At 48.1% G+C, this 72,089-nt stretch overlaps 1 protein-coding gene, 1 long non-coding RNA gene and 2 pseudogenes across 2 annotated transcripts; 1 reads left to right on the top strand and 3 right to left on the bottom strand.

Moving 5' to 3' along the window:
- Positions 1–11,376: 11,376 nt before the first annotated feature.
- Positions 11,377–16,889, bottom strand: LOC123088054 (disease resistance protein Pik-2-like; annotated as a pseudogene).
- Positions 16,890–25,592: 8,703 nt separating this feature from the next.
- LOC123088055 (3'(2'),5'-bisphosphate nucleotidase) lies at positions 25,593–28,675 on the top strand. The gene is made up of 8 exons (XM_044510205.1): positions 25,593–25,813; positions 26,215–26,290; positions 26,568–26,641; positions 26,726–26,928; positions 27,520–27,730; positions 27,847–27,945; positions 28,021–28,174; positions 28,267–28,675. Exons 1-8 carry the CDS (start codon positions 25,727–25,729, stop codon positions 28,437–28,439), a joined length of 1,077 nt encoding a protein of 358 aa, XP_044366140.1. The 5' UTR covers positions 25,593–25,726; the 3' UTR covers positions 28,440–28,675.
- Positions 28,676–29,429: 754 nt separating this feature from the next.
- Positions 29,430–31,756, bottom strand: LOC123083064 (uncharacterized). Its single transcript, XR_006439197.1, has 2 exons — positions 31,505–31,756; positions 29,430–29,888 (listed from the first exon to the last, which is right to left on the bottom strand). It is a non-coding gene; the product is annotated as an uncharacterized lncRNA (long non-coding RNA).
- A 5,834-nt stretch (positions 31,757–37,590) lies between these two features.
- On the bottom strand, positions 37,591–42,720 carry LOC123088056 (disease resistance protein Pik-2-like; annotated as a pseudogene).
- Positions 42,721–72,089: the final 29,369 nt, after the last annotated feature.

Below are 72,089 nucleotides of genomic sequence, written 5' to 3' on the forward strand. Positions count from 1 at the left end.
CTCCTTCACACAAATTGCTTCATGCGCTGCTTCTGAGGCTGCCATGTACTCCGCTTCACATGTAGATCCCGCCACGACGCTCTGCTTGCAGCTGCACCAGCTTACTGCTCCACCATTCAACATATACACGTATCCGGTTTGTGACTTAGAGTCATCCAGATCTGTGTCGAAGCTAGCGTCGACGTAACCCTTTACGATGAGCTCTTCATCACCTCCATAAACGAGAAAAGTACTTCAGGATATTCTTGACCGCTGTCCAGTGTTCCTTGCCGGGATTACTTTGGTACCTTCCTACCAAACTTACGGCAAGGTTTACATCAGGTCTAGTACACAACATGGCATACATAATAGATCCTATGGCTGAGGCATAGGGGATGACACTCATCTCTTCTTTATCTTTTGTCGTGGTCGGGCATTGAGCCGAGCTCAATCTCACACCTTGCAGTACAGGCAAGAAACATTTCTTGGACTGATCCATTTTGAACTTCTTCAAAATCTTATCAAGGTATGTGCTTTGTGAAAGACCTATGAGGCGTCTCGATCTATCCCTATAGATCTTGATGCCTAATATGTAAGCAGCTTCTCCAAGGTCCTTCATTGAAAAACACTTATTCAAGTAGGCCTTAATGCTGTCCAAGAATTCTATATGATTTCCCATCAAAAGTATGTCATCTACATATAATATGAGAAATGCTACAGAGCTCCCACTCACTTTCTTGTAAACGCAGGCTTCTCCATAAGTCTGCATAAACCCAAACGCTTTGATCATCTCATCAAAGCGAATGTTCCAACTCCGAGATGCTTGCACCAGCCCATAAATGGATCGCTGGAGCTTGCATACTTTGTTAGCATTCTTAGGATCGACAAAACCTTCCGGCTGCATCATATACAGCTCTTCCTTAAGATAACCGTTAAGGAATGCCGTTTTGACGTCCATCTGCCATATCTCATAATCATAGTATGCGGCAATTGCTAACATGATTCGGACGGACTTAAGCTTCGCTACGGGAGAGAAAGTCTCATCGTAGTCAATCCCTTGAACTTGCCGATAACCCTTAGCGACAAGTCGAGCTTTATAGATGGTGACATTACCATCCGCGTCCGTCTTCTTCTTAAAGATCCATTTGTTTTCTATCGCTCGCCGATCATCGGGCAAGTCAGTCAAAGTCCATACTTTGTTTTCATACATGGATTCTATCTCGGATTGCATGGCTTCTAGCCATTTGTTGGAATCTGGGCCCGCCATCGCTTCTTCATAGTTCGAAGGTTCACCGTTGTCTAACAACATGATTTCCAGGACAGGGTTGCCATACCACTCTGGTGTGGAACGTGTCCTTGTGGACCTACGAAGTTCAGTAGCAACTTGATCCGAAGTACCTTGATCATCATCATTAATTTCCTCTCCAGTCGGTGTAGGCACCACAGGAACATTTTCCTGAGCTGCACTACTTTCCGGTTCAAGAGGTAGTACTTCATCGAGTTCTACTTTCCTCCCACTTACTCCTTTCGAGAGAAACTCTTTTTCCAGAAAGGATCCGTTCTTGGCAACAAAGATCTTGCCTTCGGATCTAAGGTAGAAGGTATACCCAATGGTTTCCTTAGGGTATCCTATGAAGACGCATTTTTCCGACTTGGGTTCGAGCTTTTCAGGTTGAAGTTTCTTGACATAAGCATCGCATCCCCAAACTTTTAGAAACGACAGCTTAGGTTTCTTCCCAAACCATAATTCATACGGTGTCGTCTCAACGGATTTAGACGGTGCCCTATTTAAAGTGAATGTAGCTGTCTCTAGAGCGTATCCCCAAAATGATAGCGGTAAATCGGTAAGAGACATCATAGATCGCACCATATCCAATAGAGTGCGATTACGACGTTCGGACACACCGTTACGCTGAGGTGTTCCAGGCGGCGTGAGTTGTGAAACGATTCCACATTTCCTTAAGTGTGTACCAAATTCGTGACTTAAATATTCTCCTCCACGATCTGATCGTAGGAACTTTATCTTTCGGTCACGTTGATTCTCTACCTCATTCTGAAATTCCTTGAACTTTTCAAAGGTCTCAGACTTGTGTTTCATCAAGTAGACATACCCATATCTACTCAAGTCATCAGTGAGAGTGAGAACATAACGATATCCTCCGCGAGCCTCAACGCTCATTGGACCGCACACATCGGTATGTATGATTTCCAATAAGTTGGTTGCTCGCTCCATTGTTCCGGAGAACGGAGTCTTGGTCATTTTACCCATGAGGCATGGTTCGCATGTGTCAAATGATTCATAATCGAGAGACTCTAAAAGTCCATCAGCATGGAGCTTCTTCATGCGCTTGACACCAATGTGACCAAGGCGGCAGTGCCACAAGTATGTGGGACTATCGTTATCAACTTTACATCTTTTGGTATTCACACTATGAATATGTGTAACATTACGTTCGAGATTCATTAAGAATAAACCATTGACCATCGGGGCATGACCATAAAACATATCTCTCATATAAATAGAACAACCATTATTCTCGGATTTAAATGAGTAGCCATCTCGCATCAAACGAGATCCAGATACAATGTTCATGCTCAAACTTGGCACTAAATAACAATTATTGAGGTTTAAAACTAATCCCGTAGGTAAATGTAGAGGTAGCGTGCCGACGGCGATCACATCGACCTTGGAACCATTCCCGACGCGCATCGTCACCTCGTCCTTCGCCAGTCTCCGCTTATTCCGCAGCTCCTGCTGTGAGTTACAAATATGAGCAACGGCACCGGTATCAAATACCCAGGAGTTACTACGAGTACTGGTAAGGTACACATCAATTACATGTATATCAAATATACCTTTAGTGTTGCCGGCCTTCTTGTCCGCTAAGTATTTGGGGCAGTTCCGCTTCCAGTGACCCTTCCCTTTGCAATAAAAGCACTCAGTCTCAGGCTTGGGTCCATTCTTTGACTTCTTCCCGGCAACTGGCTTACCGGGCGCGGCAACATCTTTGCCGTCCTTCTTGAAGTTCTTCTTACCCTTGCCCTTCTTGAACTTAGTGGTCTTATTGACCATCAACACTTGATGTTCTTTCTTGATTTCAACCTCTGCTGACTTCAGCATTGAAAATACTTCAGGAATGGTCTTCACCATCCCCTGCATATTGTAGTTCAACACAAAGCTCTTGTAGCTCGGTGGGAGCGACTGAAGGATTCTGTCAATGACCGCCTCGTCCGGGAGGTTGATCTCCAGCTGGGACAGGCGGTTGTGCAACCCAGACATTTTGAGTATGTGCTCACTGACAGAACTGTTTTCCTCCATCTTACAACTATAGAACTTGTCGGAGACTTCATATCTCTCGACCCGGGCATGAGCTTGAAAAACCATTTTCAGCTCCTCGAACATCTCATATGCTCGTGTCGCTCAAAACGCTTTTGGAGCCCCGGTTCTAAGCTGTAAAGCATGCCGCACTGAACGAGGGAGTAATCATCAGCACGTGATTGCCAAGTGTTCATAACGTCTTGGTTCTCTGGGATGGGTGCTTCACCTAGCGGTGCATCTAGGACATAATCTTTCTTGGCTGCTATGAGGATGATCCTCAGGTTCCGGACCCAGTCCGAATAGTTGCTGCCATCATCTTTCAGCTTGGTTTTCTCTAGGAACGCGTTGAAGTTCATGTTGACATGAGCGTTGGCCATTTGATCTACAAGACATATTTTGCAAAGACTTTAGACTAAGTTCATGATAATTAAGTTCATCTAATCAAATTATTTAATGAACTCCCACTCAGATTGACATCCCTCTAGTCATCTAAGTGTTACACGATCCGAGTCGACTAGGCCGTGTCCGATCATCACGTGAGACGGACTAGTCATCATCGGTGAACATCTCCATGTTGATCGTATCTTCCATACGACTCATGTTCGACCTTTCGGTCTCTTGTGTTCCGAGGCCATGTCTGTACATGCTAGGCTCGTCAAGTTAACCCTAAGTGTTTCTGCATGTGTAAAACTGTCTTACACCCGTTGTATGTGAACGTAAGGATCTATCACACCCGATCATCACGTGGTGCTTCGAAACGACGAACTTTAGCAACGGCGCACAGTTAGGGGGAACACTTTCTTGAAATTATTATAAGGGATCATCTTATTTACTACCGTCGTTCTAAGTAAACAAGATGCATAAACATAATAAACATCACATGCAATTATATAATAGTGACATGATATGGCCAATATCATATAGCTCCTTTGATCTCCATCTTCGGGGCTCCATGATCATCTTCGTCACCGGCATGACACCATGATCTCCATCATCGTGTCTTCATGAAGTTGTCATGCCAATGACTACTTCTACTTCTATGGCTAACGCGTTTAGCAATAAAGTAAAGTAATTTACATGGCGTTCTTCAATGACACGCAGGTCATACAAAAATAAAGACAACTCCTATGGCTCCTGCCGGTTGTCATACTCATCGACATGCAAGTCGTGATTCCTATTACAAGAACATGATCTCATACATCACAATATATCATTCATCATTCATCACAACTTCTGGCCATATCACATCACATGACAATTGCTGCAAAAACAAGTTAGACGTCCTCTAATTGTTGTTGCATCTTTTACGTGGCTGCAATTGGGTTCTAGCAAGAACGTTTTCTTACCTACGAATAACCACAATGTGATTTTGTCAACTTCTATTTACCCTTCATAAGGACCCTTTTCGTCGAATCCGCTCCAAGTAAAGTGGGAGAGACAGACACCCACTAGCCACCTTATGCAACTAGTGCATGTCAGTCGGTGGAACCTGTCTCACGTAAGCGTACGTGTAAGGTCGGTCCGGGCCGCTTCATCCCACAATACCGCTGAAGCAAAATAAGACTAGTAGCGGCAAGCAAGTTGACAATATCTACGCCCACAACAAAATTGTGTTCTACTCGTGCAATAGAGAACTACGCATAGACCTAGCTCATGATGCCACTGTTGGGGAATGTTGCAGAAAATTAAAATTTTTCCTACGGTTTCATCAAGATCCATCTATGAGTTCATCTAAGCAACGAGTCATGGGAGAGAGATTGCATCTACATACCACTTGTAGATCGCGTGCGGAAGCGTTCAAGAGAACGGTGATGATGGAGTCGTACTCGCCGTGATCCAAATCACCGATGACCAAGTGCCGAATGGACAGCACCTCCGCGTTCAACACACGTACGGAGCGGATGACGTCTCCTCCTTCTTGATCCAGCAAGGGGGAAGGAGAGGTTGATGATGATCCAGCAGCACAACGGCGTGGTGGTGGATGCAGGATGCAGCAGAACTCCGGCAGGGCTTCGCCAAGCTGCTGCGGGAGGAGGACGAGGTGTAGCAGGGGGAGGGAGGCGCCAAGACTCAGGGTGCGGCTGCCCTCCCCCCTGCCCTCCTTTATATAGGCCCCCAGGGGGGCGCCGGCCCTGGGAGATGCAATCTCCCAAGGGGGGCGGCGGCCAAGGGGGTGGAGTGCCCCCCAAGGCAAGTGGTGCGCCCCGCCCCCCACCTAGGGTTTCCAACCCTAGGCGCAGGCGGGGGGGCAAGGGGCGCGCACCAGCCCACTAGTGGCTGGTTCCCCTCCCACTTCAGTCCACGGGGCCCTCCGGGATAGGTGGCCCTACCCGGTGGACCCCCGGGACCCTTCCGGTGGTCCCGGTACAATACCGGGAGACCCCGAAACTTTCCCGATGGCCAAAACAGCACTTTCTATATATAATTCTTTACCTCTGGACCATTCCAGAACTCCTCGTGACATCCGGGATCTCATCTGGGACTCCGTACAACATTCGGTTTGCTGCATACTCATATTTATACAACCCTAGCGTCACCGAACCTTAAGTGTGTAGACCCTACGAGTTCGGGAGACATGCAGACATGACCGAGACAGCTCTCCGGTCAATAACCAACAGCGGGATCTGGATACCCATGTTGGCTCCCACATACTCCTCGATGATCTCATCAGATGAACCACGATGTAGAGGATTCAAGCAACCCCGTATACTATTCCCTTTGTCAGACGGTATGTTACTTGCCCGAGATTCGATCATCGGTATCCCAATACCTCGTTCAATCTCGTTACCGGCAAGTCACTTTACTCGTACCGCAATGCATGATCCCGTGACTAGACACTTGGTCACTTTGAGCTCATTATGATGATGCACTACCGAGTGGGCCCAGTGATACCTCTCCGTTATACGGAGTGACAAATCCCAGTCTCGATCCGTGTCAACCCAACAGACACTTTCGGAGATACCTGTAGTGCACCTTTATAGTCACCCAGTTAAGTTGTGACGTTTGGTACACCCAAAGCACTCCTACGGTATCCGGGAGTTACACGATCTCATGGTCTAAGGAAGAGATACTTGACATTGGAAAAGCTCTAGCAAAACGAACTACACGATCTTGTGCTATGCTTAGGATCGGGTCTTGTCCATCACATCATTCTCCTAATGATGTGATCCCATTGTCAACGACATCTAATGTCCATAGTCAGGAAACCATGACTATCTGTTGACCAACGATCTAGTCAACTAGAGGCTTACTAGGGACGTATTTGGTCTAAGTTTTCACACGTGTATTACGATTTCCGGATAATACAATTATAGCATGAATAAAAGACAATTATCATGAACAAGGAAATATAATAATAATCCTTTTATTATTGCCTCTAGGGCACATTTCTAACATGAAGGAGTTCATCACCGACCTAGGAGTCATACCCAATGCGTCGGGGCCAATCACTCTCTTCTGTGACAACACTGGAGCTATTGCCCTTGCCAAAGATCCCAGGTTTCACAAGAAGACCAGGCACATCAAGCGTCGTTTCAACTCCATCCGTGAAAATGTTCAAGATGGAGACATGGATATTTGCAAAGTACATACGGATCTGAATGTCGCAGATCCATTTGACTAAACCTCTTTCGCGAGCAAAACATGATCAACACCAGAACTCTATGGGTGTTCGATTCATCAAAATGTAACTAGATTATTGACTCTAGTGCAAGTGGGAGACTGTTTGAAATATGCCCTAGAGGCAATAATAAAAGGGTTATTATTATATTTTCTTGTTCATGATAATTGTCTTTTATTCATGCTATAATTGTATTATCCGGAAATCGTAATACACGTGTGAATACTTAGACCACAACATGTCCCTAGTGAGCCTCTAGTTGACTAGCTCGTTGATCAACCGATAGTCATGTTTTCCTGACTATGGACATTGGATGTCATTGATAACGGGATCACATCATTAGGAGAATGATGTGATGGACAAGACCCAATCCTAAGCATAGCACAAAGATCGTGTAGTTTGTTTGCTAGAGCTTTTCCAATGTCAAGTATCTTTTCCTTAGACCATGAGATCGTGTAACTCCCGGATACCGTAGGAGTGCTTTGGGTGTACCAAACGTCACAACGTAACTGGGTGACTATAAAGGTGCACTACAGGTATCTCCGAAAGTGTGTGTTGGGTTGACACGGATCGAGACTGGGATTTGTCACTCCGTATGACAGAGAGGTATCTCTGGGCCCACTCGGTAATGCATCATCATAATGAGCTCAAAGTGACCAAGTGTCTGGTCATGGGATAATGCATTACGGTACGAGTAAATTGACTTGCCGGTAACGAGATTGAACAAGGTATTGGGATACCCACGATCGAATCTCGGGCAAGTAACGTACCGATTGACAAAGGGAATTGTATACGGGGTTGCTTAAATCCTCGACATCGTGGTTCATCCGATGAGATCATCGAGGAGTATGTGGGAGCCAACATGGGTATCCAGATCCCGCTGTTGGTTATTGACCGGAGAGCCGTCTCGGTCATGTCTGCATGTCTCCCGAACCCGTAGGGTCTACACACTTAAGGTTCGGTGACGCTAGGGTTGTATGAATATGAGTATGCAGCAAACCGAAAGTTGTTCAGAGTCTCGGATGAGATCCCGGACGTCACGAGGAGTTCCGGAATGGACCGGAGGTAAAGAATTATATATGGGAAGTGCAGTTTCGGCCATCGGGAGAGTTTCGGGGGTCACCGGTATTGTACCGGGACCATCGGAAGGGTCCCGGGGGTCCACCGGGTGGGGCCACCTATCCCGGAGGCCACCGTGGGCTGAAGTGGGAGGGGAACCAGCCCCTAGTGGGCTCGTGCGCCGCCCCCCCTTGACCCCCCTGCGCCTAGGGTTGGAAACCCTAGGGTGGGGAGCGCCTCCACTTGCCTTGGGGGGCACTCCACCCCCCTGGCCGCCGCCCCCTTGGGAGATCCCATCTCCAAGGCCGGCGCCCCCCCCCATGGGGCCTATATAAAGGGGGGGAGGAAGGGCAGCCACACCCTGAAGTCTTGGCGCCTCCCTCTCCCCTGCTACACCTCCTCCTCCCGTAGTCGATTTGCGAAGCCCTGCCAGAACCCTGCTGCATCCATCACCATGTCGTCGTGCTGCTGTATCTTCATCAACCTCTCCTTCCCCCTTGCTGGATCAAGAAGGAGGAGACGTCACGCTGACCGTACGTGTGTTGAACGCAGAGGTGCCGTCCGTTCGGCGCTAGGATCTCCGGTGATTTGGATCACGACGAGAACGACTCCCTCAACCCCGTTCTCTTGAACGCTTCCGCACGCGATCTACAAGAGTATGTAGATGCACTCCTCTCTCTCGTTGCTAGATGAACTCATAGATTGATCTTGGTGAACGTAGAAATTTTTTATTTTATGCAATGTTCCCCAACATATACCCCCTCTCGACCGTGATAACTTATACCACGGGAGCACCCCCCTCGGCCCTCTCGCTCGACCAAAACTCTCGAGGACACCCAAACCCTAGAGAAAAACGATGTTGGTCTCCTACCCCCTCCCGCCGCACCCCTACCCGACAAACTCTCTCGAGGCCACCCAAATTTACCAAGTTAAAAGAGCGTTGTCGTCGAGGCCACCCCAAACCCTTGAAGAGTTGTCTAGGCCACCCCAAACCCTAGAGAAGCAGCGCCGAGGCCACTAACATGATTCCTTATTGTGATTAGCTAGCTAGTTCTATGTTTGCCACTAATATATATCCATCTGTACCATGTTTGAATAATAATTGACATGTTGTAAATATTTGCGGAAACTATGGAGCACTCCCGAGACGAAGCAACAGAAGCGATGTTGGGGGAGATAATCGCACAAGGAAGTGATGTCGTTGCATCATTTCTCAACGACGCCGATGGTCAGGAAAGACTGGGTGAAGAAGAGGTCTATGTTCATGATGGCTCCGGTGACCCATTAATGCCGGTACAAGAAGAGGGCTATGTTCATGATGGCTCCGGTGACCCAATGGGTACAAGAAGGAGACCGTGATGACGGCTCCGGTGACCCCTCCCCCCCCCCCCCGCTCAATGTGTCTAGCGACATCATCGCTAATGCTCCGGGGACGGTGCCCAGTTATAGCAATCTTAGAGATTACCTGCCTGACAATGTACATTTTGATTTCTTGGAGGTGGACGAACACAGATACGAGTACGGGAAGCCTCTAGTCAAAGATGAAAAATCTCTAACAATGATGATGCGAAGATTCCATAATTGGTACATGAAAACCTGCAGAGAGTCTGGGGGAGGAATACTTTGTATCTAATAATTAAAGAGGAGCACGACCTCATTGGAACTGATCTATTGACTGTTCCATTTGAGGAGTTCTTCGAGTTCTTCAATCAAAAGGCCCTCGATAAATTAACGGTATTTTGCTACTGTCTGTAAGTACTATTTCCATCATTAAGTCTCTATATATAGCTCGGCTCTTTCATTGCATGTATTAATAATTAATTATCCTCACAATATTATGCAAATTGAAGATCGTCGAGTGCAAAAAACAAGAAATGTATGATATTGGGTTCATTAACACAAATATCATAGATTAATTTCAGGTTACAAAGAACGCTGAAGAGGCCGAGGCCAACTTGCTACAATCGTTGATCAAAAATCAAAACAAAGATTTAATACTCTTTCCTTACAATTTCGAGTGAGTGTTACTGTCGTGTGCATATTCGGTTTCACTTATTACTCGAGTGATGTTATAGTAATGTAATTGATGAGTTATGCATGCGTGCGCAACTTCCATTATGTTCTTCTGGAGATTAAGCTTGAGCGGGGACTAGTAACCGTCTTAGACTCAAGACGAAAAGATCCCAAAACTTATGCGGACATGACTAAAATGCTCAACAAGTAAGTTCAATCGATCATTATCGCACCATATCGGCAACTTTTTGTTCATTTCCTGATATCTTAAGTAATAATAATTATATTCTTTCTTGCAGGGTTTGGAAACAGTTCACCGCAGAAGCTCCGGGACTGCCGAAGGAGCTGCGATATACATACCCGAAAGTAAGTACTACTAGCTAGCTAGTTGCGCGCATTTCCCGTTGATTCTATAGCTATACTTTCATCAATGCCATTTATAATGCTTCATTATCAGTTTGATTGACCTCTATTTCTCGTAAAGTGCTTGTGGCAGGAACAAGGGAATGATTACTGTGGATACTACATGTGCGATTTCATCTACAACGCGACTTTAAAAAATAAGCGGGGCTACTCTAAAAGACAATATGAAGTGCGTAAGCAAATTTCATTTTATTACACCATCATTTCTGTTGAGTTTCATTCATATATATGTATTAACCCTCTTCTTCAAATTAGACGTAGCAGATGCGGAATGAACTCCTACCACAAGATCGCATGAAAGCAATTCAAGAGGAATTGGCGGGATTCTTTCTTGACCACGTCATCAATAAAGCCGGAGAATACCATGTGGAAGTTGATTTCAAATGCTACGGGATTGTAAGAGATCTTACATATTGTATATGTATGTAGCCAGTAGCGTCGGATAGATAATACGAAAACTTGTTGTTCGACCAATCTTTCGAAGAAGGAGAGGTCGATCGATCACTTCTCTCGGTATGCATGACGAACTTCTGTACTTAATGGTTTCCTTCATTTTCTTACTAGCTAGCGTGTCGAGGGCCTCTTTATGTACAGTACGTAGCGTCGACCAAGCACGGACATAAGAGAGGACACTTCTCTCTATTAATTAGCTAGCTAACACAATATATGAAACACCTAAATTAACCCCCCAAAACCCCCAACCCCCCACCCCTTAAAAAAACCCCAGCCCCTGAAATGCTGACGCGTGGATGCCTTTTGGTACCAAAGGCCCTTCTGCCTGGGCTCGACGCACCGGCCACGTGGAGACCCATCAGTCCCGGTTCGTGTTAGAACCGGGACTAAAGGTCTAGAGCATTAGTAACGACTCTTTAGTCCCGGTTCAAGAGCCGGGACAAAAGGCCCTAATCAACCGGGACTAGTGGGGGTTTTTTCTACTAGTGAAGGAGGAAACAATTCGATATAATTAAGAAGTTTAGACGGAAAAGAGATTTGAAAACTACTTCATGGTACAATTAAAGTGGCCTCGACAAATAATTGGGAGGAGTTAAGCAGACCTTTTTCTTATACAAACAAGTTGAATAATTCAAAACAATTCACTGGCGGAGGCCGACATGAATACTAGTCAGCTGACATGACCTCAATACCGGTACATACGAATTCAAAACAAGTGAACAACAGCAGAAACAACAAATGATACACGCAGAAGTGACAATAGTTGGTTTTGGAGCGCAGCTCACTCCATCTTGAGAACAGGCCGTCTCGGGTTCGACTCAAGCTGGGATCGCAAGTTTCTCACGAAGTCGCCCTTGTAGTTGTCACCCTTGAGCACAACTTCCTTGAGGCTTCCTAGAGATGCTAGCCCAGAAAATAACCAAACACTGGGGGCTTGTTCAAACTGATCGTCATCTTCTTCCGAAATGACTTCTGCCTTGGGCTGTTCGTAATACTGCAGCAGCTCAAGCTTACGGGCTGCTCCCTTGTCAAAACACACAGATTTGAGCTTACCTGGGGAACTCAGCTCCAGCACCATTAGGGTCTGGAATGCGCCCTGCTGGAAATGAAGATGGACCTGTTCGCCCTTGAACGACTCTTTCCCTAGACACAGGATGGCTAGGTTCGGTAGACTCCCAAGGATCTGTATGGCGGCATCATGTTTCTCTATCCTGGAACTCCGCAGCTTGAGCTTGGCCAGATTTTCCAGCCTGCCGCTCCATGCCGGCAATTCGACCAGGTTGCCGTACAGCTTCAGGTTCTCAAGATTTTTCGGAGGTGATGCCAGACCATCTAAGCACTCAAATAAACCGGACTTCCCCTCCGACTGCACCAGCAATGTTTCCAGGGAGCTGAGTTTAGAAAGGGCCAAACATAGCTCTCCACTATTGCCCTCGTCAACACCAGTCACTCCCAGCTTGCGAAGCCCGGTGAGCCTCGCTACCTCTCGCAAAGTGGCCTTTCTCCTTGAGATGTTCACCACACCCAACGTGTGCAGGGCTCTGAGCCTGTGGATCCCTCTCGGCACCACAACACCATGTGGGCTCCGGCGTGTCGCCAGCCTTGGCAGATACGAGCAGCAGCACGTGGTGCAGACGTCACGCCTGTTGGTGTCCCCGTCGATGCCCATGGTCTCCTTCAGAAGCTGTGGAGCGTAGCATGCCACGCAGAACCCCGCCAAGGAGGAAGTTAGGATGCATAGCTTATTCCTCATCAGCTTCCGGACCCCATATGGATACTCTTGATAAATACATTCATCGTTGCTCCCAACGCCCCTGGCACAAACGTGTTGTAGCTTCCTGAGCTTGAAGATGGTCTTTGGCAGCTTGATTATGTTTGTACCTCTGACATCTAGTGTCTGTAGCTGCCTCAGATTACCCAAAGAACCTGGCAGATGATAAATTCCATGACATCCTCTCAGGGAAAGGTATCTCAAGTGGAAAAGCTTCCCAATGTGCTTGAGATGATGATCAACCAGACCTGAAGTGTTTTCCAGGTCCAGCACCCTCAGCAACCTCATCTTGTCAGAAATGAAGAATGGCCTCCAGTTCCCAAAAATCGTTAGGGATCTGACACGAGACAGGTCAACTGTACTCTCGAATTCACTTTCATCTCCGTTCCAGTCGTTGCTTACAGAGAGGTGACGTGTTGTCACAGGGCTGTTTAAGCCGCAACCTTCCTCCAATCTGAAAACAAGATTTTCCTCCATGGACTTGGAAATGACTACTTCACGGATGATATCATAGAGTTGGCAGGAGTCAATTTCTTTTCTACCATGACTTGATCGCCAAGATGGAAGGATCATGCTCCTGCTTATGAGGTCCATGAAGTAGCTTTCTCCTATTTCATAGGAAGACTTGCCACGCACCTCTGTTGAGTAGCCCTCTGCGATCCACCGCCGCAACAAACGTGTTAGACTAATCTTGTAGTTTGCAGGAAAGATTGCCAGATACAAGAAACAAGCCTTAAGATGATAAGGTAAACCATCATAGGTTTTGAGAAGGACTGTTTTTATGGTGTTAGACTCTGCATTCAGCTCCAACTCACTACTAAGACTCTCATTCAGTTTTCTCCACTCTACGACAGTTTTTGGTTGGTTTGCCAAGAAGCCAGCTATGGCGATTATTGCAAGAGGAACACCGTTGCATTTCTTCAAGATTTGTTCTGCTTGTTCAATCAACTCAGGATTCTGCCGATACCAATATTCATTTTCCTTGAATACCTGAAATTTGCACACAAACACTTATGACGAAAGTACAAAATCATCTATTATATCATTCAGTAATAACCAACGATGTTTGCCTAGGATATGGCGCACGATCACACACACACGCAGAGAGAGAGAGAGAGAGAGAGAGAGAGAGAGATGAAGTTCGAAACTGAAAATAAAATAAAATAGCAATTTGGTTTCGCAATGCAATCTGCGCAATGTTCAAAATCGCTAGATTTTGAAATAAGAATTATGTAAATTATAGCATGTGATTTGTATATGAAATGAAATTCAAACAACTGAAATGTGGAAAACAGACAAGTTTATATAAAAATTAGCATTGTTTGTAGATAAAATTAAGAAGGGGAGCCTTGGCGCAGTGGTAAAGCTGCTGCCAAAGTCCTGAAAACAGCCTCTTACAGAAATGTAGGGAAAGGCTGTGTACTATAGACCCAAAGTGGTCGGACCCTTCCCCAGACCCTCCGCAAGCGGGAGCTACATGCACCGGCCGGCTGCCCTTTTTTTTGTTGATAAAATAAAAAAAAAACCTTAACCACTATCGAGATAATAATAGCAATTTGATTACTATTTGATGACATAAAATACGAAGTGAGGGAGGATCAGTAATGCAACATGCTTTAGATATAATCAGCGTGCATGGGTGGCTTATACAGTCATATGTATAAAAGTGCGTCGGTTTGGTCGGTTTCGTGGTTACCAGTCATGAGTTGAACATAAATGATTGAAGGCATGAACAAATCTACAGTCACTGACTGGGTTCAGAAAATCATTGGAAGTGACAGATGTAGTGAGAATAATGAATAAGTATAATGTGTACTCAATGGGAAATATGCTCCGTGTGGGAGGGACAAGAATGTTCCACTGCAACAATAAGGAAGGAAGCAACAAATCATGTCAAATGTACTAAGTTCCATAGGAAGCAAAGGGATGTCGTGGCTAGAACACTAAGGTCGAAAGTGATACATCATGTCAAGTGTAATAAGTCATTTCTGTTTTGCAGAACATACATACACACGACTAGAAGGGACAAGCCACTGCGAAAGCGAGTGAGAGTGAATGTTTTAGCAATTTTTGCATGTAATAAATTAGACAGATTTGTAAGTTATGGTAAATAGTACCATGGTTAAAGTAAATTTCAAATGAAATAAATGGAGTATTGCCATGGCTTTTTAAGTACCTTTCTTGTGAAGAAGACAAGTGATGCTTCTTATCTAGACCATTGAGCTTGCATACATTTTCTTGTTTGTTTGAACAATAATTAGCAATACTCACTTCTCTTGTGGTGACTATCATTTGACTTCCATTTTTCATATGATAAAAAAAATTCATTAGCATGTCCCACTCAGTGGTAGATGACAAGCCGTCGAGAACAATCAAGCACCTCTTTTCTCTCAAAAAACGTTCCAGGTCACACATCAGTTCTTCAACATTTCTGCGCAATGAGTACACCGTGCCACCACTAGCTTCTGCCACCCCTAGTTGGATAGCTAAACTCCTAAGGAATTCCTCATGACTGAAAGGGCCGATGATTCTGAGGAAAGCATGTTTCTCAAATATGCCATTGAGTTCTTGGCTTTCATAGATATCTTCAACTAGAGCAGTTTTCCCTAGACCACTCATTCCCCACACAGAGATAACCTGAAGTTTTTTGTTCACTGGATTCAAAATTAGTCTGAGGATGTGAGATTTTTCTGTCTCCCTTCCTACAACTTCAGATCCCTCCATAGCAGCCGTAATCGATAGGATGCGGCTGAGGCTCCTTCTGATGGCATTCTGTCCACTGGCGGCATCTTTTGTTTGATTGCCAACCGTTATCTCACAGATGGGCACTAAAGAGTTTGTTATGTTAGTGGTGACAATGGCGGTTGCGCTTGAGGTTGACTCTGGCTCCATTGAAATTGCTCCACCTTGAGGGCTCTAAACACAAGCAACCAATTATTAGGTATTGTACATTGTTTCATTAGCAGGACTTTCAGTCCGGCAATCTTCAATGATACGAGATTGTGTAATTAATGTAATTACAGTTTGAAACAAGCAGTCGTTTGTCCATACAATTAAAATAATGTAAAGTAGAAGACAGAATGTGGACTTTAGATCAAAATTAAGGATGTGACATGAATGAGTTTGATGGTTTTTTACCATAGAATATATATTACCTTCGGGTAGAAAACATAGAAAGTTTGATCATCGGATAATTGCTTAAGCTTTGAGACTCTGCATTTCCGGCCTATGCATAAGCTTGCAACTTCAACATGCTGTGTGGCCACAATGATCCGGTTACCATTACTGTTGACAGGAAAGTAAGTTCTAATCCAGTCCCAATCTTCTATGCTACACAGGTCGTTGAGAACAATCAGGTAACTCTTGTTATTCACATGCTCTTTGAACTGGTCAACCAAGTCCTCTTGCTTCATCATCAGCATCTTTTTCAGAACTTCAGCCCCTATAGTGCTTGCTCTTTCTCGACAACCTCGTACCTCAGATGCTACTTCTGGAAAAGAAGAATATCCATAGAACTGCCTCATAATGCTTTGCATGAACATGATCGGGTCGAAAGGATGTGTAAGCTTAATCCAGGCACGGCATTCAAATTTGTGCGAATCATCATATGCATGTCTTATCACGGATGCCTGTCCAAGAACACCACATGTTCCCCACACTGCAATCACTCTAAGATCCTTGCCCAGCTCTTTGTTGATGAGTTGTGCAAGATCTACCCTTGGCTTCACAGCACGCCTCGCTTTGTCAACACCAAACATTGTAGCACTGGCTTTGCCGCCTGCAGCGTACTGTTCGGTAGCAACGGTGGCAAGGGGCTTTGAGCTAGTGGCAGAGCCCCTGATGAGGTGGTACCGCAGGTTCCTCTGGCTGACATCCTCGACCTTGGCTCGGAGGTCCTTCATCTCCAAGGCCACATGGCGCCGGTCAAGCAGTGTACTCAAGATGCGCCACCAGCTGGGCGACCTCTCGAAGCGAACGACAAAGTCCTGGAGGCAGTCCTCCACGTCGTAGCCTAGGTCACGGACCTGCTTCACCCAGGTCTTGATCACCTTGTTGTTGTCTCGCTCATCGTGTGCAGCCATCAGGAATGACTGCATCATCTCAAGCTCGTCCCTGATGAAGGCCTGGTCGCGCTGCACTCCCAGCTGCAGCGCCACCTCCTTTGCAACGGCAGATTGGGCGTAGCTAACAGCTCCGCTCACCACGGACTTGCCCATGCTCAGCACCGTCGCCTCCATTGCTAGTCTCTCCTCTCCGTCCACTCCTGTTGCTTCTTGGGTGGATCTGAGACGATAATACTAAACTGGTAAATATGCTCAGTGTGAATCAAGTGTACTCCCTCCATTTTTATTTACTCTGCATATTAGAGTTGGCTGAAGTCAAACTTCGTAAAGTTTGACCAAATTTATAGAAAAGGATATAAATATTTAACATAACAGATCTATATGATGTGGGAGTACATTCAACAACGAATCTAATGATATTGGTTTGTTATTGTATATGTTAATATTTTTGTCTATAAACTTTGTCAAAGTTTATAAAGCTTGACTTTGACCGAAACTAATATACTGAGTAAATAAAAACGAAGGGGCAGTAGTTATTGTGTATGGATGTATTCACAGGAGCATGCAAGTAACTAGTACAGATGGGGGTTGTTGGGACCTGATCGTGCGAATCGAGATGCATGTACTAGTAAATAATCAATTTATTATAAAGCCCTGGCATCTTGAAGACCATAAAGCGAGAACAAGGATCAATGCATATGAAACAAATTACGCACATGATGGGTTGTTGGGACCTGACCCAAGCTTGCGAGCTCATCCGCCGACGAACAGTGCTGGTAGTATTTTCAAAATAAGTAAGACTTTGATTAGCCTGGTGCTAAACTGCTACTCCCCCTTTCCGGTTTATAGGACTTATCTTAAAATTTTAGTTTTTTCATTTTATAAGGCTCAATTTGGTTGTTTCCCATCACATGTTCAGATTCCAAGGTGCATTAAATCATTGCATGCAAGTATTAAGGCTAGCCATAGTGGGAGTAACTTAGGTAGTAACATAGCACATCCCAAGACATATATGCTTATGTGGCATGAAGTTAATGAGGAGAGAGGTGATATGTTACCATAACATAACACACCCCAATACAAAATGAGTCTACAACATAATAAATGAAGGCTTGCATGATACTAGACTTATGTTACTACCCATTATGATAGTAGTAACATAGACTAGTAACATATGCATGTTACTAGTCTAAGTTACTATGCACTATGACTAGCCGAAGAAAAAATTGACCAATGCATGTAATTTATGCATGTATGCATTGCAATTAATGCATTGGTAAACATACTTTTTTGAGGAAAACAAGAGCATTAATTTGGGTGCTTTTGCAAACTCCAAAAGGTATTCCACCACTCACTATCTATCTTGGTTGGTGAAATTTTTGAATTGAGCCTTATAAACCGGAAAGGAGGGAGTACTAAGAACTCGACGACAGTGAGGATACCTCAGCGGGCCTAGCTGCATGGGCAAACTATTTCAGTGAGAGCAAAGAGAGATGGATGTTGGTTATTACGGATGGAGCTAGTTAAGCATAATGACTTCTTGCCACTTTGTTTCAACACTTTGCCACTAATTCTATCAATTGTGCATGATTGGATCTAATCCAACAACTAAAGCAACTCTCTTTCCTTTGCCATATTACGAGAAGATGGAGACAACATTTATGAAATGGGTACAGTTGATGTGGGGTTGATGTGGGTACTGTTGATGTGGGTACAGTTGATGTGGGATGTAAACTGAATCTCTACTATTAAAGGGAGGTTGGTCATTCACTTCCACCGGTGCCCCTCCCCCGTTTGGTTCTTTCCTTACCCATACCTAAATCAAATCAAATGTTACCAAAACCTCAACTAAATCAAAACTCTCCTTGCTTCTCCTACCCATACTCAAATCAAATCAATTCTTACCAAAAATCTAGAATATGGTGGATGTGAGGTATATGTCAGACACGATTGATGTTGAACCACTAGAATATGTATGCCCCGTTGCAGCGCAGGGGCAATTAGCTAGTTTGAGTTAAATTCACGATGACATGCTGCAGCGACATCATCTCAGCTTCATCCTTTTGGATATGGGAGAAGAGAAAACCAGAAGCACCTCAAGTCGGAGCTAATGGTAGACAGGACAGGATGCAGAATTCTCAACTACACACTCGGTTACGAACAAGCTTGCAAGGACTACTTGCCAAGGAACAGGATGAACGTTTCTTAGATACAACAAAACAACCAAATTATATCTAGCAAGATGCTAGAGGAATAGAGTCTTAGATATGACCCATACCTTGACCAGGAAATCACGAAGAAAAAAGCAGCAGCCGGCTTGAGGGAGAGAGCAACCAGCGGCTGCTCCCTGAGACGCCTTTGCCTTGGACCTCGCGAGGAATGGGGGAGGAATGTGTTGAGTCAGCACCCGAAAGAGGGTGATGAGAACATATGACTAAACCGGAGCCTTCTCAGATCTTTTTTTTTTCTCTTGGGGTGGGTGGGGGCGGTGGGAGAAGCTGTTGGTAGTGCCTACCAGGTAGGGTAACAGCATGGCCTGTTTGATTGTTCAAACTCAAATGAACCGCACATGCGTGCAGCTCTGTTCTCCCACCTGCTCCTCTATGCTAGGCTGGCGCTGGACAGTGAGGGCGGGCTCCGTTCCATGAACAGGGGCGGAGCCGGGGGACGAGCAGGGGCCTGCCCCCCCCCCCCCCCCCCCCCAATTTTAATAGAAGCGACGAGTAATTACCAACGAGATTAGATCAATATACGTACTTGGTCCCCCCTATACTCGAATCCTAGCTCCGCCACTGTCCATGAAGAAACCATAGGAAGAAAGCGCCTCCAATCAACGAGCTCCATCACAGACCAGCTTCAGCAACGTCTGCGAGGATGAGTGTGCAATAAAAAAGAAGAGATTAAGGCAGGTGCTTCGTACTTGCGTGGATAAGAATGTGAGGATGGAGAAATATATGCTTTTCTACCGTGCACCCTAGGTAGCGTATATGGATCCACCCTCCATTGTGTTGTAGATTCCTGTACTTCTTTATTAGTACTCCCTCTGTAAATTAATATAAGAGTGTTTAGATAATTAAAATAGTGATCTAAATGCTCTTATATTAGTTTACAGAGAGAGTACTACATAGCAAAACATTAGCTACACTCTAAAACAAGGAAAACCCCGACAAAACTAGATACAAAAACAGATGATACACTTGTCCTTCATTGCTGTGGTAGGTCAGGTCCATCGACGGGTTTTTTTTTTTGGAAAAAGGCTGCAGAGATAAAGTATTAAACATTTCCCTTTCCAATGAGGTTTGGCCATCTCTCTCCTCTTGGTGAGAAATTATTATGCTTATCTCCATTTCTAATAAAGAAAACATGCACTTGTCTTTGCGCTGCCCAAGCATCTTCATGTTTCGTCGTGTTCATAGCAGCTACCCATCAAAAATTAATTTATTGTTACGGTGCTACTAGCTTAGTGGATCAATACATATACTTGTCTTTGCGCTGCCCAAGCATCTTCATGTTTCATCGTGTTCATAGCAGCTACCCATCAAAATTAATTTACTGTTACGGTGCTACTAGCTTAGTTGATCAATACATATACTTGTCTTTGCCCTGCCCAGGCATCTTCGTGTTTCGTCGTGTTCATAGCAGCTACCCATCAAAATTTAGTTTATTGTTACAGTGCTACTAGCTTAGTTGATCAATAGTATATACAGTACTTCGGCTTCTAAAAGGTGCATGTGGTCCCAAAGCAGCTTGGTTTTCTGAGCCCTAGTAACATGAATGAGTTTGATGCTTTCTTAACATAGAATATATGTTACCTTCCGGTACACAAAACATAGAGAGTTTGATCAGTGGGTAATTGCTTAAGCTCTAGGACTCCGCATTTCTTGGTGATGCATAACCTTGCAACTTCAACTTGCCGTGTGGCCACAATGATCCGGTTCCCATTACCGTTGACAGGAAGGTAAGTTCTGGTCCAGTGCCAATCTTCGATGCTACACAGGACCGACTTTAAGTATCCTTGTAATTTATTTTTTCTCCTTGCTTATTTTTCAGACATTAAGAATAAATTAATTTTGGATGGGTAGCTGCTAAGAACACAACCAAACATGAAGATGCCTGGGCAGAGCAAAGACAAGTGCATATATTGATCAACTAAGCTAGTAGCACCACAACAATAAATTAATTTTTGACGGGTACTCCCTCCGTCCGGAAATACTTGTCCGAGGAATGGATGTATCTAGATGTATTTTAGTTCTAAATACATCCATTTGTATCATTTTCACGACAAGTATTTCTGGATGGAGGGAGTAGCTGCTGTGAATACGGCGAAACATGAAGATGCTTACAAGTGCATGTTTTTTTTATGGGTACCACAAGTATAGATATTCATTGCAATCGGGTAACTCTTGTTGTTCACATACTCCTTGAACTCGTCAACCAAATCTTCTTGCTTTATCATCAGCATCTTTTTGAGAACCTGAACCCCTAGAGTGGTTTCTCTTTCTCCACAACATCGTCCGCTGCTGATTCTGGGAAAGATGAAGAATATCCATAGAACTGCCTCATAATGGATGTGTAAGTTTGATCAAGGACGGCACTCAAACTTGTCTGAATCATCATGCACCTTCCTTATCATGGATGCCTGCCCAAGAACACCACATGTTCCCTGCATCATAATTTTGTTACTCTATTACTAAGACTATCAGAGATTTTACTTGTTGTTCCCTGCATCATAATTTTGTTACTCTATTACTAAGACTATTACTAAGCCCAAGAAGTACAACTCTGATACTTTAAATAAAATCTGAGTCATACACACATAAAAGGGGAAGTGGCCGAACAGAGTAGTAGCAAAATAATACCGTAGAGCAGCTTCTATACCATAACTGCTTTGTAAGAGGAAGCAATATGTCTGGGCTGATCTTAGACACTGAACTAAATCAACAAAAGTCTTCTAGGCATTAAGGTGTGCCAAAAAAACAAAAAGGAAGTTACACAAGAGACACGTTCAATTATGAAATTTCTTGGCAGCTAACTTGTTTTTCCCTACCCTTTTTATAACTTAGAGGCTGATCTTAGAGCAACTCTAGCAGACCCCGCATCCCGCCGACCCGCAAAACGCGTTTGCAGTTCGCGCAAAACAGCTTTTGCGGGCTGGCTCGGGCTGGCACAGATGCAGACCCCCCAAACGGATCCTAAAAAGGTTTATTCGTGGAATATACTTTTTTACGGGTCGGCTTTGCGGGTTCTGCTCTTTGCGCCGCTGCCTCCCGCATATCATCAGCCCGCAAATATCAAATGCAACATAATTCAACAATTGAAAACAAACTGAATTATTCGAATCAAATGTAATATAATAATCATCCGCATTAGAAATAATTATTCAAATAACCGTAGCAAACTTAAATAATGCAATACAAAACTTGTCATGCATACAAATACAAATGAATACAAAAATAAGTCACTGTCCAGCTCTTTGCCAATGGTCCTCAATGAGATCTTCCTGAAGTTGAAAGTGGGTGTCTGCATTTTCAATCTCCTTGTATGTCTGAAGAAAAGCTCTAATGTGGTTTGGGTCTCTAGCTGGTTTGACACGGCTACTCACATTGTCGTAAAAGAATTCTAAGTTCAATCCTCTCTCATCTTCAAAAATCATATTGTGCAGGATAACACAGCATGTCATGATGTTCTTCAAGATTTTCTTGTCCCAAAAACGAGCAGGACCATGGACAATGGCAAAACCTACATTGCAAAACACCGAATGCTCTTTCAATGTCTTTTCGGTCTACCTCTTGCACCCTTGCAAATTCACATTGTTTTTTTGTTTTGGGTTCTTTGATGCTCTTGACAAACGTGCACCAAGGAGGGTAAATACCATCTGTAAGATAGTACCCCTTTGTGTATTCGTGCCCATTGATAGTGTAGTGGCAAGCAGGAGCATCACCACTAGCAAGCCTAGCAAACAAATGAGACCGTTGCAACACATTGATATTATTTAGAGTGCCCGGCATACCAAAAAAGCAATGCCAAATCCATAAATCCTCGAATGCTACGGCCTCTAGCACAATTGTTGCATCACGAGACATGCCACAATACATTCCTTGCCAAGCCTTGGGGCAATTTTTTCAATTCCAATGCATACAATCAATGCTACCTAGCATGTCAGGCCAACCTCTGCTCTCATTAGATGCCATCAATTTCTTTGTGTCATCTTCATTGGGTGCCCGAAGATACTCAGGACCGAAGACACGGACGATCACTTTCGCAAATCAACGCACAGACTCAATTGTGCTATCTTTACCAATGCGAAGATACTCATCGGCATAGTCAGCCAGAACACCATATGCAATCACCCGGAGATTTTTTGATATGCACTAAATCCCTTTAAGCCCGCGGCATTTCTTCTTTGAGTAAAATACCGGAAATTTGCCTCGCAAGCTTCAACAAGTTCCACAAAGAGGGATCGGCGCATTCGGTACCTTCTCCGGAAGAGGTGCGGAGGATATGTAGGATTCTCCGCAAAATAATCTTGCATCAACATCTCGTTCCCAAGATGGCGATTCCGAGGAATGCACAAACGCCCGACAGTCGATCCTCGCCTCCTCTTCCGCTGCTCGTCTTCATGCTCCTTCACGGCAAGCGTCATGGCTAATGTTTGCTGCCGAAAGGTCGCAAGCATGGTCTCAACATCCGAGTCATCCGAATCGGAAGAATTGGATAGCAAGAACTTCTCGTACGGGTTCAACTCCATCTACACGCACACCGGCGCGTCAATCTACTACACAGCTCGCAAATAACACAAAAAAAGGGTCTAACCGGTGGCGGGTGATCCCGGGCGGCGACGGTGGTCGATCCCCGGCGGCGGCGACGACGGGGGGCGGCTCTTCTCGCTGGATCCGGAGGGGCGTTGCATCGGCTCGGCGCGGGAGGGTGTGGGACGGCCCTGGGGCGCGATTCTACCCGCGCATATGGCCAAAATTGCCGGCGGCGGGCAGCGCGGGAGCAAGGGCGGGCGGCGGCGGAAGGAGGGGGAAAAGAGCGCGGGCTGAAATGTCCCTCCCGCCAATGGCTTCTCTGTGATGCAGGGCACCGCAACCGCAAGGGGGAACCCTCGTTTTCCCGGGTTGGGCTCGGGAATTTGCCGCGCCCCCCAAAAATTTTTGCGGGCTGGGACGGGATGCGGGGTCTGGTCGGGCAGGCTTTCCAGCCTGTACCCGCATTTTGGCGCGTTATTTTACGGGTCGGGGGCAGATGCGGGGTCTGATACAGTTGCTCTTATTATCTGCTATGCTTCGGGTCACAAATATCGAATCAAGAATGGTGTGACTAAAGTCTCCTACAGCATCAGCTCATAGTCTTTCCTGCCATCTCTCACACCTAGAAGTAAACTGCGGTAATACCAAAATCAAGATGCGAAAGGTAAAACGAGAAAGTAAACTGCGGTGTAATTCTTATAGATGTGTACCTTCAGATCATGTGATGCTTCTACTGATTTAACTGCTTTGTTGAAATTTTGTGCTTTATGAGGGAGTTTGACAAAAAGCATATGGGGCCAAGAGTACCTTCAGATCAAATTGATACTATCACATCAGTATGTATCTTACAACAAATAGTGGCAGGAATAAACAGTAAATAAATATGTAAGATCCAACCAGTGTTCTATGAAAATCAGAAGTTACTGCTATTTGCTAATTTTTGAGTTCAAAAAGGAACAACCGAGAATAGCAAAGCAAGGTCCTCTCAAAGAGAAATCCTACTAGCTGGCGGTATTTCAAATGCTTAACTCAGACAACCATATCATGAAAGGTGACCAACAGCTACAACTTGGCTCTCTATCACAGACTGGGAAAACGCATCAACGATAGTCACATGGGCTGCCTGAGCGCGTACCATTTGCATGGGCATGGCAAATTGGCGGCACATGTATTTCTGAATCCAGTCCACACGCAAACAGAACGCTTCACAATAATAGCTAGTAGGAAGCTATCCAATTGCTGTACGTAGTAATTAACAAGCTAATAGTAGGAAAATATCTACTAGTCATACGCAATGAATTAACACAATTAATGAGAGGGGCATTACAGGATGCTGATTTACATAAGCAGTATAGCAAGTGACTTAAGAACAAGCTAGAAGCTGAGAGCAGAAGTAGAAAGAATACATGGTGGAAAGACAATTACCACTAGTGAAGGCACATGTCATGCCCACGGCGAACCTGATGGACACTGAAGATGCCAAGCAGCAGCAGATTGACTGGGTGTTTCTGGCGTTACAAGTACAAAGAGCAGAGCACTGCATAAAAAAATAACTGTAACAGATCGATTATACCTGCTGCAATTCACAAAGCAACCACCTCCCATTCTAGTCTAGTAAAGCAACATTAAGAGTACATGGATGGGATGTTACTGCAAAAATAAGGAGTTGTAAGACCAAGACATCAAATGGTAATTCTTGTAAATGCAACAGTTATAAGAATGAAATATATTCCAGTTCCAGACACTCACAGTGAAGGCAACCCTACAATCGGATGGGATCGAAACCCCAAGGAGGAAGGACACATTCTGAGAAGATGAACGTGTTTGAAGTCTGACCAATGAAGGGGAAGATGATGAGGAAGATGTAGAGCCTGAGGCCGGCGTTGTAGGGGACGAAGAAGTGGGGGATGGCGCGGACCTTGACGACGACGGCCGCGACAACGGCGGAGAGTAGAAGCTGCACGGGGAGGATGACGTAGATCTTTCGGATGAACGCCCCAGAAATGTAGGAAAATAATTTGTTTTTTTGTTTTTGACAGAAAAAAAATCATTTGTTTGGCTGCGTTGTTTTGGCCTGCTGAGAAGTCTTTGGCTGCGTTGGCGTCGTTTTGGCTTATGACTGATCGCTGCCGTTGGATCTGGAATAGAAGGATGAGGATGCGAGTTTTAGCGTCAGCGTGACTTGTCTTCTCCACCTGCCCGCCTCACCAACCGCCGTCCGCCGGCCGATTCGCCTCCTCCCGCAAAGTGCCGTCCATCTTCGCCGCCCCTGCCATGTCGCGCCCCGCCGGCAATCCCCCGTACGCCGCCGAGCTCGGCGCGGCCAAGAAGGCCGTCGCCCTCGCCGCCCGTCTATGCCAGGTGCCCTTCCTCGGATCCCCAATCCTTTCTTTCTTGCTGTGCCGAGGCCCGTCCGCCCGTGGGGACGCTGCTCGGCGGGAACCGCGTTCGCGCTGCCGTCGCCGGCTGCTGGGCTGTGCCGTATCTAGTTGTCTTCTTGGTTTTCTTCCACCGTTCCCCCTAAATTAACTGGAGAAGCATCGCGGATTGATGGTCAACGTGGAGAAGTAACCGCTTTAGAAGTGTAATCTACTTTAGATTTGAAGTATGTTAATTAACGTAGGCGATCTTAGCTATGGTAATCGCCAGAGAGAGATCTTTGAGTATGTTGATTACAAACTGCTTGCTTCGCTGTTCGTCAGATTGCTGATGCATTGCTGCAGTTGGAACTTACTGCGTTTGCCCTGTGACTCCTCCTTCAGACGGTGCAGCGGGAAATCGTGCAGTCAGACATTCAATCTAAGGCGGACAAGACTCCTGTGACCGTAGCTGATTATGGTACATGCTCACCTTGCAACTGTTTACCTCCAGGTGCCTGTATCTGTTGTTTGGTGATGCTCAATTAGCAGTCCTCATGCTCAAACCATAATTCAAGTCAGTCAATGTTTCTTGATTTAACTTACATGGAGATGTTAATATTTCTGAATGACATGGCTCGGGGATGTAAAGAACATTCGGGATCGTATGATCTTCGTCAGTTTACATTCACATCTGAAACTTGTTCGTTCTCTCAATTTTTCACATTCAGGTGATAATTTTCTTTTCATACATGTAGGATCTCAAGTATTGGTAAGTCTTGTGTTAAATAAGGAAATAACTTCTGGCTCCTTTTCTATGGTGGCCGAGGAGGTAAATCACTTGTGTTTCGGTTAAATTATTTCTGTGTATAATACACAAGTATTCTACACGACCTGAGTGTTTGTACGTACGCAGGACTCAGAAGACTTGAGAAAGGATGGCGCTGAGGAAATTCTGGAGCGCATTACTGATCTTGTAAACAAAACTCTCGCCGAGGATGGTTCATACAACATTTCATTATCCAAGGAAGCTATCCTCTCTGCAATTGATACCGGGAAGTCCGAGGGAGGTCCATCTGGCCGACATTGGGTTCTAGATCCAATTGATGGGACTAAAGGGTGAGCTATGGTAACTCCAACCTGCAGGTTCCACATTCTGCTAATGTGATAAAAAAAAAGTGCCTGTTTTTTCCGCCAATTGCAACATCTATTGTAGTAGTTTCTACAACTGCCTTCTTGCTCGCCAAAATCAGCGTTGCTGCTTTAATTTGTTGTGAGTTTTTCTAATCATTAATTATTCAAGGTAGCAGGCACCACTGCTTTCTTTCAAACAACTGGAGTTCTGACGTTTGACTCTAATTTCTGCATACGGAAATGAATTCTTTTACTGACGATCTTATTTAAGCAGTAGAGATGCCAATATTACTACGCAAATTTCGTGAAGCAGTTCTATGTAAACTATACACGGTTCTCTTTTCTGAGATAGCTTGTGAAGTGCTAGCAACTGATCAGTTAGCTGGCAAGATCAAGTACCTCTCTTTCATGCCCCATATTTGAACTAAACATTCTAAACTGATTAACCGTGAACACTAATAGCATTGTTTGAAAAGAAAGACATTGCAGTCATTTGATGACAGCTCATGTTGTTACTATCTTTGCCTATAACACATTTTGATCATTTTTTGGTTTTGTCTTAATAACTTGATTCAGATTCGTGAGAGGAGGCCAATATGCCATTGCACTGGCACTGCTTGATGAGGGCAGAGTTGTCTTGGGTGTGCTGGGATGTCCAAATCTTCCTTTTACATCAACAAGTAACCTCAGTGGTAGCTCATCAGGAGATCAAACCGGGGCCCTCTTTTCAGCGGCAATCGGCTGTGGTGCTGAAGTACAGTCGTTAGATGGCTCTCCACCACAAAAGGTTATTACCACTTTCAATCTCTTTTATTTGATTTTAATCAGTTAAGGCTGTTTGTGCCTATGTGAGTTATTTTCTTTTCTTGTGATTGACTTGCTTCTGGCTAACTTTCATTACAGATTAGTGTTTGTACTATTGACAATCCAGCCAATGCCTCGTTCTTTGAATCCTATGAAGGAGCACACACGATGCGTGATTTTACTGGATCTGTAGCGGAGGTTTGATCTTGATCACTCTCTGCTTAGGCTATATCCATCGTAGTAGAAACTAATTCTGTGTTCGAGTGCTACTAGAAACTTGGTGTCCAAGCTCCGCCAGTCAGAATAGATAGCCAAGCAAAATATGGTGCTCTGGCCCGTGGAGATGGTGCCATTTACTGGCGTTTTCCACACGAGGGTTACAGGGAAACGATATGGGATCATGCAGCCGGCTCAATTGTCGTCACAGGTAAGAACATTTATCTCTGTTTTTTTTTTCGAAACGATGAACTCAACTGAAGAATACACATTTCTTACTTCCATTTTTCTGATGTTTCCCAGAAGCTGGAGGTGTAGTTAAAGATGCCTCAGGAAACGATCTCGATTTCTCGAAAGGCAGATTTCTTGATCGTGACACAGGTATCATTGCTACAAATAAACAGTTGATGCCATCAGTCCTGAAGTCTGTCCAGGAGGCAATCAAGGAGAAAAAACTGGCCTCTTCCCCATTGTAGAAGGTTCTTGAACCTTCCCTGTTGTAGAAGTTGGATTGGTCCAAAATAATGATCGCTATGCTACTCCTTGTTCATTTATTCACACTGTTTATGTGTAAGTGACCTTTTGTTGGAAAGAAATACAACCCGCCTTGTTATACAATATTTGTACATATCCAAGGAGTGGCTGATAGGCAGCCATGCCCTGAAAGGCTGAAAGAAACTGAATAAAGAGAGAAATTTCCTGCGGTTATAAATATCGTAGCATGGCTTTGTTCAACATAAATGTCAGCTATAATACAGTACATCAACCTTTTTTCCTTCTTTTTGTGAGCAACAACCTGTCTCTTGTGTTATTTCCTTCAGATCAAACTTGCATTGTGAGAGTTTTAACTTCAGAAACCAAGGTTTGTGTTAGAGTACTATATATATATGCGGGAGGAGCCGCATGAGCAAAATGGGATCTTGAGGTAGGAGGAGAAACACTACAGGGCTCCTTACCTTGACTCGGACTCGAAATCGCCGAGGGCCAATGTCCTAGCCGCCGCCGCCGCCATACGCGCTTGGACGCAGCCTTGCCGCTCATCGCCGGGGAGAGGCGGCAACCGCACACGGAGCGAGCAAGTAGGGGAGGAGGGATGCGAGGCTCGAGGCGGACGGGGGATTGCTCCAAGCCCACGTCGCCCACCCTCGCTGCAGTCAAATTGTTTTTCACCCAACGCATAGGCCACGCACACACACCGCCAAAGCCGGGCCCGCGGGAGATGGAGGCCCACCTGTCATCCACCTGAGCACGAAAGAGCAGCGTGGGAAAAAACTAGCGGTTCGATTTTTTGACAGCGCGGCGAAAAAGCTCCAGCAAGGCAGATCGACCGAACGAGATTGAAACCGCACCACAGATAGCTCGTATGGGCGGGTAGCATAGCTGGTTTTATAGGAGAGATGGTTTGCAGAATACGATGACCAGATCCATAGCTGTTATACAAGCATCGAGGTTAGCTGACGCCAGTGTAATTTGCCAAACACTTCATTAGATAGTTCACATCACTGTTTACAAGTACAAGAATGGCACTAAATAACAAAGCTAACAACAATGGTTTATTTGTTCTAGCTTCACCCCAGATAGTGATCAAACTAAACTTAGAGCCAAGTTTAATGACCATGGATGTGTTTTACTCAAAAATTCCACTGTCCTGCTCACAACAACATGACTTCTGGGTGTAACATTGTCCAACGCATGAAGTAGCATGATACTTGAAGATAGCTTCTCCACCAACCGATGAGCATATATCATCATTTTGTTCTTGGCTTGGGATTGCATTTGTTCGTGTCTTTCCCCGATATGGCGGCCGTGGTCGCGGCTACTACAGCGGCAGCTGCTGCACCGACCTTGAAGCCTTTCATGGCCCCCGCATATTTCATGAATGTCACTACCGCCGCTGTCTTTTGTCCGAAATCCATGGTATATCCCTGGAGCAGTTGAGCAAATTCAACATGGATTAAACACAATCATTGCACTTCCGAAAACACAAAATTAGAAGCCAAATGTGCCAAGTGTACAAATGTACATGAATTAGAGTGATATTTTATATCGTGTCACCAAAAAACATGTCAAGTCATTATGATTATCATAAGTTTTTGACAAATACTATAAAATAATAATAATAGTGAATAACACTTCTATAATTTGAGCTTTGTCAGAACTTACGACATCAGGATTCCTTAGTACAATATCTTTTCATCGTCGTCATGTTTTTGGATTGCTTACCACATGTGCCATGTCGTTCCTTAGTAGAATACGTGGCTTGTTGTTTGCAAGGTGTAAACTGAAGTATTTTTCTTTGCCAAAACCGGCAAACGGGGCATGCACTCTACCATTGCAAATGTTAATTTGAAAAAAAAAGGAGGGGGGGGGGGGGGGGGGCAAAACTCACGAATTAGAATTTAGACACGCTATCTAGCACAAGGCCAAAAGCACCATTTGTCCGTGACCGAGACGACACATGCAAGCACAAACTCAATGCACGCCATAGGAGCACCCCTACATCGAAGGCAACACAATATCGTCATCACCTATCGAGCCTGCGATCTGGCAATTTCGACTACAACGCAACTAAGCTTCAATACTGAACCCACAACAAGTAGCACCGCTATCACTCCGGCCAAACCATTTCTAACGGGCACCATCAAGGCAACAAGGAAGCTCTAAACATTGTCCTCGTTGCCACGCAAGTCGCCAAACCACGGGTGTAAACTGAGTTGAATTTTTTTGCCATGGCAAAACGATATCGTATAATTGTGCGTGACTACAACAGTACCGCCGAAAAACTTGCTAAGACAACTTATCAGAAAAACAAGATGAATATAACCAGAGTCGCAGTTTCGCATGATGACTGCAGCTCGAATCCCATGAGATCATCCCCAGTGCTCGGTGATAAGAGATGTGCTTATAAAAATAAGCCATTTTTTCCTTCAACGTGAATGCTTATTTGCACCGTAATATTTTCTGGCAAGCATATGCTGGAAGAGGATGGCAAGCACATATTTTTATGGCAACTTTACCTGGTAAGAGACGGCAAATCCTGCCGTTTTTTGCCGCAAAATTTCTCTTGTTACCAAAAAAGTCATGCGTTTCAGAAAAAAACTGCCAACCTCAATACCTAATACAACTAAACTTGTCATCTAAAACGTTCGCGGATGCCCACCCCTCACAGCGAACATTCGTCAGCTATTGCGGTCCTATTTCTATGGCAGGGTGCCTAATAAAGTACTGCTTTACACAATAAACACCGGTGCTTAAGAAAAAAAAAACACCTTCTTAAACAACCTGCAGCTCTACAGGGCAAACCAGGAACTGCGAGGCTCGTCAACCTTAAAGTTGAAAGTCTTCCACTTTTGCTCAAGGTCCATTGCCACAAAAAGATGCTAAATCCGCCGAGTCGTGGAGGTCAAATCCAAGTTTATGAAGTGAGCGGGGCCAAAGAAGTGCCTTTCTCGAGAGGATGGTCTGCTAGATCCGACGGAGAAGGGAAACGATATCTTAGCTACTACTGGTACAACAGAGTCTGTCTTGCTTACATTCGCACCTTGGGATTTCAGGAAGAAATGCAGCTGCCGGCTTGAGGGAGACGAGGAGGCCGGGGTTAGCAATCTGAGGCGGTTGCTCCGGCCGGCCGGCCCTTGAACGCCGTCGCCTTCGACCTTGAGAGGAGAGTTGGAGAGGGAGGAGACCCGGAGACTGAGCGAGTCAACAAGGGGATCTGTGACTGTGACTCCGCGACAGCAGTCCCTCGGAGAGGTTGTTCAAGTGTGTGTGTCTGCGCTCGGGGAGGCCCAGGCCCGAGAACGAGGGCACATACGGACATACCGCATCATACACAAGATAGGGTCCAATTATATTGGTCTTTTTCTGCCGGTTAAACAAATGGAATCACTAGTTAAGGGGTTAATGCTAAAAAAATAGTTAAGGGATTATATTTTTCGTAGACTGTAGCAAAATACTGTAGCAATTGCTAGCTTTTTAGCAAGCACAACTGACTGTGGAGCACATCTGCGCCTTTCCATTTTTGCGAAGCACAGTTGCAATTCCTGGCAAAAGCACAACTGTGTTTTATAGTGGAGCACATATGCGCCTTTCCATTTTTGGGAAGCAAAGTTACAATTCTTGGCAGAAGCACAACTGTATTTTATAGTGAAGCACACCTGTGCTTTTCACATGAAACCAATCCCCCAGAAACCCTAGGAAAACCAAGCAAAATTAAAAAATATATATATATGCAGAAAAATATGCTCCCACCAGTGTGCTTAGCACGCAACACATGCTGCTAGGGCACTCCCATATTACCCGCCGGGAATCCCCTCGAAGGGGTACACAAGTTGCTCCCTTAAACAAGTCATGCAGACACATTTATAGGTTGCTTGCAACAAGCACTTTCCTCGCCTCACCTACACCCTTGTCTCTCGCCTCGTCTATTGGGTCAGCCCATGAACTACACTCGTCTACTAACGCGCTTATCGCTTGTTTGTTTCCTTGCCTAGCTACGATGCAATCTCATTGCTTACTTATAAAAATTTGTCCCGTTAGTTACTAGGTCAATTTACACATTAAAAATCTAGCTTCTCTGTAAATTAAAAATTGTTTGCGAATTAGAAAAATATTTATTAAATATTAAAATCAATGTTTGCCATTTAAATACGTGTTCATGAAATTTAAATAACATGTCATACCATTCAGAAAATGTTGATGACACTTAAAAAATCTCCACATGTTTACAAAATTATTCACAAAAATATTTTAAAATTTCATGAAATTTTAAAAATCCGTTCAAGCAATTTTTTTAGAAAAATATGTTTGTGACAAAAAAATGGCCACTGGGTAAGAAAAACTTTCTCACATTGTATTAATAAAATGTTAATTGTGTATTTTAAAAGTTTTCAACATGTATTAAAAATTGTTCAACATGCATTCAAAAAATGTTCAACATATATCTGAAAAAAATTAACATGATTTAAAAAAATTCAACATGTGTACGAAAAAATTTCAATGTGTATCTGAAAAGTTGTTTAACGTGTATTCAAAAAATATTAAAAAAATATTTTTTGAAAAATAAGAAACAAAATCTAGGAAATTAACAGAAAAAAACTACAAATAAAAAGAAATGATAAAGGAAAACATAAGAAAGATAAAAATAAAAATGAATGAAACCTTCAAAGTATCATGTGAATGGTTCCTAATACCGCACAAATAGTGTCCGACTCCTCGCTAATGGGCCACGGCTCGTGTAGCATCGCCTGAGGCGAGCCCTAAGAAGGAAATCCAATAAGAAATTTGTAGCATTTGTGGAGTCATCCTATGCACCCGTTCATGGGAGCTCCTATATCTATACCTGCTACTAAAGTAATGTGCATTTCTCAGAATTTTTTTATCCGTTCACCCATGTTATTTCTTTCGATTTTTTGAGAATTTTTCCTATCCGAGGTGGTACTGTTTTTTGTGTGCATGCTCGTCCAGAATAATAATGACTTCATTTTTGTTATTGGGCTCCTGACTGCGGCCTTGCCTTAAAAAACTGGCAGGTGCTATTATTGGGCCACGTTCATGTTATTGGGCTCAGATAAAAAACTTTCTCCGCCTGTGACTAATTAGTCCCACCTTGATTTCTCACATCGAATCTAACCAATTTATATATGTTCGACAGTTGCTTCAAATATCAACTTGGAGACTCGGGAGTCAACAAACATAGATGAGAACGGATGTCTAAAGATTATTTGTGGTTCAACTCCCGTTATTTGTGGGCATTGATACGTCTCTAAGTATCTATAATTTTTGAACTATTCATGTTATTTTTACATTAATTATTTTTGCCTTTGGCAGCAATTTATATTTTTTGGGGGGCTAACATATTAATCTAGTGCCAAAGGCCAGTTTCTGTGTTCTAGTGTTTTCGGGTGTCGTAAGAATTTTTCAAGAAAGAAAGTACTGAATTTTTAACCGACCTTGCGGTGCCTGTAAAATCATGATTTTATTCGGGTAACTTGGACGCGAAATTGCCAAACCGACCTCATCCGAAAATTTTCCTATAGTAGAGCTCTATAAACAAATTCCATTCGTGACGGGACTCAGAATCCCAGCGCCTAGCAAACTGCTCTATCGGGATCCAACCCCCTCCGAGAGCCATGGTGGCCAAGGACTAGGGGAGCGAACCTCTCCCCATCTAAGGTGAGGTCATGGAGGAAGAAGCTAGAAGGGGAGCCTCTCTCCCCCTCTCTTTCTCGGTGGCGCCGGAGTGCGCCGGGGGAAACCATCATCTCAACGATCTTCTTCATCAACGTTGTTGTATTCACCAACATCTCCATCACCTTCCTTGCCACTTTTCATTGGTCCACTCTCTCGCAACCCGTTGTAATCTAGTACTTGAACATTGTATTGTGATTGTATGAATTATTATCCAATGATTTGTGTTGTCACTATTGTGTCTGAGTAGCTTACTTTTGTCTTATGGGTTAATTGGTGAATTTCCATGATGGTTTGAGGTTCTTGTGATTATGTTATTGTCCTTTGGTACCCATCATATGAGCGCATGCCTGGATCACACCATAGAGTTAGTTTTATGTTGATAGGACTATACGTATGTGGATAGGAATGGCTGAAACCTCGCCGGACAATGAAAAATGATACATACAGGATTAAAGGGGGGGGGGGGGCAATATATCTTAACGCTATGGTTGGGTTTACCTTAATGAACTTGTTAGTAGTTGCAGATGCTTGTGAATAGTTCCAATTATAAGTGCATAAAATTTTGAGTAAGGGATAGCATGCTAGCAGAGACCTCTCCCACATATAAAGTAGCAATGATGATCAGTTTAGTAATTTATCTGATTGCTTAGGGACGATTCCACACACCATACCATCACTATTTCATACTCGCTATTTGTATCATATTGCATTATGTTGTATCTTTACTTATGCAACACCTAATTTTTGTGTCTACGTTTTTTGTTATATTGCAAAACTTAACCTTTTATACCCACTTCATAGTTTTATTTCTTGTTTCTAGACAAAGCAAACGTTCGATGTACGTAAGGTTGTATTAGTGGCAGGTAGGCCCTGAGAGAATGTTGGTCTTATATTTAGCGTCTTGTGGGTTCGACACTCCATACTTACCATCTCCATCATTGAAAAGTGCCATGACAATTCCTTGCACCTTGGGATAATCAGGCCTGCCATGAAGAAATTGAAGGAATTAACTTCCGTCATTTGTGGGCTGCCATGAATGAATATAGAAGGAGGAAAAATAAACTCCCGTGATTTGTGTTGGGCTTGTCGTGAAGAGATTATAAATCCTGGGGATTTGTGGGGCTTGCCATGCATGAAAAAAAAGGAGGAAGTTGCACCATCGTATCCACAATTAAATTGCACCCATCACTTCAGTTGTGACTACCATAAAGGAATATAAAAGGAGGAAGAATTTACTCATGTGATTTGTGTGGGGCTTGCCGTGAAGAAATTGCATAAATCCTGAGGATTGTGGGGGCTTGCCATGCATGGTAAAAAAGAGAGAAATTTGCACCATTGTATCTGTAATTAGAAGGAGGAGGAATAAATTAACTCATGCATGGGTAAAAGACGTTTGCACCCATCGACAATAATCTTTTTTTTTGTGAGTGCAATAGGCAATAATCAACTACTAATTTTATGTCAAGAACTAAATTACATTACCTTTGCACATATGCTAAATTTGCGTATATTTACCATTAAACACACAACATTGATGTAATTTTTATGACTTTGGATTATAATTCCATGTGTTTGATGACGAAAGTCTGTCCATAAAATAAACACTATCTGTCAGATCAATTTACTCCAAATCATAGTCATGTCCTAATCTCTACGTCATGGTCTCAAATGACGCCTCTTTCTTTTGTCATCGGTGGTCGTTGTCCCATGACATAGTTCCTCGATCTACCAACCATCACAGAATTGGCATTTTTTTCCCGTTGGAACGCATGAGCATTTGCGCTAGTGAGACTAACTGCATCGCTTGGATGCATAGCAGTTCGCGTCTGGGCCAACTAACTGGTAGACATCAAAACGACTTGTGTTTGTAATCCGCTGGTAAAAATCCAAAAAAAGTAATGCGCCAGTAAAAATCCAAAAAAATAAGGACGCGCTTAAGGATAGACCTCACACGACCTCAGAGTCCAGACCACGTGATGATAGCCACTAAAACAAACACGCATGCTAGTGACCGATAACCAGCACGAATATTTTAGAACGTAATGCAGCGTTAGAATCGGAACATTTCTGATTTTTCTTTAAACTTAATTGAAGATTGTTAACAATTATGAAATGCCAAATATTTTTGGAAACAGTAACAATTTAAAATCCCGAAGAGTTATTTCAAATGCAAACAATTTTTCAACATTCCATACATTTTTAAAACGGGAGCACCTTTTGAAATTCCATAACATTTAAAAAATATAAAATTTAATAAATCACGAATATTTTTAAAATTAGTGAACAATTTTTGAAAATCATTACATGTTCTGAACATTCATTTTTTGATAGAAAACGTGAACATTCTTTTTTATATGCGAACTTTTTTTTTGAATTAGTGAACATCTCACTAAAACACAAATATTTTTTGAATTTAGAACATTTTTTCAAACATGAACATTTTCTAAGATCTCAAACAATTTAATAACACATTTTTTTGAAACAATCGTAACATTTTTTTATTCAGAACGAGACAAATTGAAAGTTCCGAATATTCTTTTCAAGCAGGAACAAAATTTTGGAATCCTGAATATTTTTTGAAAATTGTAGAAAAATAAAGTTCTAAATATTTACGAAAGTTTGAACAAGAAAAATAAAGTTAAACTTGGAATGGAAAAAAAAAGAAAAAGAAACAGGAAGAAAAAGGAGAAAGGGAATAGAAAAAGAAAAATAGAAACGTAACACAATACAAAGGGAAACAGGCTGGCCCAGTAGTGGCCCTGTGCAAAGCCCTAACTATTTTCCGCGCCGTGCGTGAAATGTGGTTTCCCCTGCTCATAGCGGCAAATGGACGTTAAATCGCACGGCGTGCACCGTATGGGCCAGGCCAACTTTTTTTACTTCATTTTAATGTCTATTATTAACATGTACACATGAATGTTTCTAAAAAAAACATGTAACATGAATATTTTTTGGAAAATGTTTATGTAAGTACTATATGTTCACATATTTAAGAAAATGTTCAAGCAATTTAATATATGTTCATATATTTAAAAAATGTTCACCCAACTAAGAAAATATTCTTGAACTAAAAAGTGTTGATGCGTTTCAAGAAAAATAAAAATGAGATTTTAAAATTGTTCACACCTTTTAAAACAAATACTGTGTAATTCCAAAACTTTGTCAAATATTTTAAAAATGTTCTATAAAAAGTGTTGATGCCTTTGGACAAAATGGTTCAGGTAATTTTAAAAAGTGTTTGTGTATTTTGCTAGTAATTCATCATGCGGCAAATATTAGCCACCAAGACCTTATTCCTTTATCCCCCTTCGGCCATGGTAACTCAGGAGAGACTCAACATTTTCTTTTAGGAATTTGTTGATCTTAAATATTCTTTTAACATGAATTGTTTCATCTGGTAGCATAGTGATATTCACAACAAAAAATGTATGATAGCGATAATACTGTTTTCTTTTTTGCCAGCAGGAGCTTTAACGGCAAGCAGAACACTGTATGCAATGTCTATACCAGTACCCATATGAGCAACACCATTGTTAAAACTATTTAATGGTACAATTGAAGTGTCCTGGACAGATAGTTGGGAGGAGTTAAGTAGACCTTTTTCCTTATATAATCAAATAAAAAAAATCAAAGCAGTTCAGTAGCAGGTTGGCAGTTCAAAACAAGTGAGCAGCAGCAGAAACATCATGCGCCTTCTCGAGGTCAGGTTAGTCCATCTTGAGAACAGGCCGTTTCGGATTCAACTCAAGTTGGGAGCGCAAGTTTTGCACGAAATCGCCCTTGTAGTTGCCACCCTCGAGCAGTACTTCTTTGAGGCTTCCCAGAAATGCTAGCCCAGAAAATGAAACACCGGGGGCTTCTTCAAACTGATCACCATTTTCTTCCGAAACGACTTCTTCCCCGGGCTGATCGTAATACTGCAGCAGCTCAAGCTTAGGGGCTGCTCCCTTGTCAAAACGCACAGATTTGAGATTACCTGGGGAACTCAGCTCCAGCACCATTAGGGTCTGGAATGCGCCCTGCTGGAAATGAAGATGGACCTCTTTGCCCTAGAACGACTCTTTTCGTAGACGCAGGATGGCTAGGTTCGGTAGACTCCCAAGGATCTGTATGGCGTCATCATGTTTCTCTATCCTGGAACTCCGCAGCTTGAGCTTGGCCAGATTTTTTAGCCCACCGTTGATCCATGACGGCAATTTGACCAGGTTGCCATAAAGCTTCAGACTCCCTAGGTTTTCTGGAGGTGAGGAGAGGCCATCCAAGCAGCCAGATAAACCCGGCTTACCCTCCGACTGCACCAGCAACGTCTCTAGGCTGCTGAGGTTAGACAGTGCTGAACATAGCTCTCCGCCGTTGCTCTTGTCCACGCCAGTCACTCCCAGCTTGCGCAGCCCGGTGAGACTAGCTACCTCTCGCAGGGTGGCCTTCCTCCTTGAGACGTTCACGACACCCAGTGTCTGCAAGGCTTTGAACCTGTGGATCCCTCTGGGCATCTCAACGCCGCGTGAGCACCGACGTGTCGCCAGCATCGGCAGAAAGGAGCAACAGCATGCAGTGCAGACATCGCGCCTGTTTGTGTCCCCGTCAATGCCCATGCAACCCTTCAGGAGGTGTGGCGCGCAGCATGCCACGCAGAACCCCTACGAGGAGCAGGTCAGGATGCATAGCTTGTTCCTTGTCAGCTTCGGGACCTCATTTGGATACTCTTGGTAGACATGTTCATCGTTGTTCCCGACGCCCCTGGCATGAACGTGCTGTAGCTTCCTGAGCTTGATGATGTTCTTTGGCAGCTTGATTATGTTTGTGCCTGTGACATCTAGTGTTTGGAGCTGCCTCAGGTTACCCAAAGAACCTGGCAGGTGATAAATTCCATGACATCCTCTCAGGGAAAGGTATCTCAGGTGGAAAAGCTTCCCAATGTGCTCAAGATGATGATCAACCAGACCTGAAGTGCTTTCCAAGTCCAGCACCCGAAGCAACCTCATCTTGTCAGAAATGAAGAATGGCCTCCACTTCCCAAAAATTGTTATGGATCTGACTCGAGACAAGTCAATTGTACTCTCAAATTCACTCTCATCTCCTTTCCAGTTATTGCTTACAGAGAGGTGACGTATTGTGCCCTGGCTGTTTAAGGTACAACCTTCCTCCAATCTGAAAACAAGATTTTCCTCCATTGACTTTGAGATGCCAATTTCTCGAATAACATCATGGAGTTGGCAAGAGTCAACCACTTTTCTACTATGGCTTGAACTCCGGGATGGCAGGATCATGCTCCTGCTTATGAGGTCCATGAAGTAGCTTTCTGCTATTTCAGAGGAAGACTTGCCGCGCACCGGTCTTGAGTAGCCCTCGGCGATCCAACGCCGCACCAAACGTGTTAGACTTATCTTGTAGCCTTCATGAAATATTGCCAGATACAAGAAACAAGCCTTGAGATGATAGGGTAAACCATCATAGCTTTTGAGAAGCACTGTTCTTATGGTGTCAAGCCCTGTATTCATCTCCAACTCACTACTAAGATTCTCATTCAGTTTTCTCCACTCCATGACAGTTTTTGGTTGGTTTGCCAAGAAGCCACCTATGGCGACTATTGCAAGAGGAAGACCACTGCACTTTTTCAAGATTTGTTCTGCTTGTTCAACCAACTCAGGGTACTGCAGATGCAAACATTCATTTTCCTTGAATACCTGAAATTTGTACACACAAATCCTTATCACCAAAATACAAATCTACTCCGTATCTATTATAGTATTCAACTAAAAAGAAAAGAAGCAACTACCTTCATCCAATTTGGCTAGGATATCTACACTAATTTTTAGCAGTGCACATCTGATCATGCAGCAATTCATAGTATATACAACACTGGTTAGGTGGATAAGACAGAGTAAAGTCTTATCCTGTGGATAATATATATGAAATTGGAAGCTGAAAAAAAGATAAAAAATAGCAATTTGGTTCCCATAACACTACAGAATGTCCAAAATGGCTAGATTTTGAACTAAAAGGTACTCCCTCCGTTTTTATTTAGTCTGCATATTAGATTTGACTGAAGTCAAACTTTGTAAAGTTTGACCAAGTTTATAGAAAATAATATAAATATTTACCATAACAAATCTATATGATGTGAAAGTACATTCAATAATGAATCTAATGGTATTGATTTGTTATTGTATATGTTAATATTTTTGTCTCTAAACTTTGTCAAAGTTTACAAAGCTTGACTTTGACCAAACCTAATACGCGGAGTAAATAAAAACGGAGGGAGTATGTAAATAATATCATGTGATGTATGAAATGAAATTCAAACAAAAAAACTGAAATGTGGAACACAGATAAGTTTATATGAAAATTAGCTCTGGTTGATGGATAAAATTCAAACAAAATTTAACCGTGAAAGTCGAGAAAGTGATAGCAATTTGATTTCTATTCGATGACATGAAATATGTAGTGACGGAGGACCAGTAAGCAACATGCTTTAGATACATCAAAAACATGCATTGGCTTGACAGTTACTCCTACTAGGCATGAGTAGAACATAAATGAATTGAATGAATCTATAACCGCTGGCGAGGTTCATAAAGATTTTGGGGCAGTAGGCGAGAATAAAAAATGAGTATAATGTACAAGGGCATGCATGAGAATGTGATATATGTGGGAGGGAGAGTACTTAAGGAGGCAAAAGAATGTTGTACTGCAACAATAAGAATGTCGTGGCTAGAACACTAAGGTTGTAAGCAATACATCATGCCAAGTTAAAATGTCATTTCCGTTGTACAGAAGAATACATATACTGATATACACTATTAGAAGGGTCAAGCTACGAGAAAAGCGAGTGAGAGTAAATGTTTTAGCAATTTTTGCATGAAATAAATTAGAGTTTTGCAGGTTAGGATAAATAGTACCATGGTTAATGTAAATTTCAAATGAAACAAATGGAGATTTATCATGACTTCTTTAAGTACCTTTTTTGTGAAGACGACAAGTGCGTGCATCTTAGTAAGACCTTTGAGCTTGTACACATTTTCTACTTTCTTTGAACAATGATTGGCAATATTCTCTTCTCTTGTGGTGACTATGATTCGACTAGCATTTTCTGTACAAGGTAAGCTTTTGATTATCATGTCCAATTCAGTGATAGATGACAAGTCATCGAGAACAATCAACCACCTCTTTTCTTCCAAAAGACTTCCCAGCTCAGCCTCCAGCTTTTCAACTGACCACGGCAATGTTTTCTTCACTCTGCCCAATGAACAGACCGTGCCATTCTCTTCAGAAGTTTCTGTCACCACTAGCTGCATAATTAAACTCCTAAGGAACTGCACTTGATTGAAAGGCCTCATGATTGTGACGCAAGCACGTTTCTTAAATGTGCCACTGAGTTCTTGGCTTTCACAGATATATTTGACTAGAGCAGTTTTCCCGATACCACCCATTCCCCACACAGAGATAACCTCAACTTCTTTGCTCACTGGATCCACAATTAGTTGGAGGATGTCATTTTTTTCTGTCACCCTCCCAACGACTTCAGATTCCTGCAGAAGAGCCGTCCTCGACAGGATGCGACTGAGGCTCCTCATGACCACATTCTGTCCAGTGGTGGCATCTTTAGCTTGATCACCAGCTGGTATCTCACTTGTGGGCACCAACGAGTTTGTTCTATTAGTAGTAACAATGGCAGTTGCGTTTGAGCTTGACTCTAGCTCCAGTGAATCTGATCCACCTTGAGGGCTCTAAACACAAGCAAGAAAAAACATTAGGTATTGTACATTGTTTCATTACCAGTACTTTATCCCGTAATCGATATGAGAGTATGTAACTAAGGTCATTTGGCCAATCAATTACTCCCTCCGATTCATATTAGTTGTCGCTAAAACGGATGTATCTAGCACTGAAATACGTCTAGATATATCTATCTCTAGATATATCTATTTCAGTACAATTAATATCGATCGGAGAGAGTATAATAATTTAAAGTAGAAGATATTCTGTGGCCTTTAGAGCAAAATTAAGCATGTCACGTTGTCACATGAATGAGTTTGATGTTAATGTATTACCTTGTGGTAGAATACATAGAGAGTTTGATCAGCGGATAATTGCTTGAGCTCTGAAACTCGATATTTCCGACCGACGCATAAGCTTGCAACTTCAACTTGTTGTGTAGCCACAATGATCCGGTTCCCATTACTGCTGACAGGAAAGTAAGTTCTAATCCAGTCCCAATCTTCAATGCTACACAGGTTGTTAAGGACAATCAGGTAACTCTTCTTATTCACATACTCAGTGAACTTGTCTACCAGATCTTTTTGCTTCATCATCAGCATCTTCTTGAGAACTTCAGCCCCTGTAGTGCTTGCACTTTCTGGGCAACTTTGTCCCTCAGATGCTGACTCTGGGATAGAAGAATATCCATAGAACTGCCTCATAATGCTTTGCATAAACATGATCGGGTCGAAAGGATGTGTAAGCTTGACCCAGGCACGGCATTCAAACTTATCCGAATCATCATACACCTTCCTTATCACGGACACCATGCGAGCTGCCTTCAAGACCAGCTGAGTATGAAATAAATTTATCCTTGTACGTATTTGAAAAATAAGTGAGAAACATGAGTGACACTGAGGATGCCTCAGCAGGACTAGCTGAACGGGCAAACTTTTTCAGTAAGAGAGCAAAGACAGTTGCATGCTGTTTACTAGGGCTGGGGCTAATTAAGCAAAATGACTTCTTACGGTCTTACCCATAGTACTATTTACTTTATTACTAGGACTATCGATGGTTGCAATGCCTGACTAGTAGACCTACCCCAATCATAATTCATGAGTAACAACTGAAGCCTCTAACGGAGATTTATTTGTTTCTATTTTTTGATATTACCGAAAAAGGGTTGCCCCCCGCTTTATATTATAAAGCAACGACCACACGATACAAATGCTGGAGCCACAACACACGCAAGCCCAAAAGAAACAAAAAAAGGAACTGAAGAGAAAATAATGCCAACAACGGCGGATCAACGAAAACGATGAGGACCCGCAACCGCCGCGCCCACCGGAAAATGCCACCACGCTCCTAGCATTCCGGACCGCCGCATACCAAACAACACCCTCAAGAAGGATCGCGACGATGACGACGCTGTTGCCCGGACATGTCCTAGGGTTTCCCCCGACACGCGAGGGGTGAGGTGGAAGGGGTATGCCCGACGCCCTTCAGGAAGGCACGGCGGCGCCCACGAGCGTCACCGCGTCGGTGCCGGCCCGGCCGACAAGGATTTCTCCCGACCACCAACCAACCACGACCCCAGACAATCCATCCCGCGCCACCAAACACACCGCCCACCAACTTGCGCCACCACGGTCGAGCAGTCTCCATCGCTGTCTCACCATGGCAAACGAAACGGGACCGACGGAAACAAGACGACGCAACCGGGAACCAGGAGCGGCAACATCAGCAGCCTCGCGGGAGGGGACATCCTCCACCGCCCCCGGCGGGATCCGGCCGGACGCAGCACAGGGGCAAACCGGGCCACCCCTGGCCCAGCCGAGCCCGAAACGGGCTCGCGAAGCCCCCGTCGCCGCGCTGCAGAACGCGAGCCACCGTCGCCACCCCCCCCCGCACGAGTCACGCCCCCGACCCGCCGGAGACGCCGCAAGCAGACCAGGCCAGGCCCGCCCAGACCCAGATCGAGCCCAAAAGGGCCTAGATCTGGGCCGGGAAGGCCCGCCGCTAGCCACCGCGTCGCCCCGCCGCTAAGCGGCCGCGCCACCGCCCGCACGCCACCCAGCACTGCGCCGCCGAGGGAGCTGCGCCGCTGCCGGATCCATTGTCGCCGAGGAGCACCCCCATCGGCCGCCGTCCGCCCGAGCCGAGGCGCCAAGCGGGGGGGAAAGGCCAGGGCCGCCGCCGCCGGCACCACGCGGGCAAGGCCCGGTGGCCCAGGCCGACGGCGGCGGAAGGGGAGGAGGGGGAGGGGGGGCTGGGAGGGGCGACGAGAGCCCCCGGTCGCCCCGCTCGGGGAGGCGACGCGGGGGGGGGGGAGGGGGAGGACTCAGAACAAAACTAACATGCTCAACATTTGAAAGCGGGGAGATCATCAAGCTAGTCCTTTGTTCATCAAGAAACAAATCGTTGGAGATGATCACTTTATAATCATACAAGTCATAACTATATTTGAATTTGACCAATCCCTTTGATGGTTGTTTGTTATTTAAGGAGATCATCACTTTATAAATTTTCTTCAGACAACTCATTTATGTACGCAGTGATCTGGGTTCTGTGCTAGGACTTTGCACGGCAGTGTTGTCATCAGCATTAGATGTTCTCCACGAGCCCACGGGATGGGGAATATCATGGAACTGGGACAGAAATTTCCCTTTACACATGCTTATTTCCAAACCAACAAAGGGAATTTGCCATACCAACTGGACCCATACCATACAGAAGAAATTTAGATTCTGTTTCTTGTGTAGAGGTTATGGTTTGTTTGGGTAAATTAAGAAGCGTTAAATCTTAATGGAGAAAATACAATCACAACAATCAAAGGGGTCACACTTCGGCCAAAACCCAGAATGTATAATGTACCGAGACAATATGCGGAACCATGTGCATCCATACTAGTGTCTAGTGTTGTGGGCGTACCATTTAGACCAGGAGGAAAGAATGGTACAGAGGATTAAATAATTAAGTCTCCGGTAAATAAAGTTGCCACTTGCAGAAGATTAAATAACGAAACAAATATGTATTTTCATAGTAATACAAAAGGTGCATCTATATTTACTTTTCAGGTAGTTTGAATCCAAGCCTTGGAGAGGGTACTTGGCCTGCCAATTACCTTGTTTTCTGAACTTCAACTTTGCTGGTTTCAGGCTCGAGATGCAACTCCTTTGATGTACTTTTTGCACCTTTAATAGCAAGTGTAAAATATGCTTGGACAAATGAGCTCCGATAAACATGACAAATTAAGAGTCTCAAGAAGAACATAGAGCAACATGTACCAAGTATTATGAGTTGTGAGCTTACATCGCAGGCAATCAGGTCCGGAATAATCTCCAAGGACGCAGGTGGGGAGCAAATTAAGAATGACAATCACACGCCATGCTACCCTATCATGTACTCCAGTTCTCTTCTCAGACAAAACAAGGGCCATGCAATTACTTCCCATAGCAAAGTCATGGTTTAGATTTGATGGATCCAGGTGCCACAAAAGGGCCCTAGCACACACAAACAAAAACTGCAAAGCAAATCAGTAAAATATGTACACGAAATGGCAAGCAGACTTTTCTCAAGTCAGGCAACAGGAAAATCATCACCTAATGCAAGCACAAATAAGGGTAGGTACCAGAGTTCCAACAACTCAGTGTTTTACTAGTAGTCACAAAATAGTAAAGCATTTTGAGAAGAGAGGGTTAACAAACGAGAATACATATACAGTAGGCCAGAGACCAAAATATCAAAGTAACATTTCCAGGATTCTCGTTGCGCATTAACATATATTGCCATATTTTCCCATATCATGTCCGCAGCCAAAACATTATTAGAGTCTAGAAGACAGCACAAGTGCACAACACTGACGAATATTGCACTGCATCCTTAAATTTCATTAGTTAGCAATAGTTCATGAATGCTAGTACTACTTTGGCCCATGTATAAACTGTCCCAAAGCATACCTGCACGAGTATGAGCCATCACTGGAAATCACGTGATAAGCTAAATGTGATGTTATATCCAGAGCAACTGTGCCCATTTCATAATGTTTTCTCCATCTTCCTCTGTAATATTGCAAAGGAGAGACGCACTGACAATGAGGGGATAACAGCGCGTTTTCGCGACAGATCATACGAATGCCCTGCAACTGCCCACTGCACAAGAAAAGAAACTCAAAACATCAACACGAAAAATAGCATACTATTAAGTATTAAGTATTAACCCACAGACTGATGGGGTAAACAGAATTTTGAGGTGAGCACTGAACTGCAGAGATTTGAACGGGTACCACCGCACAATATTTGATTTCGGTTAGCACTGACGGCATCGACATGGCATGGCCATGCTGCCTGACAACCAAGCGGCCTAACTGCATCCAGTTCGGAGAGAACACGATCCCCCAATTTCAATTTCTAGACGAGGACGGGCACGCGAGCGGTCAAGCTCACGGCGGAGGCGGAACTCCCGAGGCATAGCGTATCGGCGCTGCCTGCGGTCGGTCGAAGCACGCGAGGGAGATCGCGGCGTCGAGGACCCTGGAGGCGGAGGCGGAGGCGGCGGCTCTGGGGTTAAGGGATGAGGTGGAGGCAGAGAGTGGGTCGCCGGCGGGGGAGATGGGGTGGAGAGGCGGGAGGCTACCTCGGGGAGCAGCTGGGGGAGGTCGTCTAGGGGAGGAGGCACCATTTTTGGGGGAACGGGAGATGCGGGGGGTTTTGCCGCCGCGACGGCGAGGTTTTTTTTAGCGTGGCTTCTGTGCTTTCGCTGTGAATGGGCTGATATGAAGATCTGGGGAGTGAGCAAACGCGTAACCCCCGCGGACTGTGGGCTGGCCCAGTATGGGGGTGCGGGCGCCTGTTTTATTTTTTTCATTCTTTTTTCCCTTTTTTCTTTCAACCTTCTCATTTCCTTTTTAGATTTTCATTTTTTAACGATCTAAAAAATTATTTTAATTAAAAAATGTTCGTAAATTTCAAAAATACAAATTCAAAAATATACATTAATACAAAAACTTTGTGAATTCACAGAAATGTTAATGAATTTAAAAAAAACATGAATACAGGAAATATTCACGGATACAAAACTGTTCATGAGTACAATTTGTTTTATGACATGGCCTCGTACAACATGGGTGTGTCTACATCTCACTTATAGCGAGGCAGACACTTGCATCGCCTCAAGGGAGATTCTAGTGGGTCGGGCCTATGTTTACAACTAGAGATCGGCTAGAGGGAAGGGTGCTGCAAGATTGTACTGTACTTCGGAAGAATCTACAGAGCTATACGTTGATAACATGCCGAGCACCCAACCAGTTGACATGCACCAATAGTAAAATCTTAAATTGAACTGTGCTAGTCAGAGCATCCAGAAAATATAAGACTAGTGAAAATCTGCGAAAGCAACATGAATCAGTTCAAGTATTACTCTAGCGCTACGGGGAACGGCTAATAACAGACTAGAGTAAATAGATTGTTGGAAGGGAAAAATAATTAAAGGTTTGATGCATCAGGCAGAATTATAAAAATCAGCACCGACATAAGTGACTCTGCACACAATTGTCATCATAAAGCTAATCTTCGGTTCAATTATCAAATCGACAGAAAATAAACGGTGTGGATTTGACGATATATTGCTAATATATCTCAGCTGTTGGGATTTAATTTGCCTCGTGGTGAGCAAGCTCTTGCTGCTTGTGGTTTAATATAGCAAGTCGTCGAGTGAGGGTTGGCTGAGCGTGTTTTCGCTACTTGTGATGGTGTACTCTCTGAATTATTAGATCTTATTGTTGCCTGTCGGGCACGGGCAAATTATCTATTTTACGGTTTATTAATAAAAGACTTAGAATAATTTCAAGAATAGATTCGTCTGTACATAGATAATTTGGCGCATTATCTATTTTGCAGGACAAGAGAAAGAGAGTCTTAGCCATGAATATTTCTACAAGATGTGCAATTATTCCTCAAGAAATTCAAAATATATAGAACAATAGGCTTGAACTAGAGCAAGTCCTTGGTTTCTATTCTGCGAGACAGAAAGAAAGAGTCAAAGCCATGAACCGATGCAAGACTTGTATTAATTCCTGAGGAAATTCAAAATATAGAGAACAATAGGTTTAAACTAGAGCAGATCAGTGGTGTCTATTTTATGAGAGAAGATGGTGAATGAAACAATGAGGCGGAGAATGGCCGCGGGCTCTGGCGACTCGGGCGCCTCCGCCGCCCCGCTGGCCGCCTCCCCGGCCGTGCCCCCCTCGCCGCCGGCGGCTCCCCCCGCCGTGGCCTCCGCCTCCCCCGCGGCTACCTCCTCCCCGCCGGCCCCTCCCCCCCGTCCCCTGAACCTCCCGGGCGGGTGGTTTGGGCGGACTGGGCGGAGGACGCCGACCGCGCCGCGGGCCGGCCGGTCGTGTGCCGTGGCCGCGTTCCCCCGCCCGCCCCGGCTCGCCCCGCGCCGCCACGCTCCGTCGGTGGCCTTACTCCCGGGGGTGGGAGTTCGGCTGCCCGGACGTGCGCGAGTCCCTCCCCGCCGGTTGCTGCGCGCCTCGCCGGTGACCGCGGGGAAAGGCGCGACCTTTGGGGCTGGTGTTGGGGTCGGCCGCCGCCGCCGGCGCCCCTCCGGTTGGGGCGTGGCTGGTCGCACTGACCGCGGCCATGCCCTGACCTCCTGGAAGGCCTCCGCCTGGCCCGCTCCGCGTCGGCCGGTCGCCCCGTCGTCGCCCTCGACTGCCGGCGTGCCGCTGCGTTCCCAACGCGCCCCATTCAGACCATCCATCGCCTTCTTCGGATCTTCCCGGATATGCTGCTCGCCGTCCCCCTGCCGCCTCGCTGCTCCTCCCCCGCCAGCCCGACCATCCGCCGCGTCCTCGTCGCCGGGGGCGGCGGCGGGAACCCTAGCTGGGGGTGCGGGGTTGGCACCTGGGCTGGGCCTCGCCTTGTCGGGCCCTGGGCGCCAGCTGGGCCTGCTCCTTCTTCCCCCCAAGCGGGGCTGGCCCGGCTACGCGGCCCACGATCTGCAGGCCGGCCCTTCCTTCGCGCAGCGGCCCAACGGCCTCGACCCAGCTCCCCCCGGCCCGGGGAGGCATTTGGCTCCCGAAGGGCTTCCCTCTGTGGCCTCGCCTCCCCCCCGACTCCAGACCTATCGCCCCCCTTCCCCCACTCCCACCGTCGTCTGCTTCCCCCTCCCCCCCCTGCGACGCCCCCTGCGACGCCGCCGTCCGCCCCCATGCCGCGCTCCTGGGGGGACGGGTCTGGGCACCCCGAACGCCCTCTGGAGGACCCCCGCCCGCCGGGCCGCGCCTCTCCGGAGGGTCAGCGGCGCGAGGCTGACCTCCGCCGTCAGCTGGCCACCCGCGACGGCCCCGACGGGCGCCGGGCTCCTGCGCGCGACTCTCACCGGTCTCCGTCGCGGGATCCCCGCCGGTCCCCTCCCGGAGGCTCGCCGGTCGCCTCCCCGCGAGTCCCAAACGCTCGCCGCCCCGCAACTCCCGCGCTCGCCGCCCCCGCCACGACCGTCTCTCGCTCGGACGCACCTCGGGCCGCTCACCGGCGCGGACCGACCGCCGGCTCTCCCCCTCCCGGGACAGCTGGCGCGACCGACCCCGTTCTCCGTCGCCCGCGCGTCGCCATGAGCGCCCCGCATCGCCCCCTCCTCGGACCGAACCCTCCGACGCTGCGGCCACCCGCCGTTACCAGCCGCCTCGGACCCAGCCGAGCCACCCTCTGGGCAACGAGGGCCCCGGGGCCCGTGGCCGCCAAGGTGCCAAGAAGAAGAAGAAGCGGGCTACTGCCCGCACCACCGCTACCGCGGCCCCGGCCCCCGCGTCTTCGGGCGCACCCATCTCTGGTGCCCCCCATGACCTTCCTTCGTGCTTCAACTGCGGTGAGGCTGGCCACTTCCAGGTTGACTGCCCCAACCCGCCGACGTGCTACCTTTGCAAGGTTCCGGGCCATCCCGCGGTTCTCTGCCCCGACCGACCGATGACTGAGGAGCTCATGATGTACGGACACGGCATCGAGGGCCTTAGATTCTTCCACATGGAGGTGGAGGACGTCCCCCCTCCATCACCGTCGCTCCTTGCTGTCGTGTCCATTGTGGGGGCCGGGGTCGCCTCGCCTGAGATGATCGAGGCGGAGCTTAACCACCTCTGGCGTCGTGTCTGGGACTGGCAGGTGACCTCGACGTCGGACAACTCCTTCACCGTGGTCTTCCCCGACGCTCTCAGCCTGGGCCTCTGCACCCGTAGCGACGACATCACTCTCGCCCTCAACAAACTCGTCATCAACATCTATGAGCCCATGTTGGATCCCAAGGCGGTTGCCATGCTGGACACCGCTTGGATTCTCATAGCGGGCCTCCCCGACATCGCCCGCTCTGAGAGGGTGATCCGGAGCATGTCTAAGCTCCTAGGCAAGGTGGTGGTGGTGGACGAGCTCTCTCTCCGCAAGAAGAAGGAGGTCCGTGTTAAGGTCAAGTGTCTGGACTCCTCCACTCTCCGTGCCACAGTTCGAGTGTTCTTCAACGACCAGGGATTCGACCTCAAGATCTACCCGAGCCCCCCAACCACGTCGGCCGTCCTCGCCACTTCGCTGCGGGTCACTTCGGTGGGGGCGGCGCGGACCCCCGCGACGATTCCCACTACCGCCGGCCGCGCCCCTCCCGCCACGAGGACCCGGAGGACGACGACGAGCACTCCGGCCACAGCCGCTCCCCCTCTCGGGACCCCTCTCCTCCCCCGGGGCGGGGGGGGCTCGGGTGCGGGCCAGTCGCGTGGGTTGGCCTTCCCTCCGAGGACGCCACCCCTGCGCTGCCTGCCTCCTCCCCCTCCTCCTCGGCCGAGCTCAGCGACATCTCCAACGTCAGCCTCCTCGTCCTCCCGACATCTTCACCGCGCTCGCCGTGTGCTCTTCCTATGGTGGCCACGGACCCCCTGTCTCCGACCTCGGCATCTCTGCTGCCTCCGGCCTCGCCGTCGTCGGTGCCTCCGCCCTCGCCGTCGTCGGTGCCTCCCCCCCTCGGGTCCCCCCTATTGGACCCCGCTGGGGCGGATGCACCGCCGCAACCCGCCCCCCCCAGCCCCCTCCCCGGCCCCGGTGGTCGACGCGCCGGCTCCGGATCCACCGGCCCTGGACCCGCCTGCCCCTCTGGCGGTGTCTGGTGCCTGTCTGATCCCCCCGGCGTCTGCTTCCCCGACTCGTCTGCTGCTGGTGGCCTCCGGGGAGGTGGTCACCCCCGTTGCCCCCACCTGCCTCATTCGGTGTCCTACGTCCGCCGGGCTCGGGCCTCGTCAATCCCGGTGAAGGCCTCCCGCCGTAGCGCCCGGCTTGACGCGGACCGCCCGGCCGGCCTCCTGGCGCCGTCCATCTCCGAGCGGGCTGAGATCCAGGCTGCGGCCCGGAACCTCGAGACAGGTGCGACCGACACTCCTTCTAGTTCTTCCAGTTGCTCTTTTTCTGCTCTCGAAGCCCTCCCACTTGGCCGCCTTGCCAAGGTGGCCCGTGACTCAGCCATCGTTTTCAGGGGGAGGTTGGCCCCCCTTTGGAGCAGATTGCGGCTATCCAGGCCCGTGAGATTCTCGATGGGAAACTTGCCGAGACACGGGCACGCCTCCTCCGTACCCCGGGTCCCCAACCTTCGGGGATGCCGGTCGAGGAGATTCGGGGCCGCACTCGCTCCCGCACTGCCACTCTTCAAGCCCACAGTGCTTCCACCGTCCTGGGGTCAAGCAGCCCCTCCATGGCGGTTTAGATGCGCGCTTTCTTCTGGAACATTCGCGGCTTCGGCCATGACGGCCGTCGCCGCCAGCTTGTTGAGTACATCAGGGACGAGCACATTGACATCATAGCCATCCAGGAGACCATGCGCACGGACTTTTGCCTCCCTGAGCTTGACGGGCTTAGCTCCCACCTGTTCGCATGGCATTGGCTCCCTTCTAGTGGGAACAATGGCCACTCAGGTGGCATCCTCTTAGGTGTTAAGGATGCCACCTTTTGAGGTGGGAGGCATGGATCGGGGTGAGTTCTTCGTCAGTATGGAGATCTTCAAGCGTGCGCTCAACTTCAAATGGGAGGTCATTATCGTCTACGGACCGGCGGATCACAACCGCTCCCCGACATTCCTCGCCGAGCTGCAGCAGAAGATTTCTGCGTCCTCCCTTCCCGTGGTGGTGGTGGGGGGGGGGACTTTAACCTCATCCGCTCTCCGGATGAGAAGAATAACGACCGGGTTAATCGCCCTCGGATGAAGATGTTTAATGATTGCATCGCGGAGCTTGGCCTCCATGAGCTTGAGTGCTCGGGGGCCCGGTTCACCTGGACTAACCGCCAGGCGAACCCGACGCCGTCTGTCCTGGACCGCGTCCTAGTTTCCCTGGAGTAGGAGCTCCGATGCCCCCTGGCCTCTATTCAGGCTATTACCAGGATTGGATCCGACCATGTCCCCCTCCTCCTCTCCACGGCGGATGAACGCCCCCCCCATTCCCCCCCGGTTTAGGTTCGAGGCCTTCTGGCTCAATCAAGCCGGGTTTCGCGAGGCGGTTGCGGCCAAGTGGGCCGCCCCGCGCGTCTCCCCCCCACCGCTCCATGTCCGCGATCGACTCTTGGCAGTTCTATGCCAAGCTAGCCCGCCAGTTTATGAAGGGCTGGGGCGCGAACCTCGGCCGGGATATTCGTGAGCGCAAGAAGGCCATCTTAAGTGCTATCCAGGCCCTGGACGCCCGTGCAGACCTGTCCGGGATCTCCCTGGATGAGTGGATGTTGAGGTATGATCTCGAGGACCAGCTCTCGGCCATCTACACTGATGAGGAGGCCTACTGGCGGATGCACGGCACCCAACGTTGGGTGCTTCAGGGCGACGCCAACACGGCCTACTTCCAGGCGATTGCCAACGGCCGGCGGCGCCGCAACTCCATTCATTCCTTGTGGGCGGGTGACTCTCAGCTTTTTCGACCCTCGGATATCCGCGCGCACGTAGATGGCTTTTATAAAGCCCTTTTTACCCCCACCCCTCGGGGTGGGGCTGCACTGGCCCCCGACACCTGGTCGGGAGACCAGCTTGTTTCCGCCGAGGCCAATGGCGCTCTAGTGGCACCTTTCTCGGAGGAGGAAGTCCTTGCGGCCATGAAAGGAATGAACCCCTCCTCGGCCCTGGGCCCGGATGGACTGCCGGTATTGTTCTTTAAAACATTCTGGCATACCATTAAGCCGGAGGTCATGGCCCTCTTCGACGAGTTCTTTTCTGGGACCATGGACCTAGGGCGCCTGAACTATGGGATCATTACCCTCATCCCTAAAGTCCCTGGGGCCTCGGACATCCGCCAGTTTCGTCCCATTACCGTGATTAACGTGATCTTCAGGATCCTGGCCAAGGGGTACGCCAATAGGGTGACCCTTCTGGCGGATTCTATTACACACCCCAACCAGTCTGCCTTCATCCAAGGCCGATTTATTTTGGATGGGGTGTTAGTCTTCCACGAAGTCCTCCACGAAGTTCGAGAGAAGCACCTCCGCGCGGTGTTCCTTAAGCTCGACTTCCACAAGGCCCACGACACGGTCCACTGGCCCTTCCTTCGGGAAGTTTTGCTCCGGAAAGGCTTCGACGACCGCTGGGTGACACGGGTTATGCAACTCGTCACCTGCGGCCGAACGGCGGTCAACATCAACGGTGAGATCGGGCCCTACTTCCCCACACTATGTGGGGTGCGCCAGGGGGACCCGTTCTCCCCGTTTCTATTTAACATGGTGGTTGATGCCCTTGCTGTCATCCTGGATAAGGCCAAGGCTTGCGGCCATACTCGGGGCGTTGTCCCTCACCTGGTTGGTGCGGGAGGGTTTTCCCTCCTCCAGTATGCGGACGACAACATTATCATGGTAGAAGGCTCCGCGTCCGACATCGCCAACCTGAAGTTCCTTCTCCTGTGCTTCCAAAAAATGTCCAGACTCACCATTAACTTCGACAAGAGCGAAGTGATGGTCCTTGGCCACACCCCGGACGAAGCCTTGTCCATTGCGGACCGGCTTAACTGCCGCCTGGGCACCTTCCCCACCACTTACTTGGGGGTGCCCATTAGTGACTCCCGACTCTCCGTCGTGGAGCTTCGACCGACGGTGACTAGGATGCAGCGCAGGGTAGAACCCTAGAGGGGCTGGTGGCTGTCGAAGGCCGCCAGAGTGATCCTTATCAATTCTTCGCTGTCGAGCCTCCTCTGGTTTCTCTTGAGCTTCTATTGCCTGCATGAGACCCTCCACCAGGAGGTGGACAAATACCAGTCGAGGTTCTTCTGGGCTGGCGAGTACGACAAACAAAAGTACCACATGGTGAGCTGGTCCGACATCTGCAAGCCCAAAGACCAGGGGGGTCTTGGGATCCTCTCTTCTAGACGCATGAACATTGCCCTCCTGACTCCCTGGTTGTGGCGTATTGCCAACGGGGAGGGAGGCCTCTGGCTCACCATCATCCGCAATAAATACCTGCGTGGCCAACCTCTTGCCTTTTGCCAACGTACGGGCAGGTCTCAGTTCTGGCAGTCCGTGATCCAGCTCATGCCCGTACTACGCATTGGCACATCTATCTCTGTTGGCTCCGGAGCCTCGACCCTGTTTTGGTTCGACCGTTGGCTAGGGGACGCCCCCCTGGCGGTACATTTCCCGGAGCTATTTGCCATTGCGGCCGACCCTCGGGTCTCGGTCGAGACGACCCTTATTGACTTAGGGCGTCTCGCCTTCCGGCGTCCGTTTGGTCCCCTTGAGGTGTCCGCCTGGGACTCCCTCCTCCAGGATATTGCTCTTCTGTCGATGGAGGTGGTGGAGGACCGGGATGTTCTGTCCTGGCACCTCGAGCCTTCCGGACGTTTCTCCACGAAGTCCTTATACGGTGCCATTGCTCCTTCGTCAGCCCTGGAACCATTTAGCCTGATCTGGGATATCCGTCTCCCGCTGAAGATCAGGATCTTCCTATGGCAATGGATCCGTGGCTGGCTCCCCTCGGGTGTTGAGGTTCTCAAGCGGAATGGCCCTGGTGACGGGAGGTGCCCCATCTATGGCACCGTTGAGGATGCTAACCACATCTTTTCTCCTGCCACTCTGCCCAGTTCCTTTGGGCCTGCTTCCGCAAAACGGTTGGCGGACAGTTGTGTAATACCAACTTCCCCGACCTGCTTGCCGAGCTTAATGCCTGCCCTGCCCGCTAACGCCATATTAGATGGCTGTGCCTAGGGTTCTTGCCTGGACGCTTTGGAACATCTGTAATAAGCTTGTTATTCAGAAGGTGCCCCTTCGTCGTGCGACTGATGCAATTTTCAAACTGTGTGGTTACCTGTAGCTTTGGCGGTCGCTTAGCCGCCCCCAGGACCGGGACGTCATCACCACCCTCCTCTCCGATCTCCGCTCGATGGCGCTCCGCGTGGCTCCCCCGCTGCTGCCTCCTCCCCCTGAGCCCGACTAGACCGCCTGGCGGCCTTGTGGTTTGTGGCGTGCGTTTTTTGTGGTTTTAGGGCTTGTTGTGCTGTGCCCTCAGCTTTGACCCTATGGTGTACTACTTTGGCTCCTGTGGACCTCCGTGTGTGTGTGTTTGCGATGTGTTGGACTTTGTTGGATGTTTGTTGTGCGGTTGGCTTTATAATATAAAGCGGGGCGAAAGACTTTTTCGGTATTTTATGAGACAAGAAAGAGAGAGTCAACTCCATGGGTATCTATCATCTCCGAGCTTATGTTTTTTTTCGTCAACCGCAGGTGATATACACAATCATATACTCCTGCTTCATGTGCAGAACCAAATCCGCATTCTTGAAAACAGGAGCTAGGGCGGCCTGTGGCCGCATGTGTTGAACATGTGTACATGTACGTAGGTCTGGATTTTGTATGCCATACATGTAGTGTCTGTCTTTCTCTGTATGTATTTGTATCTTAGGAGACAAGACACCGGCCGCACCCCTTGTACCTGTATATATGTGCCTAGTGTAGGATCAACGAGATATCGATGCACCAAATCATTCTTTACATGGTATCAGATAGCATCACGATCCTCTCCCGCTTCCGCCTACCCTAGCCGCCGCCGCCCCGGGCCGCCGCCGCTCCCCTCCCCCACGCGCGCTTCCCCTCCCCAGTCGCGCCCTCCCTCCCCTACTGCGCCGCTTCTCCACCGCCGCGCCGCACCCTTCCCTAACCGTAGACGCCATGTCTTCCAGCGCCTCCTCTATCTCCAACCCCTTCGCGGGGCCGGATCCTGCTGAAATCCATGAGATCAGCATCCACGAACACGTCCCCGTCGTCCTCGATGCCACCGACTCCACGTACTTCGCGTGGAAGACGTAATTTTCGCTGCTCTTCCGCGAGAACAACCTCGTGGATCATGTTGATGGCACCGTAGACTCCCGCGCCATGGTGGACGACTCCGAGTGGACCGCGATCGACGCCACACTCATCTGGTGGTTCTTCACCACCATCTCCAAGGACTTGTTTCACACGGTCGTGAGCGACGGCGATGACGCCCGCGCCATGTGGGTCAAGCGAAACGGCCTCTTCACCGACAACAAGCTTCAGCGCCGCGTTTTTTTGCAGCAGGAATTTTTTGACTGTCACCAGGATCAATAGTCCATTGATGACTACTGCTGCCGCCTGAAGACGTTGGCGGATGAGCTCCGCGACATTGGCGCCAAGGTTGATGATGACCTCTTCCTCAGCACGCCCACCGCCAGCCTCAACGAGGACTTCGGCAACGCCACCTCAAACCTCACCTTGATGTCGGAGCCCTCCTTCCCCAAGTTTGTGGCGTACTTGCGGTTGGAGGAGCACCGGATGAAAAGGGGGGGTCAAAAAGCGCGTGCAACATCATGCCCTCGCCGCCGGCACCTCACGCGGCGCCCCACCACCGGCCGCCCCGCCCACGCCGTGCCACCCGCCGCCGCCACCCGCGCCCCAGGGATTCTTCCCCCTCCCGCCCGCCCCTCCCACTGCCCCCAGCAGTAGCAGCCGGGTGGCGGGCGCCGTGGCAACCATCCCGGGGGCGGTCGCAAGCAGCATCAACAGGTGCACGTGGGGGGAGGGGAGGGGGGACTCGTCAGCAGCAGCAACAGGCCACCCCACTGTTGGCTTACGGCACCAACCCATGGACGGGTTACGTCCACGCGTACTCGATGCCGGTCCCTCGGGCTCCTGCCCCGGGCATCATTGGGCCTTGTCCGGCAAGCCACTAGGCGCTCTTTCGCCGCGCAGAACGCCGCCCCCTACAGCGGCTACGACCCCGTGCCCGCCTACGCCTCTCCTGCGCCGGCCTATGAAGTGTTTTACCCTCCCCAGGTGTCGTCGCCGTGGGACCCGGTGTCGGTGTCAAAACCGGCGGATCTCGGGTAGGGGTCCCGATCTGTGCGTCTAAGGCTAATGGTAACAGGAGGCAAGGGACATGATGTTTTACCCAGGTTCGGGCCCTCTTGATGGAGGTAGATCCCTACTTCCTGCTTGATTGATATTGATGATATGAGTATTACAAGAGTTGATCTACCACGAGATCGTAGAGGCTAAACCCTAGAAGCTAGCCTATGATGATTATGATTGTCTGTCTCCTAAGGACTAAACCCTCCGGTTTATATAGACACCGGAGGGGGCTAGGGTTTACACAGAGTCGGTTACAAAGAAGGAAATCTGATATCCGGATCGCCAAGCTTGTCTTCCACGCAAAGGAGAATCCCATCCGGACACGAGACAAAGTCTTGAGTCTTGTATCTTCACGGTCCAACAGTCCGGCCAAAGTATATAGTCCGGCTGTCCGGATACCCCCTAATCCAGGACTCCCTTAGTAGCCCCTAAACCAGGCTTCAATGACGATGAGTCCGGCGCGAAGTTTGTCTTCGGCATTGCAAGGCGGGTTCCATCTCCTAATACTCCAAAGTAATTACCGAACACTTGAATCGTGTCCGGATCCGCAAGATGATCTTCACATGCCATCATGGAGAGAACGATATTCCATAAACATAATCTGCTGACATCTTTGGATAGCATGACATAGCACCAGGGACGAGTCATTATTGAACCGTCTCTACCACCAAACACCGCACATATTGCGAGGCGGTCTCATCGAAGCAGCGATCGTGCTCCCCTTATTGTGGGGCTTTCATCAATACGGGAACGGGTAGCCCAACCGCACGCTAATTGCAGCGAGTGGGGAACGAGCGGGTTCCGCCAGGCAAGTGGGGAGGCGAAAAAGCTTTTACCGCCTAAATAAAGAGACAAGGTCTCTTCCTCTTTACCCACGCCTTTCCCTTCCGCTAGTCCATTCCCCTTTGCTCGAGCCCTAGCACCCAAACACTCTTCTTCTCCACCGAAGAGAGGTCCTCCGAAGATGTCTGGATCTGGAGTAGGAGGCAAATGGATGGCCTCTACCGTCCGGGAGAGGGATATCAAAAAGCTCCGAGAGGCCGGGTACCTGGCCAAGAAAATCGGCCACCGTCTTCCGCCGGCGGGACAGATCGTCCCTACTCCGGAGCCCCCACGAGAGGGTCGTGTTTCTCCCTCACTTTGTCCGCGGGCTCGGGTTTCCCCTTCACCCATTCGTTCGCAGCATCATGTATTATTACGGGATTGATTTTCATGATCTGTCCCCCAATTCTTTCCTTAACATCTCGACGTTCATCGTCGTGTGTGAGGCTTTTCTCCGTATTTCGCCCCACTTCGGCTTATGGCTGAAGATCTTCAACATGAAGCCCAATGTGGTGAATGGCGAGCACGCCGAATGCAGCGGCGCCATGGTGAGCAAGATGCCCAAGGTCGTATGGCCGACGGGTGCCTTCATTGATTCCGTCAAGGAGTGGCCGCAGCAGTGGTTTTATATCACCGAACCACGCGGTAAAAAGTGGGCCGCTACTCTGAGTTCAGATCCGGAGCCCCACTGCAGCTCACGTCCTGGCCCGAGAAGGGCCTGAACTGGTCCTCATCCGACGAGCTGTCGGTTCTCCAAATGCGCGTCCAGAGAGTGGTCGACAAGGATGTCAAACTCGTCAACGTAGTCCAGGTGATGTTAGTTCGCCTGGTTCTCCCTTGCCAACGTCGAGCCTGCAATTTGTGGGAATACGACCCGCCCGAACACCAAACCCTACGGGAGCTCTATGGCTCCTCCCACAAGGACATCTGGAAGGTGCTCTTCAAGTCCGGCAAACCGTGGCCGGGCTCCGCCGAGGACCGCAGGTATCAACTATCCCGCTCTGCAAGTTCGATAAGTCACTGATGTGCTCTGTCCATCCATGTTTTAGCTGGCATGTCCCGAGGGAGACACTTTTATCATGGTTTCTACAATAATCCCAAGAATGGACGAAAAAGGTGGAGCGGATACACTGTCCAGCCCCGCTACCGGAGGAACCGGTCGGACCTCTTCTGACGAAGATGCTGGTCCCAGCGCCTTACGAGGGACCGAAGAAAGAGGCCTCCAAGAAGGTCAAGAAGACCCGGAGCAGCCTCCGTTGTCGCGATTCTTTGGACACAAAATCCAAAGACTCCAGCGACCATCCCTCCTCCGAAGACAAAGAGGAGGAGGAAGAAGACGAGTCCCCCGCAGGGGGAGGGAAGAAAAGGACGGCTTCCTCGTCCCTGGAGGCCGAATCGCCAAAGAGGGGGAAAGGTTCCCTCCCAGAGGCGTCCACCACGGCTGCTGATAGCAGCCCGGAGTGGTAAGTATACGAAATCTGAACATGCCTATGTGCCCGAGGTCATTAGGATGTAGTAATTTAATTGTCGCCATACTTTGTGCAGCCCGGCGAGGTCCCACGCCGGACAGTCCTCATCGGAGGATTCGCTGAGCTCGGATGCCCTGGAGAGCAAGACACCCCCAGAGGCCCCTTCCCCGAAGCCTAGGCGTGACACCGAGGTGTCGTCTCAGCAGGATCCGAACAAGGGAGGGCATATCTCTAGGGCCGGATACACGGGAGCAGCGGCTCCCATGCGTGTCGACGGTGGGACGATCTTAGGTTTGGCCCGCAGCCGGACACGGTCCTGGAGACCTTTAAAGTTCCAGGATTGGGCGAGCAGCCAAGTTTGACGGGGGGAGGCTCACCCACTCTGCCAACAACCTCTGTCCAAGCAGAGTTGTCAGGCGGCCTATTGACAGCGCTAAAGAGCGCGTCCATCGTAGATGAACATCGTGCCCTCATGGGTGCGGTGATTGAAAAGATTCAGTCCGCTGAGAGCAGACTGAATGAATCCTGCCTTAGCCTTATAAAAGGTTTTGAGGTGTGTTTTTGGAAACCTTTGGGAGATTGTCATAGTATGAGTAGTAGCCCCTGATGCACTGTCCGGTGAAAGGGAGAGAAAGCCAGATAGGAGATCAAATTTCCGCTTTGGAGGAGACTCAGTTAATGACGTGTATCCCTTTGTTTGAAAATAGGCGTTTGTAGAGACGACCGCCTCCCATAATGCGGAGGTTTCCAGAATAAAGCAGAGTCTGGAAGGGCCGAAGAGGAACTTGGCCGCGTGAAGAAGTAGTTGGAGGTTTGTAGAGACGACCGCCTCCCATAATGTCGAAACCTTTTGCTGAGTTGAGCACGAATTAGAAGTTGCCTGATAAAAATAATTGTATCATATGCTCTAGGAGCGAGTGCCGAAATTGAGGCACTGAAGAAGGCTGTGGCCGAAGCTGACGAGAAGGTCGCCGCCGAGCAGGTTCTTCGTGAGAAGCACGAGGCCAGGGTCATTGAAGCTGAGCCAGAGCTCCAGGAGGCCGTGAAGAAAAGCGAGACCTTGGAGCAGAGTCTAGCAGGGAAAGAATCCGAACTCGCCCAAGCTCTCCAAGCCGCAGAGGATGCTCAGGAAGAAGCCCGAGGTGCTCTGAAGGACATTCAGGAGGCACGGAAGGTTGCGGCTGGTAAGGCCTTTTGTACTCAAGGCCATTTTTACATAGTAATGGGAGGAACTCTAAGCGACAAGCTGAATTCTTGTTTTCTCCAGGGGCATTTGCGGACCTTCCACGCAGCATATCAAATGCTGCCTAATTCTACCAGACTGAGGAGAAGAAGTCTGCGGAGAAGCATTTCTGGTCGCAGTATTTGGCGCCGAATTATCCGGTGCCCTTTATCGATCAGCTGAAGCAGCTGGTCGAACTGCACCAGGCGGCCGAACAAGCCATGAAGGACTTGGTTGTCCGGCTGTGGCCCATGGAGTCAATTCCAAGCAGTTACTTCGGACTCGTGAAGCGGATTGTTGGTGCTTGCCCTCGGCTCGATGTCATTAAGCGATCGGTCTGCATAGAGGGTGCATGCATGGCGTTTGCCCGTGCGAAGGTGCACTGGGGGAAGCTTGATGCTGAGAAGCTGATGACTGAGGGACCACCGAAGGGTAAGGAGCATCGCAAGCCCGAGTTATACTATGAAGGTGTCCTGAAAGGAGCCCGCCTTGTGGCAGATCAGTGTACCAAAGACACTATATTTCCCTGAAGGCAGTTATGCCGTCCTTTGTAATGCGGGATAATGGCACTATTATTATTTTGTTGCCTGTTTATGTGAATGTTTGTTCTTCCTGTGCGGCTATTTAGTGTATATAAATCTTGAGAGTTGGCCAGTCGTCGGCTTCTGCCCCCACGTAAAAAGTACGGGGGTGTTCAGGACATACCTGAACACTCTTTATCCCATTGTTGGGTCCTTTTAAGGAGGTGTTCCTCACTACGAACCAGGCAATCAGACTATAGGGCTTTATCACTCTTACTTAGCCATAGGAATTCGAGTATGGTAGGCGTAGCCCCTGGTATTCGGAAGATCGTACTAGGGGCTCTAACAGCGCCTGATCAGAAAACCGATCCGTCGCATTCTGCAGTTATTATGGCATTGTGCGGTATAAATCTTTAAAGATTTTACAACCTCTCGAACAGCTGACCAGCTCTCGCCATATCATGACAGTCAGTTTTCGGCTTTCTCTACTGAGGTGCTGGTCCGGAATAACCGGGACACAATCGCAGTAGTTCTCCCAGCGCTACCTTAGCCGATAGAGCGGAACGTAAGGTACCAAAACATGGGAGCCGGGCAAACCCAACTAATAACCCAAGACATGATTCGGAGCTGATGCATATAGTGCTATAAGTTCGGGGTGCCGAGCGACCGAAAAGGTGGCCGGACTTTGTTGCCATATTGAGAGTATTATGAAGCCCCTGGCATAGTGGGGCATAACACGATGTACGGGTGTCGTTTTATGACAAAAGGGCATCAATGAGGAATGACGGCCGGTAAGTGTTATTTAAGTCTACGCATTGTAGTAGAGTGACATGTCTATGCATATGAGTACGGTTTATGCTTATGAAAAGAGGTGTTTTGGCGGAACCTGTCGTGGCCGGACTGGAGGAGGCTGTGTGTAGATCCGAAGTGTATCCGGACTGTCTCCTTTGTGGGGGGATTTACTTATGCGTTCCTGCCTTATGCATCTGAGCTGGTTCCACGTCGCCAATCCTGTTCTGCGCCAAAGTCAGTTTGTAAAGACAAATGCATAAAGGCAGCTGCATGTCATGTTGTGGTTGAATCGCGTGTGCCTGATCGGAGCTTCGCTTAACCAGGTTAGCACACCATAAAGTAACTTGGACTCCTCAGTTGGTGTCCGGGTAGTTGGCTACCGAATCAAAATTTGATAAATGGGCACGACTCGCTATTCCAGCGGCGGTATGATATCCACACTGAGGGTGGGGTTCGGCCTTGCCCATAATTGTGACTATGTCACGCGGGATTGGCCTAATGTTGTACCCCATTGAATCTAGCGAACGTGGTTCGTCCCGGTAGTATGTTGTAATTACTGTATAAGGGGACAATGCCGAAGACTTATTCTTCGGTGTGGTATTTGTTTGGTGATCCGAAGGCAACCACTAGTGTGGTTGGCCTGTAAAACTTGGCCCTTGCACCTGGCATCTTTTAGGAGATGTTATTGATAGTTTTATGCCCGTGGGGGCTCGTGTGAGATGGAGCCCACAAACTATTGGGTTGATAGTGCGTGCAATTGAATTGCTATGGTTGATGTTGTCCGGACGGTCGAAGTGATCGGAGCTGATCGGCCGTATTTTTGTACCATGGAGGATCTTCCTTTGACCTTGCCATGTTTGATCAGACTTCCATTGTTTGAAACCTCCTTTCATTGTTTCTGGCGCACGACCGGCCGTTTTGTTTTGAGGATCCGACGTTCTCTATTGGTATGCTTGTCCGCCCTTCTAGGGGTACCATGAATTTCACATGGTTGATCGAGTATGCTGCTTGGGCTGGATGGGCTTGAGCTGTTCTTTTTCCGCTGACCGGATTGGGGGCCGCTGAATTCGGCACCAACTTCCTTGACTTGACGCTTATGATGATTGCGTCGAGGTTTGTGGATGCTGCCTCGTGTTTGCTGCGTATTGTCCCGGACCGTGGTATATTGGCGTCGGGGTGTGGGCTTCAGGTTCTCCTTCTTAGGTTGAGGTAGCGAATTGTGCCTTGTGTACCCTTTGGCGGGGCGGTCGAGTCCGTATTCCTTGGTGGCCAGGACCTTGGTCCATCTGTCTGTGAGCAAATCTTGGTCAGCTTTGAGCTGTCGTTGCTTCTTTTGCAGGCTTTTCACCGTGGCCATAAGCCGTTGCTTAAAGCGAACTTGTTCCGTGGGATCCTCAGGCACGCCGAATTCGTCGTCGCCGAGGCTCACCTCGTCTTTGGAGGGGAGCATGTAGTTGTCCCTCTCCAAGTGTCCGTCCGTTGCCTGTCTGGCCTGCTCGAAGGCAGGCTGATCGAGATTGTATTCATCTTCGGCACCATCTGGATTATTTTTGACTGCTGTGCCATTATTGTTGTGGCGGGGCTTGGGGCAGCGCTAATGACGTTCATACTTTGCCTTCTTCCTTGAGGGGTTATCCTCCATTGCCTCATCGCCATTGGTTTCTTTCGGAGTGTCCACCATATATATATCATATGAGGAGGTGGCTGTCCACCGCCCCTTGGACGGCGGTTCCTGTTCTTCTCCTACATCATCGTCCACACCGCCGATGTCTTCAGAGTCGAAATCATGCACGTCGGTCAAATCATCGACCGTGGCAATGTAGTGGGTGGTGGGTGGGCAACGAATTCCCTCGTCGCCTGCTTCCCACTCAAGCTGGACATAGTTCGGCCAAGAGTCTCCTGACAAAGAGAGAGACTTTAATGAGTTTAGCATGTCGCCAAAGGGCGAGTGCTGGAAGATATCCGCAGCGGTGAACTCCATTACCGGAGCCCAACCAGATTCGGCGGGCTCGGGGGTGCGCGGACTGGACCCTACAGCCGGACATGAGTTCGGGGGTCTGGTGTCATAGGCTTCCTTGGGGGTGAAGTCTACGTTCGTCTCTATCGCTGATGAGTGTGCAGCCTCCGGGGTGGGGTCCATCCACCTGTCCTCGGGTGACGCAATCTGCCCCAGATTCAGGTCCGGGGCTCCTGCAGGGGCGATATCCCGAGCATTGTCTGACAGCAGGTCTAAGACGTGCTCATCGTGACTGTCCGGCGTTCCTGGCGCAGGCCCGAATCCGTTGAAGATCAAGTCTCCATGGATATCGGCCGTGTAGTTCAAGTTTCCGAACCTGACCTGATGGCCAGGGGCGTAGCTGTCGATCTACTCCAGATGGCCAAGCAAATTGGCCCGCAGTGCGAAGCCGCCGAACACGAAGATCTGTTCGGGGAGAAAAGTCTCACCCTGGACCATGTTGTTGTTAATGATTGAAGGAGCCATCAAGCCTTGCAGCGACGACACAGAGGAACTCTCAATGAAAGCACCAATGTTGGTGTCAAAACCGGCGGATCTCGGGTAGGGGGTCCCGATCTATGCGTCTAATGCTAATGGTAACAGGAGGCAAGGGACACGATGTTTTACCCAGGGCCGGGCCCTCTTGATGGAGGTAAAACCCTACTTCCCGCTTGATTGATATTGATGATATGAGTATTACAAGAGTTGATCTACCACGAGATTGTAGAGGCTAAACCCTAGAAGCTAGCCTATGATGATTATGATTCTGTCTCCTAAGGACTAAACCCTCCGGTTTATATAGACACCGGAGAGGGCTAGGGTTTACAAAGAGTCGGTTACAAAGAAGGAAATTTGATATCCGGATCGCCAAGCTTGTCTTCCACGCAAAGGAGAATCCCATCCGGACACGAGGCGAAGTCTTGAGTCTTGTATCTTCATGGTCCAACAGTCCGGCCAAAGTATATAGTCCGGCTATCCGGATACCCCCTAATCCAGGACTCACTCACCCGACCCTCCTCGCTGCCTTGCACTCGGCTCCGTCACCGAGTAACTACGATGGCGACGGTGATGGGTACATGGACTCGGGCGCCACCGCTCACATGACTGCTCATCCCGGTAACCTCCCATCTTCAACTCCCGTTCATACTCCCACTCGCATCACCATTGGTAATTGTTCCTCTCTACCCATTACACATGTCGGTCATATGTCGTTTCCTTCCACTTCTACTCCTATTAACATGTCTAATGTTCTTTTCTCTCCTGACTTAGTTGCCAACCTTGTCTCTGTTCATCATCTTGCTCGTGAGAATCCTATTACTGTTGAATTTGACGATATTGGCTTTTCTGTGAAGGATCTCCGTACACAGATGGTACTCCACCGATGTGATAGCCCAGACGAGCTTTACCCAGTGCATCCTTCCAGCGTCACCACCAACCGTCCAGCCGCCCACGCCGCTAGTGTCGATCTTTGGCACGCCCGCCTCGGTCATCCCAACTCCAAAGTTTTACCTCATATTCTTCAGAATTTTTCATTATCATGTAATAAGGTTGACAACCACTCTTGTGAGGCTTGTCGTCTTGGCAAGCATGTTCATCTCCCCTTTAGCGAGTCTACAAACATTTCCACTTTTTTGTTTAAGTTATTGCATAGTGATGTTTTGACGTCCTCGGTTGCAAGCAACACATGTTATCTATACTATTTGGTGATATTGGATGATTTTTCCCATTATGTGTGGACATTCCCTCTCCGTCGCAAGTCCGACGCTCTCGCCACACTCACAGCTTTTTATTCCTATGTCACCACACAGTTTGGCCGTCCTATTCTTGCCTTGCAAACTGACAATGGAAAAGAGTTCGACAACGTTGCCGTCCGCAATCTCCTTGCGACCCACGACACTATCTTTAGGCTCACTTGCCCCTACACGTCACAGCAGAATGGCCGTGCCGAGCGTGTCATCCGCACTCTTAATGACTGTGTCCGCACGTTGCTGTTCCACTCCAACATGCCTCCTCGGTTCTGGCCGAACGCCCTCACGACCGCCAGCCTTCTCATTAACATTCGCCCGTGTCGTCCACGCTGGAACTACTCTCCTCACTAGCTCCTCTTTGGTGCGGCTCCATCTTATGATGGTCTTCGCATTTTTGGGTGTCTCTGTTATCCTAGCACCGCGTCCACCACTCCTCATAAACTCACTCCCCGGTCAGTTCCTTGCATCTTCCTTGGTTATCCTCCCAACACCAAAGGTTATCGGTACTATGATCCAGTGTCCCACCGTGTTTTCACTTTGCAGCATGTGTACTTTGATGAGCTGGTGTTGCCGTTTCAGCAGGTACCATCCTCCTCGGCGTCTCCCGCGGCGCGGCTCGCCCCTGCCACCACCTTCGGTGAGTCGCCACCCCGACCACCGGGCTTGGCTCTGCCCGCGCTTCCAGCGTCGGCCACCCCCTCCCGTGGTGCTTTGGGTGTGGCTGCCCCTTCGGGCGCCCCCGCTGCCGAGGCTCAACAACCGAAATTGTGGCTGCACCTTCGCGTGTGGACCGCCGACCGAGCTGACATTTAAACAACCGAAAGTAAGTACTACTACCTACTTCCGCGCATCTCCCATTGATTGTAGCTAGTTTCATCAATACCATTTAGCATGCTTGCTTATCAGTTTGATTGACCTCTATTTCTCATAAAGTGCCTATGGTAGGAACAAGGAAATGATTTCTATGGATACTACGCTTGCGAATTCATCTACAACGAGACGACCAAGAATAAGCGGGGCTACACTGAAAAACAATATCACGTGCGTAAGCAAAAATATTCACAATTGTATTTTATTACCATGTTGAGTTTCATTCATACACATGTATTGACCCTCTTCTTTGATTTAGATCTGGCAACTGCAGGATGAGCTCCTACCACATGATCGCATAAAAGCAATTCAAGAGGAATTGGGGGGATTCTTTCTTGACCACGTCATCAAGAAAGCCGGAGAATACCATGTGGCACTTGACTTCAGACTTTAAGGATTGTAATAGATCTTATATTGTATATATGTAGCTAGTAGCGTCAGTTAGATATACGAAAACTTGTTGTTCAACTAATCTCTCGGAGAAGGAGAGGTCGACCACTTCTCTCTGTATATGTTCATGATGATCTTCTATACTTAATGGTTTCCTTCATTTTCTTACTAGCTAGTGTGTCGAGCCCTCTATACGTATAGTACGTAGCATCGACCAAGCATGGAGATAAGAGAGGTCACTTCTCTCTACTAGCTAGCTAACACAACATATGAAACCCCTAATTAAATTAACCCTCCAAAACACCCACCCCCCCTTTCAAAAAAAACAAAACCCCCAGCCTTTGAACTGCTGACGCGTGGATGCTTTTTGGTCCCGGTTGGTGTTACCAACCGGGACTAAAGGCCCTCCTGCCTGGGCAAGCCGCAGCGGCCACGTGGAGCCCCATCTGTCTTGGTTCGCGATCAAACGGGGACTAATGGTCACGGGCTTTAGTACCGACCCTTTAGTCCCGGTTCCAGAACAGGGACAAATCGGCATCTGGAACAGGGACAGATGGGCCTTTTTCTACTAGTGCGTGGAGGGGGGAAACGGCCGTGTCGGGTCTACACAGAGGGGATCTTGCTGTGGTTTTGTCCCGAATGTTGCTCCCAAGTGTTCCTATGGGATCACCTAACACAACCGGGTGGAGAGGTCCACTGGTCAAAGCCCATCCGGTGAAAGTCAAAGGGCTAGATCTCGTGGTCAACTGCTACAGGGTTAGTTGTGACAGGCCGTAGTGGGGTAGAAATGCCACCGGAGCGTCACACCGGGCCCTCATACATGCCGTACGGTGTGGTGGCATGTCTGAAGATGCGCCACGCATCTCCGGGGTGTCGCCCCCTCATGGACGGCGCCGCCGCCGACACATGGAGGGGGGAAACGGCTGCGTCGGGTCTACACGGAGGGGATCTTGCTGTAGGTTGGCCCGGAAGTTGCTCCCAAGTGTTCCTACGGGCTGACCTACCGCAACCAGGTGGAGAGGTCCACTGGTCAAAGCCTGTCCGATGAAAGTCAAAGGGCTAGATCTCATGGTCAACCGCTCCAGGGTTAGTTGGGACGGGGGCCCTGGGGGTAGCAATGCCACCGAAGCATCGCACTGGGCCCTCATACATGTCGTAAGGTGTGGGGGCATGTCTCAAGAGGTGGCACGCGTCTCTGGGGTGTTGCCCCCTCACGGACAGCGCCGCCGCCGGCACCTAGAGGGGAGGGGGGAAACGACCGCGTCGGGTCTACACGGAGGGGATCTTGCTGTGGGTTTGGCCCGGACGTTGCTCCTGATACATCTCCAACGTATCTATAATTTTTTGTTGTTCATGCTATTATATTACCCGTTTTGGATGTTTATGGGCTTTACTATACACTTTTATATCATTTTTGGGACTAACCTATTAACCGGAGGCCCAACCCAAATTGCTGTTTTTTGCCTATTTCAGTGTTTCGCAGAAAAGGAATATCGAATGGAGAACAACCGGAATGAAACCTTCGGGAGAGTTATTTTTCGAACAAACGCAATCCAGGAGACTTGGAGTGTACGTCAAAAAGCAAACGAGGAAGCCACAAGGCAGGAGGGCGCGCCCTAGGGGGGTGGGCGCGCCCGCACCCTCATGGGTCCCTCGTGGCTCCCCTGACCGACTTTTTTCGCCTATATATATATCAACATACCCTGTAAACATTGAGGAGCACCACAAAACCCTATTTCCACCGCCGCAACCTTCTGTACCTGGGAGATCCCATCTTGGAGCCTTTTCCGACGCTCCGCCAGAGGGGCAATCAATCACGGAGGGCTTCTACATCAACACCATAGTTATTAGCTCGATGGCTTCTTCTCTCTCTTTGAATCTCAATACAAAGTTCTCCTCGTACTTCTTGGAGATCTATTTGATGTAACTCTTTTTGCGGTGTGTTTGTCGAGATCCGATGAATTGTGGGTTTATGATCAAGTTTATCTATGAGAAATATTTGAATCTCCTCTGAATTCTTTTATGTATGATCGGTTATCTTTGCAAGTCTCTTCAAATTATCAGTTTAGTTTGGCCTACTAGATTGATCTTTCTTGCAACGGGAGAAGTGCTTAGATTTGGGTTCAATCTTGCGGTGTCCTTTCCCACTGACAGCAGGGGCAGCAAGGCACGTATTGTATTGTTGCCATCGAGGATAAAAAGATGGGGTTTATATCATATTGCTTGAGTTTATCCCTCTACATCATGTCATCTTGCCTAATGCGTTCCTCTGTTCTTATGAACTTAATACTCTAGATGCATGCTGGATAGCGGTCGATGTGTGGAGTAATAGTAGTAGATGCAGGCAGGAGTCGGTCTACTTGTTGTGGACGCGATGCCTATATACATGATCATGCCTAGATATTCTCATTACTATGCACTTTTCTATCAATTGCTCGACAGTAATTTGTTCACCCACCGTAATACTTATGCTATCTTGAGAGAAGCCACTATTGAAACCTATGGCCCCCGGGTCTATCTTCCATCATATAAGTTTCCGATCTACTTTATTTTGTAATCTTTACTTTTCAATCTATATCATAAAAATACCAAAAATATTTATCTTATTATTATCTCTATCAGATCTCACTTTCGCAAGTGGTCGTGAAGGGATTGGCAACCCCTTTATCGTGTTGGTTGCGAGGTTCTTGTTTGTTTGTGTATGTACGAGGGACTTGCGTGTAGCCTCCTACTGGATTGATACCTTTGTTCTCAAAAACTGGTGGTGCGCCATTAGTACTTTTGCAAAAAAAGGAATAAAAACAATAATAAAAAAAATAACATTAGTGGCGCACCTTCTGGCTGGTGCGCCATTACTAGTTACAACTAGTAATGGCGCACCACCAGAGGATGCGCCATTAGTATGTTTGGACAGGCGCACTAGTTCAAAAAAAAATTGGTACTAATGGCGCACCGTGGGCAGGGTGCGCCATTAGTAGTTTCAACACTAATGGCGCATCAGAGGGTGGTGCGCCATTAGTATATACTAATGGCGCACCACATATCTGGTGCGCCATTAGTGTCAATTCCATCTATAGCCCTTTTCCTAGTAGTGTTTGCTGCATCACCCTTTCCTCTTCAAGGGAAAACCAACGCAGTGCTCAAGAGGTAGCAGCTCCCAAGTGTTCCTGTGGGCTGACCTACTACAACCGTGTGGACAGGTCCACTCGTTAAAACCTATCCGGGGAAAGTCAAAGGGCTAGATCTCGTTGTCAAACACTACAAGGTTAGTTGGGACGGGGGACCTGGGGTAGCAATGCCACCGGAGCGTCGCACCAGGCCCTCATACGTGCCGTAAGGTGTGGTAGCATGTTTGAAGAGGTGGCACGCGTCTCTGGGGTGTGCCGCCCTCACGGACGGCACCGCCGCCGGCACCTGGAGGGGGGAAACGTCCGAGTCGGGTCTACACAGAGGGGATCTTGCTGTGGGTTTTGCCTGGACGTTGCTCCCAAGTGTTCCTATGGGCTGACATAACATAACCGGGTGGAGAGGTCCACCAGTCAAAGCCCGTCCGACAAAAGTCAAAGGGCTAGATCTCGTGGTCAACCGCTACAGGGTTAGTTGCGACGGGGCCCTTGGGGTAGCAATGGCACCGGAGCATCGCACCGGGCCCTCATACATGTCGTACGGTGTGGTGGCATGTCTGAAGAGGCAGCACACATCTCTGGGGTGTGGCCACCCTCACGGACAGCGCCGCCGCCGGCACCTAGAGGGGAGGGGGGAAACGGCCGCGACGGGTCTACACGGAGGGGTTCTTGCTGTGGTTTTGGCTCGGACGTTTCTCCCAAGTGTTCCTATGGGCTGACCTACCACAACCGGGTGGAGAGGCCTACTAGTCAAAGCCCGTACGGTGAAAGTCAAAGGGCTAAATCTCGTGGTCAACTGCTCCAATGTTAGGCGGGACGGGGGCCCTAGGGGGTAGCAATGACACCGGAGCGTCACACCGGGCCCTCATACATGCCGTACGATGTGGTGGTATGTCTGAAGAAGCAGCACGCGTCTCCAGGGTGTGGCCCCCCTCACAGACGGCGCCGCCGGCGGCACCCAGAGGGGGGAAGCGGCCACGTCGGGTCTACACGGAGGGGATGTTGCCGTGGGTTTTGCCCGGATGTTGCTCCCAAGTGTTCCTATGGGCTAACCTAACACAATCGAGTGGACAGGTCCACAGGTCAAAGCCCGTACGGCTTAAGTCAAAGGGCTAGATCTTGTGGTCAACCGCTCCAATGTTAGGCAGGACGGGGGCCCTAGGGGGTAGCAATGGCACCGGAGCGTCACACCGGGCCCTCATACATGTCGTACGGTGTGGTGGCATGTCTGAAGAGGTAGCACGCGTCTCCGGGGTGTGGCCCCCCTCACGGACGGCGCCGCCGCCGGCACCCGGAGGGGGAAACGGCCACGTCGGGTCTACACGGAGGGCATCTTGCTATGGGTTTTGCCTGGATGTTGCTCCCAAGTATTCCTATGGGCTGACCTAACACGACCGGGTGGAGAGGTCCACCAGTCAAAGCCCGTCCAGCGTCAAAGGGCTAGATCGCGTTGTGAAATGCTACAGGGTAAGTTGGGACGGGGGCCCTGGGGAAGCAATGCCACCGGAGCATCGCATCGGGCCCTCATACATGCTGTACGGTGTGGGGGCATGTTTGAAGAGGCAACATGCGTCTCCGGGGTGTTCCCCCCTCACGGATGGCGCCGCCGCCGGCACCTGGACCGGGGAAACGGCCGCATCGGGTCTACACAGATGGGGTCTTGCTGTGGGTTCGTCCCGGATGTTGCTCCCAAGTGTTCCTATGGGCTGACATAACACAACCGGGTGGAGAGGTCTACTAGTCAAAGCCCGTATGGTGAAAGTCAAAGGGCTAGACCTCGCGGTCAACAGCTCTAGGGTTAGGCGGGACGGGGGCCCTAGGGGTAGCAATGGCACCGGAGCATCGCACCGGGCCCTCATACATGTCGTACGGTGTGGTGGCATGTCTGAAGAGGCAACACGCGTCTCCGGGTGTGGCCCCCC

Source organism: Triticum aestivum, chromosome 4A, assembly GCF_018294505.1.
Source record: "Triticum aestivum cultivar Chinese Spring chromosome 4A, IWGSC CS RefSeq v2.1, whole genome shotgun sequence".
NCBI classification, from domain to species: Eukaryota; Viridiplantae; Streptophyta; class Magnoliopsida; order Poales; family Poaceae; genus Triticum; species Triticum aestivum.

Bases quoted from the DNA above. Each gene is read 5' to 3' on its own strand.
- LOC123088055 (XM_044510205.1), top strand. From the start codon at position 25,727: ATGTCGCGCCCCGCCGGCAATCCCCCGTACGCCGCCGAGCTCGGCGCG. The intron at 25,814-26,214 runs GTGCCCTTCCTC...CTCCTCCTTCAG, and splicing joins TCGCCGCCCGTCTATGCCAG to ACGGTGCAGCGGGAAATCGT. The intron at 26,642-26,725 runs GTAAATCACTTG...GTACGTACGCAG, and splicing joins TTTCTATGGTGGCCGAGGAG to GACTCAGAAGACTTGAGAAA.